The 72,089-nt window shown below is 38.5% G+C and overlaps 1 protein-coding gene across 1 annotated transcript; it reads right to left on the bottom strand.

Moving 5' to 3' along the window:
* Positions 1-9,568: 9,568 nt before the first annotated feature.
* On the bottom strand, positions 9,569-50,385 carry GUCA1C (guanylate cyclase activator 1C). Its single transcript, XM_066568853.1, has 4 exons — positions 50,182-50,385; positions 15,605-15,754; positions 12,835-12,922; positions 9,569-9,779 (listed from the first exon to the last, which is right to left on the bottom strand). Exons 1-4 carry the CDS (start codon positions 50,383-50,385, stop codon positions 9,649-9,651), a joined length of 573 nt encoding a protein of 190 aa, XP_066424950.1. The 3' UTR covers positions 9,569-9,648.
* Positions 50,386-72,089: the final 21,704 nt, after the last annotated feature.

A 72,089-nucleotide genomic window follows, 5' to 3' on the forward strand; every position in this document is an offset into this window, starting at 1 on the left:
ATGTGGTATGTACACCTATGGGTTGTAAAATTGACTTATATCCTACCCAAAAAAGGGTGTGCTGTGAATCCTTCCCCCCTTTGCAAAGCTTGTAGGAATTTATGGCTAAAGGGTCAGTGGGCATCAAGACATGTCCTGATTGTCTTGGTTCTCTGACTCCTGATGACTGTGAACTGCAAAATGAGGAATTAAATGTGTCATAGACTTCAAATTTCTTTGTCTGGCTTGTCACTTCTGAGATGCAAAGGACAGTTGCATTGGTGCCTGGAGTTCTGAATTTCTCTCCTTTCTCTTTCTGCCCCCACCCTTCAGTTGCCTTCTGTGAGATCTCTTCAAGGAAATGGAAGGAAATGTCATACAGGAAGAATACTTTAAGATATTGTCTATGTGAAGGTAGCTGAAAAATTGGAGTGTAAAAAAATCATAAGGGATAAAAGACCTGGAAGCAAGTGCTAGGTAGCAAATAAAAATGTGTGATGCATTGTTTGGGGTAGCTTGGGTGCAGGTAGATAGAATTAGGAGCAAGGTCAAGAGGAACGGGGAAAGCCTTGAAAATCTTGAACCATCAACAGATGCACACAGTGTGGATGAATGTAGGCTCTTTTCTCAAAGCAAGAAGAAGGAACAGCATCTTCCTACTTGAGAAAAAAAAAAACAAAAACAATGAGCAACACAAAACCAACAACAAGATGTAAACTAATTCTTATGGTTTATTTGGGAAGGAAACAGTCAAAGTAGCAAGTCCAGAGCACAGGGTTCTGTGGTGTCCTGAGGCACCTTGCCTACATTCACTTATCTAATCCTGCATCTCACACTTATGGATTCATAGTACAGCTCCCCTAGCTCCAGCTGTACACCCTCTACACAAGCCAGTACAGTGCTTCCTAATAGAACCTGTGCTTGGAAATGCCCCATTTGAGGACATGTTCCCAGTCTACACTGTTACACCATGGTCCTTCCCATCATGCAGCCCCCCTAGTGCCTACTGTGTAGCTCTGAGCTGCGTGTCTGTTTATCGTGCTGCTTTAACAAGATGAATGTTGTGCTCCCTGTAACTTAACCCAATATGCTCAGTTAAAGATTCAGTTTGCTTTTTGGCACAATTAAATCAAACAATTCAGAAAGAAAGCAAAAGAATTGCTTTTTCTGCCTTACTCTTATGATGCATGAGATTAACATTTATTTGCTTAGACATTCCTCTGTGATTAGAGGATGTCTGGTAAGGTCAAAACAGACTTATACTGTGAAGTGGGGGGGGTCTCAGCAAGGAGATAGGTGCTGGGAGGGAGCAAAAGAGCTGCTAGTGAAGGCCTTGTACCTTTTGCTTGTGTGTTTTAAAGGATTACATGGATTACCAGTGTGTGGAGAAACAACAGCCAATCAGGAATCATTTACAGATATATAGTAGGATTATTTATAGAGGGTAAGTTAGAACTGGATTCATACAGTTCACTGTATCTGGTCCCCAGATTATTGTGGAGGTTGTAGTGATACTGAGTCACAACAAAATCTCCTTTAAGAAAAATTTTGCTTATTTGGGCTGCTCCATCTCTGCGCTCTGTTCAGTATCACAGATATGATATGTGAAGACAGACTTGTAGCCAAATACTAATCTCACAAACTTCACAGAAATTAACTAACACCATCTGTGGCGGTTTTTATTGAAAATTACCACAACATGTGAAATGTTTCTCAGTGATTAGTAGAGCCTTGTCATGGGAGTAGTGTCACAAGGCCTCCTTGCACCATGGCTCTCATTTCCAGATGTCTCTGTTTTAGGTATATAGGAAAGGATGCTTGATTATATCTCTTCAGTAAAAAGGAAGATTCTTCTTCTCAGTGTGCCTTGAATGTTAATGCAAAGCAGAAATGAAAGAAATTAAACCAAGCAGCATGAGTAGCACATATGTAAGTAAAAAGTTTTCTCTATCACAAAGCTACTCCCCAGATGCCAAAAAGCCATTTTTATCTGTCCTCTCTTGCTTGTTCTCAGGGTTTGTTTCCCTCTCCCTTGATCTTGCTGTAGTACTTTGGACAAGTAGAAGAAAGCAGAAAGGATTTGCAGCGGGAAAAACCCCACCTCAGCAACAAGCAGACCAAAACAGAGAACAGGAAAAAAGATACAAACAATCAGTGAGTCCAGAGGAGAGTCACCAAGATCATTAAAGGGATGGATCCTGTCCTGTCTTCCAGGGGAAAGGCTGAGGGAATTGGGATTGTTCAGCCTAGAGAAGAGAAGGCTTTGAGGTGACTTAATTGCAGCCTTCTGCTACCCGAAGGATGCCTACAAGAAAGATCGAGGGAGATTTTTTACAAGGGCACATAGTGACAGGACAGGGGGAACGGCTTCACACTGAAAGAGGGCAGGTTTAGACTGGATATTAGGAAGAAATTTTTTTCTGTGAGGGTGGTGAGACTCTGGAGCATGTCCAGAGAAGCTGTGAACACCCTATCCCTGAAGTGTTCAAGGCCAGGTTGGTGGGGCTATGTACAACCTGGTCTGGTGGGAGGCATCCCTGCACATGGTGAGGGGCTGTAAGCAGATGATCTTTGAAGTCCCTTCCAATCCAAGCCATTCTGTGATTGTGTGATTCTGTGATTTGTTGGAATGTTGCCCCCTAACTTTTATACCTGTAGGAAGGTAATTTCTTGCAGCTCCATCCTCCTTTTGTCTGTTTTAAGACCATTGATTAGCACTTCCCTTTAGTCCTGGCAACTGGTTCTTGCCTATTGTGCACATTTGGCTTCTCTCCAAGGGTGTGGCAGCATTTGGCACTGGTCCAAACAGGAGGCTGTGAAGGGGACAGCAGAACACATCGTGAATCTGAGTGGGCACGCATGTGCTTTCTACAACAATAAAATCACCAGAAAATAGCAAATTAAGATTTATAATTGTGTTCTCCAGAGGCATTTACTAACCCTAGCAGACAGAACATGTTTCTGGGAGCTACCTTTTTTGGGGAGCAAGACTATGCATTTATTTTACTTGGGTTTTTTTTATAATTAAGCTTCTTAAGATGGTGGGTGTCATGTGCTGACCTACCACTACAAGAACTTCCTCTTTCCACTGATGATCTAAGAAAAAGCAGTTCCTAATTTCTGTACTTGGGAATCTCACCATCTTAAATAATGAAAAAAATTGACTGATCGTTAAAAATCATGTTGGATTTTTTGTGTGTTTTGTGTATTTTTTCATTACTTAGAAAATGACTAAATTATTATATTCTTCCCTAGAATCTGATTGCAAACTGACATGGCCATTAGAGGCTGAGCTGGTGAACACCATATGAAAGGGAAGACTGACCTAATTAGAAAATAAATGAGGACAAGGGAAAAAAGATTCTCTTTTGATATGAGCACCCTTAATATAATAAGAAAAGTAAAAACATATTTAATTGCAATGTTCAACTATTCCTTCTGTTAGCAGCTTTTTAATAGTGATCTGTATTTTCAATTGGAGAGGTTTGAAATCTTCCATGATAGAAGATTTGAAGATAGAAGAGATAGAGAGAATTTGTCAAATATTTGTAATTTAAATAAAAAATAGAAGAAAAGGTGCAAACTCTTCCAATATTGTCCAGAACCCATAAAGCTAAGTGCTGGAGGTATGCTGCAAGTGTAAAAGGAAAAAGGAAAAAACCCATATAGTTTTTATTGCTTTGGGAACAAAGATGGAAGGGGCATGTGAATGGATGGTAAGAATGAAAAGCTGTCCCTGAAGCCTGATGGGAATTTAGTCTCTTTTGATATCCTCAAAACTGTGTCAACCCTTTTCATGAATATTTCATTGGCCTTTAAAAGGAAAATTATCATGATTCTAATACATCACCTGTTTTTAAAAAACGTTTTCAAAATACTTCTTTCATTCCTTCCCTACATCCTTCACCAGTAACCCACTGAAATACATAAAAGGTTAATAAAAGGTTAGTGAGTGCTACACAAAAGGTTAGTAAGAGTCTGAATAAATCAAGGATTTGATATATTCTTTAGATGTTAGTGAAAAAGTTCTGGTTTGCAATCAATGGGATCGTTGACTTATATGAGACCACAAATGGACTTCAATTTCATATTCATTTATCATTCTGAGTGTACTTTGAGTTTTCCAGGAAAGGTGAAATTTAAGACATCTGTAACAGCTATGTATATGCAAGTGACTAGATGGCTCATGGGATAGGAGATCTAAAATACTACCATTTTCTTTTTATGTCAGTTGCTTACACTCAGCTACCAATTGCCATTCAGAAGGAACTTGTGAGGAAGAATTTACTGTGTTTCCTAAATAAATAGCAGTTTTCCACACCATGGAAAACTCTCCATGCCAACACATCTGTTACTACCTTACTAACTTGCACAGCTAATGAAAATAATCTTGAGAAGAACAATGAAAATACCTTTATTTTATTGAGCTGTTGAACATTCTCAGTGAATAAACAGAAGACATCTTGAGTGGTTAGTTCCCTTGGTACTGGAGAAATCAGGTGCAGTACCAGTGCAGAAGAAACTGCTGGGCAGATTATCACTATTTCAGATTCTTTATTTGTAACAGTGCTAATCTGATTTTTTCTGAATGCTAGAAAATTTCAGAAGACTATTTATGTTTGTACCTTTGCTCAGGAGATGATAAAGAGATGACAGGCTAACGTGTCTGATCTCTTTTGAGCTTTACCTTCAGTGCATTGTTGGAAAAGATTTGGTTCTATTAAGGGAGCAAGGAAAGCCAAATTTTAGACAGAACCTCAGATTAAGTACCATATATTTCTCTTTTCGTTGTGCACTTGTTGTCAGGTACTGTCTGAGGTACAGAACATGAATGTGCCCTGCCATAGACTCAATCTCTTCTTCCTTTTTCTCTTTTCCCAACTTTGACATTTAGACTTACCTTTAGAATATGTCCTTTGGGACAGAGGTTGTCACATCATGATATTCCTTTGGTGAGGCCTGATCTTTGCTACCTCCTTTCTCTTTTAAGGTTTCTTCCCCTTTCTTTTCCTTTATGATTTTTGGGTGTTCTGTGACTCCACCCAGTCCTCCCTCCCAGCATCTCCAGTATTCTGCACAGGACATGAGTTTCTGTAAACAGTGCAGCTTGAAATGTGACAAAAAATTCAGGCCTTAATTTCAAACTGGAGCCAGATGGTTCTTTGGAACTCAAAAGTTATTGTTTCAATACAGTGTTGTTTTTAAGCACAGTAAAAACTGCCTAGCAAGGTGTCTTGGATTGTCTTGCAGGTTGTGGACTCCCTGTCCTTGGAGGTGTCCAAGATCAGGCTGGATGAGGCCCTGAGTAAACTGGTCTAGTGGAAGGTTCCCTACCCATGGCAGGGGATTTGGAACTAGGTGCTCTTTAATGTTCCTTTCAACCCAAACACTTCTATGATTCTACTGCAGATGAGGTGGAAATAAAAATTAAGCAGTGATGCAGCAACACCTTTAGAATAACTAAGTTACCTTTAATGGCTGACTCTTCTGTCACGTGGCTCCTGTGAGGCAAAAATCAGTGCGGGCCTAAGCAGGAGATGTCACTTTTCCAGTCCATCCAACGATGAAGTCCAACTCCTGGCCCTGCACAGCACCACACCCAGGAGTCACACCCTGTGTCTGAGAGCATTGTCCAAGCGCTTCTTGAGCTCTGGCAGCCTTGGGGCTGTGACCATTGCCCTGGGGAGCCTGTTCCAGTGACCAATCACCCTCTGGGTGAAGAACCTTTTCTCTCATGCAGGGCTTCTAAGCAAAAGCACCTTGTGGGCTCAAGCACCCTCAGGATCATCAGGTCAGCAATGCCCTGAACCACAGAAGTGTTTGCTAAGGTGTGTATATAACATGAACTAACACTGGGCTTTCTTTTTCCTTTTCTGCTGTCCTTCAACCAGCAATTCGGTCAGGCATTCTGATGGTCAGGTCAATTTACAGTATAGCTTTGTGACTACAAATTGCCTCCAGAATGATGAGTTGCAGCTTCATGTTGTTTCAGGACAAGATTTTGGGAGGAGGGGTCACACCTGACAGGTTTTCCATGTGTCACCTGATTTTACTGATACACTTGATGGGCAGCTGACAAGTTTACATAGAAGTTATGGCTATAATGCATTTATCTCAAGCAGCTGCTTGAGATCAAATTGTGTTTAACTTGTCCAAGGAAATGTACGTTAATTGACTTACAAAAAAATTTTGTGTAGAATCTTATGTATAGTTGCCCACATGTGGAGTTAATGTAGATAAATAATTTTTGAAATGATGCGACACAGTGTTTACATTAAAATACACCTATACTTGCATCTTAATTACACAGGTTTCTGCTAAATGATTTCAAATTAGTGTAGGAAATGAGCATTTCAGCTACACCTTCCTAATTTAATCTAGAAAAATATGACCAAGAATTTCCTCACATACATTGTTTTATAATGCAAACAGAACTCTCCCAGAATTGGTAATTCACTTCATATAATTACAGTTATGCAGAAAAATTAGGCAAATTTAACTGGAAATACTCTTTAAAAAATCCACTTATAAAAAAAGAGTCAGTGTATATAGATAGTAGTGTGAAAAATGCGTATTTTATGATGATTGGCTTTTTGCAAATATTAAAATGAATATTATATGTGTTGTGTTAGAAAGTAATGCTGTATTAATTCTCTTAAGTAGTGTGGTAAATATAGTTTTAGGTTATAACAAAATGTTAAAATAGAAACTATACTATGTAGGATACTTTTTTTCTAAAGAAAGACTCACACTGAGATAGCAGTCACTTAAATCTTTCAGAGAAAGAGTATTTATTGCTCCATTATCAGGAGAAACGAACTTCTTCCCGCCTCGCACAGCCAGGATGACGCTGTTAGGCTTATGAGGAGGAAGTTGACGATGACCAGACAGAATTGTGTATTTGAATGGAATTTATGCATCATGAGTGAGATGTATGGATATGCAACAGGCCATTGTTTTTAAGGGTTAATCCTTCATTAACGGGTGTCCTTTTTCGGGCTTATGCTGCCCAGAAAAAGGTACCCAGACTCCATAACTCTCTGTTTTTATTGTCTCATATTATCCTAATTCAAATTGTCCAAATTATTATTACTCTAATTGTATTACTATTTTTATAACCATTTTATTACTATTAAACTTTTAAAATTTAAAAAAAAGTGATTAGAGTTTTTCACAGTAGCTATTTTTGCAAGTCTATCACTTTATTAGTTTAAAACAAAAAAATCCCAAATACAGCTGTTTCCATATGCCCAAGCTGCTTAGATCGGACCATTTTATTTTAAATATTGTAAAGCCAATTCTGAAAGACCCTCATAGGCTTTAAATACAAAAGCATCAGACTATGAACAGTGATTTTCTGAAGTCTGGGTGTGAGAAAGCTTTGACACATGTATGTGTCAAAGATGAATAAATACAAAAACATAACATTCAAAACACCAGCAATCTCATACATTTTTTTTTTTTTATTAAGGATGCAAAAGCTTCAAATGTCAGATCTATAATGTCGGAATTGTTTGTAATGTCAAGTGATTCATGTTGCATATTCTTTCTATATTCCATTGATCAACCAGAATCTGGGATAATAACTGTAGATGATGGGGTACTACATTTCATGTGCGACTGGACATGGATTTGAAGTGAATTTCGAAGAAAAGCTCTTTCATATTGAAGTCTTAAAAACTGTTTTGTTCAACTTGCACCAATCCTTCCACAAATTATTTTGATTAATTCTGATGTTTCTAATAGTAATTAATATTAGTGTAATTCCTGCAGGGCATTGTCACTCAAGGAGAACTTAGTCCTATGATATAATATAGTAATTTGATAAAACTTTTTACAGACTTGAGAGAATCAATGCCGATAGAACCAGAAAGAGCTATAGTTTTCCCTTTGCACACATTTCGTGCCATTCCATTACAGTTCATAGAATTAGTCTTGTTATTTACAAAGTAAGGTTGTGCTTTGAGCCTGCTTTCCTAAAAGAATGAAGAATATGTGATCATGCCACCTGCAGATGCCTTCCCTGCAGTCCTGGCTACCACCTTCAGAGACAATTGCAAGCCAGTTTGACAGGAGGTAGAAATCTCAGAAAGACTCCAATTGCTAAAAGCTTCCACCGAGGTATTTGGACGGGGCAAAGATACCTAAATTAGTCAGGGAAAGGCTGTCTGTTTTGCAGAAGTACAAGTGACCCTATATCTCTTACCTTTTGTTTCATACAACCCTGGAAAAGAGCCCAGTAAAAACATTTTTTTTGCAAGGGAGGACATAAAGTCAAAGGACACAAATATCTGGGAGCACTTACAAAATGATTTGAGTTTTGCTATTCTTTGAACTTCTAATTTTGCTTTACAAAGACAACAAATTTTAATTCCAACACTTTTATAAAAGGTTAATTTAAAAGAACAGTGGCTGAGCCCTGGAAAAAACATCAAAATACCACATTGTTTTAATTAACAAATGTAATAAAGTCAAGAGTAGTAGAGAGCTTGTTAAGGAGGATACACATCTTGGGAATATTAAGCTAGCTGAAGTGTTTCCCAGAGAACTTAATCCAATTTTGAGTACTGATTAGAGCAAATGTTAGGTTAATACAAAGCAGGCTTTGTTCTTAATTCATCTAGATAGAACACAGTCCTACCTAAAAGTTTGTGCCCACACTTTAGATAGTAGGTTAAACAACATATTATTAAAAGAAAAAAATTATTAACTTTTTGTCTTTTAGAAAAGTTGCAATTTACATAATTTCCATTATGTTATTGATTAGTCTGAACAGAAGAGATCGTCCTGTTTTCAGTTTGGATAGTGGTAGTTTTCTTCATAGTACCTGGTATGAGACTGTTTTGAATTTGTGACCAAAACTATATTGATAACACAAAGATGTTTTCATTACTGTTGAGAAGCACTTGCACAGTGACAAGTCCTTTTCTGCCTCTTACCCCACTCCAGCACTGAGTGGGCTGGGGGTGCCAAGGAGTTGTGAGGGGACAAAGCCAGGACAGCTGGCCCCAAACGGCCACAGGGATGTCCCACACTGTGTGGAGTCATGTTCTGCATGTAAAGCTGGGTGAGAAGAAGGAAGGGAGAGGATGTTCAAAGTGATGGCATTTGTCTTCTCGATTCACCCTTATGCTTGCTGGATCCGTGCTTTCCATGGAGATGGTTGAACATCTTCCTGCCTGTGGGAAATGCTGAATGAATTCCTTGCTTTGCTTTGCTTGCATGCATTTTCTTTCAATTTTAAACTGTCTTTATCTCAGCCCACAAGTTATCTCACTTTTGCTCTTCCAATTCTCTTTCCCATCCCACTAGAGTGGAGTGAGTGAGCAGCTAGCCAGCCAGGGTTTGACCACAACATGTTCATAGAGATCTAGATCATAGAGACTTTTACTGCATCAAATATCTTTTCTATTATATGCAGGCAAAAGTTTTTGGGGTTTTTTCTGTTTTGTTTTTTTTTTTTTCCTGTGGCTGCCACAGTCGTTAGCAAGGGAAAGAATAAAGAAAATAAAATGAGATTGAGATATAGAAAGATTGAAAATTGTTACTCCTGGAGAAGGCTGCTCAGTATTGCCTGGGCAGGCTTTGACAACATCAGCCTCTCTGAATATAGCAAATATTATCTTCCTTGAAATTATGAGACAGAGACCACCTCCATGACTGGATCCTTCAGACGCTGTTTCTCCTGCCGTTCTGTATGACTTTGAGTACGTTGGAAAGGTCAAAACTTTTCGTAATTAATTCCATTAGGTCCTCGTCTTTTTCCACACCATTGATAAACTCTTCTAAAGTCAGTTCCCCTAAAAGAAAGTCACATAGTCTTTAGAAGCTGAGAAATGCAGCAGTCTCTCTAGTGAACAAAAGACCATTCATGCCCAATTGAATCTCTTATGAAAGTTGCTGATAGGCAAATGCAGGTAGAGTATTTGCGAATGATTTCTCACTTTGCATCAGTCAGATCCTCACTCATTTTTCTGTAAAAACAGGTCAAACATAGCTTTCCTTGAAGTCTGAAATAACTATAAGTGCTCATAAATGTGTGTAAAGGGGCTCTAATGAAGCCTGTATCAGGGCTGAATTTGGATGTACTGGCCACTTCTCACTGAGCTAACTAGAATTTATATTAGAGCTGATTTTGAAAGAGATTAGGGTGTGATTTGCTAAGGATTAGTGGTCATAGTCCCCGTGTTGACTACTAGGATTATTTAGAACCATTATCAGATGTAGGGGAAAAAAATCAGCAAAGTGGTTTGATAGATAAATTCTTTCAAGGAACTGAAATGGCCATTTAGAGTGTGATTTTTTTGGGGTCATGTCAAAATCAGCTAATAACTTCGAAGTTTCAAGACAACAATAAAATCTCTTTTATTGAAGAGTAGGGATATTGTTTAATATTCTTCCTCTTTTCCTGCTCTTTTCCCTGTCAGCAAAGGCCAGTTCTAGGCATGTGTCTGTTTGCATAGTACACAGAAATGTCCATAGTTCTCTGTCTAGGGGTTATTCCAGTGATACTGTTTTACTTTAAGAGTAGAAATAAATCTTGGTTTAACAAGAAGAGCCAGATTGTTTCCTCTGAGAATGGTTTAAAGTTTCTTGTTAAATTCACAACAATGAAAGATTTCTCTGTAAAATTAGAAATTACAAGGGCCAGGCAAAGAGGAAAATAGCTGGATGAGTTAAGGCCCCAGGGAGCAGCAGTTTCAGTCATGTGTATGTCTGGTGAATGCTTAGTGTGCTGACTTTTGGCTGTTTTCAGGTTTAAGTAGTCCCTGTAGGTTTGGTGGTTTTTTTGTTTGGTTTTTTTGTTTGTTTGTTTGGTTTGATTTTTTGTGGTTTTGGGTTTTGTTCCTTTGGTTGTTTTTTTCTTTCTTGGCTTTTTATGTCTTGTTTTTTGTTCATGGCAGCCTTGGAAACATCATCTGACATGAAAAAGGAAAACTATCAGCATTTAAAAAATGTGAAAAACACTTTCTAGCAATAGTCAGTAAAGTTTGCTTTCTGTTTAGTCACATATGTCCTTGCTACACTGGTGAAAGGCTCATATAAAGAGGAAAGTCCTCATTTGACAGAAGTCCTGGTTCTTAGGCTTCAGTGAAAGTACTTTCAGTGAAAGTACTAAGACCCTCTCCAAGAACTGGCATGCAGAGCCCTGAGGATGTTTGTTCTTCTTTTTTCAACAACAGCCTATATAATCATTCCACAAGCAGACTCAGAACAAGCCATCTCTGTACACTTGCATGCATCATCCTGCTTTGTCACTAATCCACTCACTTCCTCTGAACTCTCCTCCTATCCCAGACACTCCTCTTAGTTTCCCTCTCCTTCACTCTGTATTGCCTTTGACTCAGGTCTTTGGGTGGATGGGGTTCCTGGACTCATCACGTGGACATGCTGCCCCATTTTCCTGCTTATTCAGGTCAGTTGGTCTTGGATTCACTCCTCTTGATCCCAAGCTGTGCATTTTGAGGTACCAATAGCAGGCATACAAACCACACTGCAGTTGCCAGATGAGGTTACACTGGCAGGCCCAGACTCACTTCTGCTGTGATGGGCCTGAGATTTCTGGGAGATAATGAAAATAAATTGCAAAACCAACAGGAGATGTGTTTTAAGAATTGTTCCTTACAACCCATGGGATTATTTATTGTATATTAATGTAAGGAAGGACTTTGCAATTTATTTGTCCATTTGCACTTCTCTTTAATAAGCTACAGGAGGTAGCATAGTTGAAGCGAAATTTGGTAAAACTTGGCCTCTTCCTCAGGTGGAGCTAGTCCTGTTGCTTTCCAGCAATATAAAAACTAAGAAACTATAGAAAACTGTTTGAAACGGAACCACTATGAAGATAATCATCAATATGTTATGTTTCGGATTTTCCTTGCTAAAATGTATGACACTAATGATGGTCTTAGATACAACTATTACTTGCCAGTAAATGTATGGTCAAAGCAGTGAATAATCGTAGAATTTGGGTTAGATTTTGACTGTGTTATTTGCACTCCTTTCATAATTTGTCTTCACCAAAGAGTGGGCCAAGGAGGTGGGTCAAAAAAATCCTCCACTAAGGCATCCTCCACATGCATCACAAGACCACTGTTAATACTCTGATTATATATTTCAAACAACTCTTTAAAAGAGTAACTTCAATACGCTAAATAAGACCATAAAAATGCCCCTCTCTGTCAAACTGCCCAAAATTCCTGTCTGTGACCTGACTTTGCTCTTTTTAGCTTTCCTAATGTTCCAAATTTGTCAATGATTGCAGCAATTGCTGAAAAACATAGTTGCCAGTGGATTATCTTCATGATTAGAAGTATGAGGGAGGACATTCATCCATAATAAATTTTCAACTAGAAACAACTCTGAAGCAGTGAAATGAAATTATAGTTTCCAAAAGCAAGACCAATTGGCTTAATTTAGTATCTTGAGGAAAAACCAGGAGCATGTATCTTAGCATGCATTGACAGTCAGCCTTCAAGGAACATCCAATATGCTCACCAATCTTTAGAACATGCTAGAACATGTGCAACCATTCATCCTATTTGGTTTTTTTTTAAGAATTTAAAATAGGTTATACCAACACAAATATATTACTCCCCCACTGCCAAACAAATTTTCATTTTGCTACTCAATCTGAGAACTGGCATTTTGGAGCTGTTTTTATTGCATGTAATTACTGCATGTATTTCCTTTGTTCAGTTGACTTATACTCGACTGTGAAACTGAAGCAAAATAAGGGCAAAGAAGAGCAGATTCGGGTTTTCAGCTATCTAAACCAGTCATCCTTCAGTTGTAGGTTGAAATCCCTTCTTGCAGAAGAGTCCCTGCCAATGCCAACAAAACCTAGATTCTTACCGTCATTGTTCACATCTATCTTCTGAAATATCATGTTTGTGAACTCTTCAGCAGTCATGTTGGTGTAGCCATTAATAGCCTGAATTGCCTAAGGGCAGAAACACAGAAAGTTCTTTCAGAGTTTTTCCCGTCAAGTGTGAAACAATACGCTGTCAGAAGCAGTACTTGAAGTGCAACTCTTTAGTTCATAAACCCTTTCAAAAATCACTAAATAAATAGTTACTTCAAGTAAATTGTCAGTAATAAGGACTGGAAATTTAATTAACATAACACAGCCTAGAGATTACACACTAATATGCATATTTCTGAAGGTCTGAAGAACCCTGTGGCACCTCTGCTCTGTAATTCACTTTTGATTCTACATCAGCATTTTTATCTGGCCCTAGAGAGTTCCATGCCTTCAGAGAGTGCCCTTTGGTCTGTGTGATTTAAATGCAGTATTGTTTTTCCCATCTGAAAGCACATGCAGAGAAAGCCTAAGTAATTTTTCTATTAAGACGTGTTTAATTTAGTAATCACAAATAAAGTCAGACCAGCCGTCCTGAAGTTGGCAGTAAACTTGCCCTCCAGAGAAATTAAGAAAACCAAAAGAAACCCCTCTACTTTTTTACTTTTTTTGGTTGGTTGGTTGGTTGGTTTGGTGGTTTGTTTTGTTTTGTTTTGGGTTTTTTTGTGGCAAAAGGACTCAATATTTGGAATAAAGGTATAAATGTATGTTTTTGCAAAATTGTGTCCCATTGACTGGGAAAATATGTGCATATATATAAACATGCATATGCATTATATAATGGGCACACTATAGAATTTGTTTTTCTGCACTTGAATTATCTTGAGGTGAACTGTGTTGTGTAAGATAAGTCACTGTATGTGCCACTTGTTTCTTTTGGTGTCTCTTTCCAAATATTATATTAGACCTCATATTTTAAAACAATCTATTAATCTATTCACTGATCTAGAATTCTTGACCAAATAAAATCATAAAAATGCCCCCTCTGAATGCCCCAACTTCCTGTCTGTTTCAAAAAGCAGCAATAATTTTACAAAAACAGTTACATAAACTTGTTTCTATTACTAATTCATACTTTAGGTACTTTTGGTGTTTTATATGTCTGACCCTCCCACAGCCTTAAGTAGAAAGTTGTATCCCTTCCACAGTTAAATTTATTGCAGTGCCAAGAGTAAAGCAGTGGTTCCTGAAGTGTTTGTGTCACTGACTACCACAGAAGCGCCTTAAATAGTAAATACTGAGCGTTGAAAGGGTGCATGGTTATCTGGAAGGAGTTGGGTAGTGGTATGTTGGTCCATAGTTTGCATAGCTGTAGAGAGAGATTTCATTTTAATAGCACTTCTGTATTTCTAAATTAATGTCTCAGATATTACACATCTTTTTGGACAAGCCCTTGTTTACTGATGCTTATTATAAGCTGGTCACCCCTTAATGGCTGTGAGCCTGTTTGTTCTTTTTTTCTTTTTGGGCCCACCATTTTTAATCTAGTCTAGGTCAATGATTTAGGCAGGTTTAAATTAAAGTTCTTATACTACAAAAGAGATGGAAACACACAAAGGTATAAACTGGTTTTAAAACCGGGTAAGTTAAAAAAAAAATATTCTTTGCATTGGAAGGATTTTAATTTTAATTCTCACTTTGGATAGCCCCAGACAAAACACCATTGACTCATTGGCTCTGGGTGAAAATTAATGGAGAATATTTGTGAAAGAAAGATTTCATTAGTCTCAAGGGGAAATCTGGAAGATTCAGCCTCTACTTCTATCTTTAGAAAGCTGCTCTTTAGGTGATCAGCTTTATTTGTTTGACCTGGTAGCTCCATCTGGCTCCAGTTCCTTTCAGTTTTGGCAGCAGCTATTTAAAGTCTCCAACAGCGACTGGCTTGGCACCAGCAGCAATGCAGAATCCAGGAAAAGTATATTCCTTGTTTGTTATGGCATTAAAGCTCTATTTAGTTTCGATGCTCCCTGCAGCAAAACTTTGATGTGTAGTGAGTCCTGTAGATTTAGGGCACCGTATTGAGTCATATATATTTGTAAGGAGCCTTAACATACCTTTCAGATGACAGCAGCTAATGAAGAGGATAATGTTATTTTTATTTCATTAAAGCAAGTTGAAAACTATGAAGATAATTTTAAAGAAAGAATTGTACTTTGGTTTTATGGGTTTGAAGTGGACCCATTTTCTGGAAAATTTTGGAAGTATTTTTATCCAAATAGTATAATAGTAAATATAATAGCACGATATAATAATAAAATTATATTTCCGTGATTTAGTTTTGAAATGGGGGTAATGGTGTTTGTAGTAAACAAAAAAAGCCTTTCAAAAAATTAAAATATTGTAATATTTTATTGACATCTATATTTTTCTTGCTGCAAGATCAGTTTGAGAAGCCAGTTTTCCACAATAGACTGGCACATATACTTGTAACCATCTGTTTTGTTCATTATGCTGCTACTGTGTTGCCCTGCCTTATAGTACAGTTTATCACAGTAATGTCTCTACTGTTTCTACAAAACATTTCACTTTCAGTAAAGTACTTTATCTGTAGAACTATGGTTTAAAGTAAAATGCTACTTAGATGTGTTCAATAAGGAAGAAACTAATGTCAGGAGTGTCACTAGTAGCCACTGTTAATTCTGGTTTTACAACCATAAAACATTAGATAAAGTACTGACAATCCATTTACAGCACATGATAAACCACTGTTTCAGGGCAACACACTATATCAAATGCTCTTGCTATTGATCATAACTTACTTACCCTGAATATGCTTAATAGTTCTTTTTTGTCAATGCATCCATTTCCATCAGCATCATATAGCTTGAAATACCATTTCAATTTTTGGTCAATTTTCCCTCGTATAACCAAATTTATTGCAGCTATGAACTCCAAGAAGTCTATAAATCCATCCTAAGAGAGAGAGGGAGAGAAAAAACCACATCTATTTAATAACACTGGTTTTCTGTTCTTTCTGGCAATTGCACAGGAACAGGTCATCAAAGTTCCTACAATACACATTGATTTGTGAAGCATCTTAATATAGAAATTTTCTGTGGTATCAAAAAAGGATAAAAGGATGTGCTCAACTGGAAGAGCTATAGGAAGAGGTATTATAGGAAGGACAGTTTGGTTCTCCCCTGAAATCCGGGTGTTGTGGAGGGGAGGGGCAAATCTGTTCTGAGCAATTGTTATTGACAGTTTTTAAAAGGAAAAGAAACAGTTTTGTGACAGTCTGACATGTGGAAAAGAGGAGTTTGGGATATCTGGTTTGGTACTAATGAGATACCTAGAGTGGAGTTGTTTACATCTATACTGCAGAACTATGTATGATTTCCAGTGCTGTTCCAGGTGCTATTCATCTCAGGGATCATGTAATAAGTGTTTTAAAATTGTAACAAATACTCTGACATGAACCCTAAGTACTGTGGTTTATCCAAATAAAAATCAAGTCGCTCTGATAAGCATTTTGCATGGGATACAAAGCCTTCAAGGCATAAACCAAACTCTAAATATTGAGGATTGGGGATATTCATAGGGAGACAGCATTTCAGATTGACTTTAGAATCATTTTCTTACTGCTTTGCTCAAGCTTCTGATAGAAGCCTGTCAAGGACAGGCCTCCATAATCAGGTTCTTCTGTTTCTGTAGACATGTGGTTAGGATGGAAGAAGCAGTTGATGAATTTGGATCCTACTTGCTCCAACTGTTTCTCATGTGCATACAAAAAGAATTAACAACTGGTAAATTTAGTCTTGTGATCAAAATCCAATTGGTCAGAATCCAATTGCTCAGAAAACCTTGGAAAGACTTGTCAGTTTCAGATGGCCTTTGACTGAAAAGAGAAGGTTGGATGAGTATTCAGTAGGTTTAGCATGTTACTTAGTTTTATTGCCATATATCAACAGACATCTTGCCAGTTGAGGTTTACAGGCATTAATCAGGCAAGCATTAATCAGTCCCTCAGTATTGTACTACAGGAAAAGAAGATTGGTAAGGATGCACTGCAACTCATTGCCAAAATCAGAATCCTAAAGTAATTTAGGTTGGAGAAGACCTTCAAAGTCACTAGGTCCAACAGTTAATGCACAGCTACCAAGTACATCAGTAAACTGTGTCCCTAAGTACCACACCTTACACGTCTTTTGAAGACCTCCTATCAGTATATTTTTGTGACAAGGAACCAAACATGTGAGCATGCAAAGAATGACAACAAACAGGAATTTATAAGGGCTAGAATATACTAAAATTGGGAGCTCTTCTGACTAACTTTCCATTGAAAACAAACCAAAATGCCTAAACCATTGAGAGCAATGGCAGATTTGTCTTTACAAACAAGCTGTGGGTCTGCTGGTAGGTAAAACTAGCACTGGGAGATAAAAGAAACAGTGGGAATGATTCCACTGATTGAAGAATGGAAAAAGATGTTTTATTTTACAAATAAACTTTAGGGTTGCTGATAAATTAAATTGGACATTGAAAGATGAAAGCAACAATGGGGACGAAAAACCCCTAAATTCCAAAAGAATTAAAAATTAAAAGGGAGGGTTATACATTAGAGAGAAATCTTCGGTATCGGGCATTCTGGGAAGTCTGAGCCTCTCAAATACCTCAGCCAATGGGAAACAGAAAAGGGAAATGCGGCTGGGAAATTAGGATAAAAAGTGAGGCTGCATCCTTCAAAAATTCAAGAGACCCCAGGGGAATGCCCCATGGCCTCTCCCTTTATTTGAATAAAGTAAAAGGATTCCTCTATCTCCTTTTTGGACATAAACCTCTGATGTTTGTGGATTAATTTTCCTAACAGCATCCCCACACATCTACACGATTGTGGAAGTGAATGTAGGTTCTCAAAGATTGGATATATTTTTTGAAATAGGAATCCATACTCTTTTTTTTTTCTTTTCTTCATTCTCCTCTTAGATTCCTCACATTTGTGCCCTCATGATACTGATCAGGGTCAGAGCTCCTGGGAGACCCTTGTAGTGTTTGTTTTGATTTCTGTGCAAGGCTGAACAGCAGAGTGGCACCTAAGAGAAAAATCCAATGTATTCAAACACACTGGATTCAACCTTCACGCAGAAATGGTGTGTGCATAAGCCATGCAGACTGACCATTGCTTCACAGACCCTCTGCAGGTTCTCTAGTAGTTGCTTGTTTTACTGTAATTCCAATCACAAACAAATGCAGCAAAGACACCATTCAACCACTGTTTAAGATTAAATAAAATTTGACAGTAACTATGTTGGGTTTGGCTGTTTGTCTCTGCTCTGACACGAGTAGTGTGGTTTTTGGGTGGCACGCGTTTTAAAGGATGAGTTTGGATTCTTCAGCTTTTCGGTCTTCAGGTTGTTTATTATTTCTTATCTACAAAATTTTCTGTCTGCCCAACAGAGGTCTGATCTGCAAGCAGTCACAGGCACTCTCTGACCACCCACGGGGCGGTCATGTCTTTTTATACTAATATCTACGTACACAATATTTACCTTTATTTCTCAATGCTTTTCACCCATGTTGGCAAGTGCACCTTCACCATAAACCAATTTCCAAATGCCAACATCACCACAGGAGATGGAGGACAAGAAGAAGGAAGAAGAAGGACAAGACACGCCCTGATCCCTCCATCTTGTCTCCATAACCCCCCTGTACCCAAAAAACCTTAAAATCTATATTTCACTTTCTAAATGTGTCTATTTTACACCTTATACTCTAAAGTGATTCTCTTGTCCTCAAACTCTTGTTATTTCTGTGGATGGATCAAAATCAAGCCACCAGACACTCTTGGCAACATTCCAGGATTTTCGAGACCCCCAAGGGTTCTCCTGGCATCTCTGAACATCAGGAATGATGTGCTGAGATCCCACATCTCCTCCTTCTGTTTGCACTAAGAAGACTTCTTTGGCAACTTGACTCATGACACGTTTCACACACAAAAAGATGCATGGGACGATGAGCATGAGGACTAAGAGAATTATTAAAATATAAAATCTCATTTTTAGAAACTTTTTCTATAAGGGAGAAAGATTAAAAAATCTTGCTAAATCATCAATCTATGATTTAGTGACTTTGCTTAGTTTCTTTATATTGTCTTTTATATTTTGAATATTTTTATGAATTGATTTTGAATGATTTGAGAGATTCATGCAGTACATTTTTTTAAACTCTTCACATCTATGTCTATGAGCAAGCAATAGATAATCGATTGCTGCTCTATTTTGCAGAGTTGCTTCTCTCACACTGCTTACGTTTTTTAACATATTACTTAAAGCGAGAGAGATTGATTGAGCATGTTTGCTCAACTAACAACTTATGTGGTCTAGTTGAGTCAAGGTTACTTTTGACGCTGTTTGAGGTGAGAAAATTGCTGCTGCAATTCTCTTTGTTTTGTCTCAAGTGTACACTTTATCATCACAGTTTACACTGTAATGTTGTAAGGACTTTTTTTTTTTGTGTTTTTGTTCTTTTAACACTTTTAAATCTGGTGACAACATTGAAATTTTCTCAATGTTGCATGGACTTCTTTTGGCATTTGCAGGAATGCTGTGCCAAATTTTGTCTTCACAAATTAAAAACAACTCACGTGGCAATTGCACTGGAACTTGGATTGATTTTTTGGTTGTCGTCACTGTGTGATTGCACTAAGTTGATGTGTTTCTATAATATTCGTGATTTGGTGTGACATCAACACTTTTGTTTGCTTTTGACACATTCGAAATTTTGAATTTTATGTATAGCTCTATTGTTGTGGACTCAAAAATTTCTAGTTCTTGCGGTTCGGTAGAAGTTACAGGTAAAAGATGTGTTTAAGCACACTATTCATTCACAGGATCTTTAATGACTTGCGAAATCTCTATTGGAGAATGTCTTGGAATTGGCTATTCGCTCATTGGCAACTCAACTATGCATGTTGTGAATGGTTTTTCTGGTTTCGAATGTGTTAGGCAGATACTTTTTAAATTTGTTGCTTGGGTTAACGCTTTTTAAACATTTTGTTTTGGCTGACTGACAGGTAGATTTTTTCTATTGCTTAAAGCAACAGATAAAAGCATGAGCATCATGAAGCTCATGACTTCACTCTTATAAAATTTTATTGTTATGCTCTCACTCAAAGCTACAAAGGAAAAAACTCTCCAAAGTTTTTATTCTTTTCGTTTTTTTTCTGAGTCGCTGCTCACAACTTGAGTTTCTTTTTTTGTTTGCGTACTCGTTTCTCTGTTTCTGGAATTTGTGTTTTCTTTTTTTGCAGACTGCAGCGCTTGCAGCTGTGTTTGAGACTGAGTTTGTATGGCTGTTAACTGAGCTGACATTGAGGGCTGAATACTTGAATGCTTTTGAGTGGAAGGGGTTTGAACTATAGGATTTGAAACTAAAGGCATCGGTCTCGGAGAGGGGGTGGAGTTCTGGGATGTTGAACTTTGAACGTGGCCCCTCCTTTTCGCTTCAGACGTCACAGAGGATCGGACTTGTTTCTGACTTTGCTCTGTTGGCACTTCTCGCGCATGCGTGCTTTTGGGGACGCTTTTTGCTTTTCTTGTACTGACGTCACTGTCTCTGTCTCGCTCTACTTCTGAAGTTTCTTCTTTATTGTTTGTTCTTGTCTTTTTTTCTTCTTTTTTTGACGTTGTATTTACACTCTTTGCTGAAGCGCGCAGCTTCTCCCCCGCGGGTGCTTTTCTTTGCGCTGCGATTCGAGTTGATTTTTGGGTCTAGATTTCTGGGTTTGACGTCACTACTGCGCGTCTCTTGCGTCCCTCCGTGGCAGCTCGCTGGAGCTCTGCAGCTGCTCTGCTCTTGCTGCTTGTGTCTGACGTTGCTGCGCTGGTTTGAAAGTCTTTTCTGGTCGTCTTTTGAGTTTTGCTCGACTCGCGCATTTTTGACACTGCGCTAAATGGAGCTGCTGCTGCTTTCGGCGTTGTGTTCGCAAAAGCTGTACTAGAATTTGTGTTTTTCATCGCTTCTACGCTCTTCTTGCTGGCTGCTGCTGCTTCTGCGCTGCTGTGCATGCTGCGAGAGAGCGCATCTTTCTTTTTTGCTTGTTTTTTTTGAACTCTCTTCTTTGACTCTGCTACTTTTTTTACTTCTTCTCTTTTTGATTCTTCGATATTGTTAGGAGAAAACTTTATTTCATCAGGGAGTAGAATGGCATCATCTGTGTCTGAGTCAGAGTTTGAAACTTTTACACTCTCTGGAGTTTCGGGGCGCTTTCGGGTTCTCTTGGGTTTTCGGGATGGTGGGATTGAAGGCAATGACATTTTTTTCGGTCCCCTTTTCTCGGGCACTTTTCCCCCCGGGCTAATTGAGATTAGAGCTAATCTCTGCTTGGAGCCTTGCTCTGGTCTCTCTGCCCTTTTGGGACCTGCAACAACTTGTTGCCTGGCTGACCTTCTCAACTGAGTCGAGGTTGCTTCTAACATAATTTTTGCTGAAGACAGCAATTTCAAGGCTGTCTTATCATCATTGGTGGCTAGAAAATATAGGTGTCTGTTAACTTCTTGCTAAAAGCCTACTTCAAATAACAACTGTGTTTCTGAGTACGGGTAATTACACTGCACTCACAGCAGTAATTCTCTAAGCTTTTTCTTTGGGATCCCCCTTGTGTGTGTGTCTGCTACGCTTTGTAGGTCGGACAGAATTTCTATTTGTTCTTGGGAAAGTGTACCTTCCATGTTCTTAATTCTTGACTTTCTCACTGAATTTTTGTCGTCAGAGCAGTCTGAAGGCTCCTGGTCTCTGGCCTGCAGGTCACAGGAGATGGATTCGGAGGCGCCTTTTCTGATTCTGATCTGGGCTGTCCTGCTACGAACTTTTTTCGGTGGAGGTGGAGTGCGGTGTTCTCTGCGGCTGCCGCTTCTGCAGATTTTGCTGGCTGCTTTCTGGCTGTTTTCTCAAGGAGTTATCAGTGCTCTCTTGGGAATGAGTCTAGTTCGGGAACTGCCCACTCGGAGCTTCAAGGCTGCCTCTGTGCAAGAGGTGCACAACAGAGCTCACTGTGGCTCAGCGAGTGCTGCTGGATGCTGCTGGATCGCTGGTTGCTGCTGAGTAGCTCACTGGGTCGTCTGCTGGGTGCCCACTGGCTGCCCACTGGGTGCCCACCCAGGGACGCCAAATGTCGGGTTCGGCTGTCTGTCTCTGCCCCGACATGAGTAGTGTGGTTCTTGGGTGGCACGCGTTTTAAAGGATGAGTCTGGACTCTTCAGCTTTTCGGTCTTCAGGTTGTTTATTATTTCTTATCTACAAAATTTTCTGTCTGCCCAACAGAGGTCTGATCTGCAAGCAGTCACAGGCACTCTCTGACCACCCACGGGGCGGTCATGTCTTTTTATACTAATATCTACGTACACAATATTTACCTTTATTTCTCAATGCTTTTCACCCATGTTGGCAAGTGCACCTTCACCATAAACCAATTTCCAAATGCCAACATCACCACAGGAGATGGAGGACAAGAAGAAAGAAGAAGAAGGACAAGACACGCCCTGATCCCTCCATCTTGTCTCCATAACCCCCCTGTACCCAAAAAACCTTAAAATCTATATTTCACTTTCTAAATGTGTCTATTTTACACCTTATACTCTAAAGTGATTCTCTTGTCCTCAAACTCTTGTTATTTCTGTAAATAGATCAAAATCAAGCCACCAGACACTCTTGGCAACATTCCAGGATTTTCGAGACCCCCAAGGGTTCTCCTGGCATCTCTGAACATCAGGAATGATGTGCTGAGATCCCACATAACTACATATAATTTTCAAACAAAATTAGGCCTAGTGTTAAAAGCAGATGCTTAACCAAGAATGTCATATCACGCACTACAAACTTAATCTTCTTTTTGGCACACTGGCTTTAATTTCTATTTTGCAAGTATTATTTCAAGAAGGATCTCATAAAGTATTTTACTGGAGGTCAAAATGTATTTTGCTGATTGCATTTCCATCATCTGATTTGATATATCTATTAAGAATGTGGTTAAATGCATTTTACATTGCTGCTTTTTTATTGCATTTCATACTGCTTATTGCAACTACAGATTAATTTAAGGATTGCTGGATATCCATGAGCAGATTAATTTTCTTCTCACTCCCTTACATTTCACTTGGGATTTTGGAAAATATAATTTTGTTTTTTTCTGCATCTTGGTGTCACTATTGTTGCTCTGACAAAACATCAGGAATCTGGACTAAGTAATAACCAGTCTAATGTGTTTGGGTATGTAATTCTGATCTGGTAGATTATATGGCCTGTCCCAAATAGGAAGGGACTGAAGGCCAGAATGAAAAAACTCCCATCTCTGAAAAACACCTGGGAGAAACTGTAGTTGTCAGGAAAGCCCTTGCCACTTTCTGCAGTCATGGGAACACTACTGGTGACATGGTAGCTAGCAGCCTGTTTCTATTTCTCAGGAATAAAAATACTGAGAAGACTTAGACATGTTTGTCTGCTTGATGTGGAATCAGAAGCATTTCATAAAAGCATTGATGAGAAATGTAATGCTTTCCTTTCTACACCAAAAAACATACATTGTAGGTAAAAAAGAAAACATTTATGGGATAAAGAAGGCTACAGTGATCTTGTTGCACATATACAGAACTTTCTGAGATAAAGAGAAATATTGCACTTTTTACAGTAGCATCTCAAAATACTACATTAAACAGTGAAAAACATCATAACAGTAACCTAAGAAGATCATCCTGTGGTTCTGTGAGTGCAATAAATGTGTTATGATGTTATTAAAAGAATACTGCTGTGCTGATTTACCCATCTGCTGTTCTATAATCAATCTCAATACAAGTATCTAGGTAGGTCCTTATGTGTCTCTGGGCTCTGTAAAATACCTCTCTGCAGCATGCACAGCAATGTATCTGTTGCCTGTTAGGAAGTCATTAATTTACAAACAAACAGCTACTGTAAGAATAATAAAATAAATTTTTAAATAATGCTCAACATCATAATAAGCAGAGCTGATTACCAGTGGCGGAAATTACAAATTATTTACTTTTGGTGTTTAACTGTGTAATTGTCAAATATTTGTAATATTTTTGTTAAATTGAATTAATGCTAGGGAAACCTGCTTATTCATCAGGTTAGGATACAAGACAAATTTGGGTGTGTGAAGGTTTCTTTTCCATGTCTGCATGGTGCTGGCTCTGCCTTCCTTGCCTGCAGCACATTGCCATGGGCACCTGTAGGGATGGTGAAGTCCTGCACCCTCCCCTGCCCAAATGAACAGAAAGGGGCACGTGGAGTCAGTTCCCAGGGTACCCTTCTGCATGTGGTGTAAAATAGAGGAACAGAACTCTCCTAATGTGGTTCTGAGGAGTTGAAGACATACCAAAAGAACGGGTTCTGGGTTGGAGACATACCAAAAGAATGGGTTCAGAACTTCTTTTACATGCCTCAAAGTCTCCAGTATTTCTATACATAGTAGGCTTAATAAAAATGTAGACCTATTTTTAGTCTTTTAACAGCTTGACTGGCTGAACTAGAAGTTTAAGGACACTTTCAGGTCATGCATGTGTTTGTGCCCTTTAATACTGTGCTTTTGGAACTTGTTTTGCTTTTGCTGATGAGTGATTTTTTTAAGCCTTTTGCAACAGATTGATTCACACAACAAAAAGAGAAAGAGGCTCCAAAAATGCAAGTAGAGCTTGCTGATGGTATGAAATTGCTCCTCAGGGCACTATCATTTGTGAGTGCCTAAGGCCCAGAGCCCATTTCAGTTTTTCATTAGCTACTGGATCTCCTGAGGAAAAAGGAATTTCATTTTGTCCTTTTATGAGAGATTTTTGCTTCAGGCTGTCAGTTGAACCTTTACTGGAGGGTGCTCACCATTATTTGGTGAGGATACAGATGTGTGTCCCCGGGGGCAAAGCTAGGCAGGGCGGGACTGCCACGTTATACAACGGCCATTAATACTCCAGCCCTGGAGCTGTAGGAGGGCATTATTGGCTTCCAGAACAGCACTGCTAATCTTCACAGATCCCTAAAACACTCTTAGGACTTCAAACTGTAGTAGAGATTAAAAATAATTGACTTGTCAGCTATGAATACACAGCTGACCTGAAACAGCACCGTTATCCAAGGCTGTGCCAGAGTGATCTGAACGTGGTGTTTTGGCTGCCTAGCTCTTCCCTGAGAGTGATTTTCTAGCAGTGGCAGGGATCCCCTACAGGGATAGTCAGCCATCTCATACCACATGCTGTGGCCAGGCGTGTGGAAAGGGACAATTTCTGTCCCTGAAAACCCTATGGTGAGTGAGCTTATCATTTTACTTGAATCACTGTGGGCTCCACCAAGAGTTTATACACAATAAGCAGCGACTTGTTTCCAAAATTTGTTCCTTAAAAATCTCTAAACTCAATCTGACAGCAGGAGAATAGCTCAAATTGTTTATCAGGATTAATAAGTGTGCAAACATAAATGGTGCAGGTATTTCAAACCTCGGGCTTAGGTCATTAAGCCACCTTCTTTCCGAACCGCCCGTCTTTCAGAATAGTCCTTAAACCTCTTAAGGGAGAGGGAGGAGGCATGGGTCAAACAGCTCAGAATAACTGTGAAATTTATAGCTAATCCTAATTATAGCTTCTTTCTTTCTTTTTGGGTCCAATTTCAAATGTAGCACTGCTTTCTCTGCCCTCAGAAACCTAAAAGAGGATTCATTTCACTCCATTTCTTGTTCCCCCGTTTCATGGAATCACAGAATTACAGAATCGTGTTAGTTGGAAAAGACCACAAAGATCATTGAGTCCAACCATCCTCAGTTTGTTTTTGCTTCTGAGTACTTTAATCTATTCCTCAGAGGTTGCAGCTGCAATTATTGAAGAAATAAAGAGCTACTTGTAACTCTGTTACTTTGATACTTCCCTAGGATCTGATATTGCAGTTTGGGCTTGGCCAGACTCACAAGTTTTGTAAGTAAACAGAGCTGGCATTTGTCATGGGGCGGGGTAGACCTCAGCAAGCAAACATTATTAAACAAGGATGAAGAACAAAGCAGGGAATTAGGAGCTGCAGATTGTTAAGCGGTTTTGTAATCAGTGCATTCTCATGATTATGTAAAGGGATGAGGCTGTATTGACCAGGCCATTACACAACGTTCTGCTTTGCCCAGATGAAGAGGACCTCCAAGGTTTGGAGACTTAAAAATTACCAGGACATTTGCATTGGAGGAGTTGGAAATACAGAGCCAGCTGTATGTCCTGGCTCTCAGAATTGCAGGCTACCCTGGTAAAACCTGGTGAAATCCAAAATGTTAAGATGACAAACAATTGTATTTCTTTAAAATTACAACTACCCCCTAACTCCTTGCTGTCAGGGACAATTTTCTTTTAAGATTACTGGAGAAGACAAGGAAGTCACCAGGCTGGGGCCTCTGCCCAGGAAGGCTATGCTGTAAAGACCTAGCCGTCTGCCATCCTCTCCTGGATGCTGGGGTTTTAGCTCTCTGCACTCCTAATTTTGAGCCTCTGCCTGTGCTTTTAGGAACATCTTTTCCAAATTAAAGCAGTAGGCAAGAGAGGAAAAAGACTGAAAAATGCAGCTGTGACATCTTAACACATTTTCCAGGAAATTCCTTGCTGATAATCCTAGCAGATTTTTCTTGTTTGACAAATTCAAAAACTCAGCAGGACAAACCTCCAGGAAAAGTTGTCTTGGTTTGAAAGAAAGATGTCGCCCAAGGAAAGTGGGAGGAAATATGACCCCCTTCCCCCCTAATTATTATAACTTTGAAATTAAGGAGAGCTTTCAGTCAGAGATGTGGGAAAAGGAATAACACTTCTTTACTAGTATGTATAACAAGGCAAACGACAACAAACAGAGCCAGAATCCCAGGTGCAGCAATCTCTTGGCCGCAGGCACTTTCCCCTTCGGTGTAGTTATGCCCACAGCCGGCAGGGGCGCTGTTGGCTCCCAGGTGGGCAGGGCAGGTGCAATGATTCCCCCACAGCTGCAGGGGGCGCTGTGGCACAAGCACAGTCACACCTTCCTCACGTGGTCTAAAATTAGGCCATAACTCAAAACTCATGTTAAATCCTACAGTCAAGAATTCAACTGTACTTGCATTAAGCAAGTGATAATTTTATGATAATTAAGGCTTTTAGTTGGTAATAACAAATTATTACAGCAGAAGTTTGTATTATCGCAGCAGTGCTGGCTTCAGACCCTCTGTACCTTCGGCTCCAAAATCCCAGTGACCTGAATCTCCCCAGGCACCTTCTGCCAAAGGCTCCAGAACAAGCCACTGTTCCCAGCTGCAGAGTAGAGCATGTTCTTCACCTCTGGTCCCATCCTGACTGGGCCAAGGGCTACCGCATGAGCAGTCTCCTGCTTGATCTGGGCAAAAGCTTGTTGCTGCTCAGGGCCCCAGTGGAACTCATTCTTCTTATGGGTGACCAGGTAGAGAGGGCTCACAATCTGACTATACTCAGGAATGTGCATTCTTCAAAAGCCTATGGCGCCTAGGCAAGTTTGCATTTCCTTTTTTGGTGGTTGGCAGAGACATTGGGGTGATCTTATTGACGACATCAGTGGGAATCTGATGCCATCCATTTTGCCACTTCACTCCCAGAAACCAGATCTCTTGAGCAGGTCACTTAACTTTACTCTTTTTGGTGGCAAAGCTGGCTTCCAGAAGAATCTGGATGATCCTTTCTCCTTTCTCAAATACTTCCATTGCCATGTTCCCTCCCACAATGATGTCACTGATGTACTGTAGATGTACCAGAGCCTAACCCTTTTCCAGTGCAGCCTGGATCAGTCCATGGCAGATGGTGGGGCTGTGTTTCTACCCCTAGGGCAGTTGGTTCCAGGTGTACTGCACTCCCCTCCAGGTGAAGGCAAACTGAGGCCTGCATTCTGCTGCCAGAGGAATGGAGAAAAACATGTCAGCAATGTCAATAGTGGCGTACCACTTTGCTGCCTTGGACTCCAGCTCGTACTGGAGTTCCAGCATGCACAGCAGCACTCAGCAGTGGAGTCACTTCATTCAAGCCACGATAGTCCACAGTCAACCTCCATTCTCTGTCAAACTTGTGCACAGGCCAGATGGGACTGTTGAAGGGTGAGTGGGTTTTGCTGACCACCCCTTGGCTCTCCAGTTCATGGATCATTTTGTGGATGGGGAATCACAGCATCTCAATTTATCTGGTACTGACAGCAGTGCACTGTCAAGGTGGCAGTTGGTACTAGTTTTTCCTCCACTTTCGGAAGTCCAACTGCAGAAGGATTCTCTGATAGTCCAGGCAAAGTGTTCAACTGCTTAATGTTCTCTGCCTCTACAGCAGCTATGCCAAAAGCCCATCTGAGTCTCTTTGGGTCCTTGTAATAGCCATTCTGGAGGAAGTCTATGCCCAGAATACACAGGGCCTCTGGGCCAGTCACAATAGGATGTTTCTTCCACTCTTTCCCAGTCAGGTTCACCTTGGCTCCCAACAGGATCAATTGCTGTGATCCCCCCGTCACCCTGGCAATGGAAACAGGTTCTGCCCCCACATGTCCCAATGGTATCAGGGTACACTGCACACCAGTATCGACTAAGGCATTGTATTTTTGTGGTTCTGATGTGCCAGGCCATCGGATCCACACCATCCAGAAGATCTAGTTTTCCTATGCCACTCCCTGGATAGAGGCAGGGCCCCTCTAACCCTGGTTATTATTTTCTTCCTGGGCATACATGATAGAGGTACCTTCAAGGGGATCCAACGGATCATCCTCCCTTCTCTTATACCAGGAAGCTTGGTCATGGGAGACTGAGGCTGCCTTCGCTTTAGTAGAACTCTTTCAGTAAGTGTTTTTTCCTCTTCAAATTCACACACCTGTGCTGCCAGGACAGAAGTGGGTTTCCCATCCCACCTTCCCATGTCTTCCCCATGGTCACACAGGAAGAACCTCAGCTCATGGGGAGTACTCCCTCTCCCTAGGTGGTGCACATCAGGCTCTGATATTGGGGACTGTGACTCACACTGGTACCACACTGTTCTTCCTCACCTCCCTAATGTCTTTAAGGTCCTAAATCAAAGCAGAGACATGAGCCTGCATTGGGCCATTGACTATACTCTCTAATACCTGAGCCTGTTGGCAATGGAACCCACTGTCTCTTGGTTGTCCATGGCATTAATTGTTGCAATGAAGTTGCTGTATTGAGATGGCCCTAGCTCTTCCAGGGCCCACAACATTTGGCCTGTGCACCTGACCTTGTCAGGATCATTACCATGCTGTCCATCCTTTCCACAAATTCCTCCACCTTGGCCATTTCTCTTGTCTCTCTGTTAACAGCAGACCTTTCATTAGGGGTAGAAATGAGCCAAGACATAGACTGTCATTTAACAATATGAAAAGGGTCCCAGTTTATTCTTCTTTACTCCTCAGCCATCCTGACTCTGACTACAGCAAGTTCCTACTGTTGGCTTTTCTGACTGACTGCTGGCTATATCCTGCTGGAATATGACTGCAAGTGTTTCCTTGCTACCTCTGACTACAGGCTTTTACCTAGCTCAGTTATGATCGCAGGCTCCAGCTCTATGAGACCCAGACTAAACTCATGGCAAATCTTTTGCAGTAGCAACTCTCTTCCTTTTTTCATTCATCGTTGTGTCTCTCTGGATCATTACTTCTTCAGAGCACCTCTACCTTCTCAAGGTCTTCTTCCTCTATACTTCCCCCTAATCAGAGGAGCCCACCCCTTTTATTGCACTTTATTAGTCACAGCTGTGACCCATTAAGGGCAAGACTGTTCTTCTTCTTTTGGTAATTAGTACAACTGTGAGTTATCAGGGGCAAGGTCACTTGTAATTCCTTCTTCTACACGTACAAGGTACCAGTCGTTAGTCTGTCTCTTACCAACAGATGGGACAAAATTCTATAAGAGAAAGAAACAAAAGGAAAAATCCTAACCCCCAACAAAAGTACATTGAAGACGTACATGTTTTCTAGTGGCAAAGATGTTCTATTGGGCAGATTTGGGTGATTCTATATAATGCTCTGTGAGTCTCAAGGGATGTATGAAAGCTCCTAAAAGTTACATGCATATACTATCATTGTCTAAACTACTTGTATTATAATAGTAGACTGTTACTATAATAACTGGTTTATTCTTAATTAATGTATAAATAAATAGAAAAAAAGACAATTATGCCTTAAAAGAAATCTTAAAATTTCTTTGAATAATAGAAGCACTTTCCTGAACAGTTTCCCATTAAAATTAATTTACCCTTTATCTTCATAATAATTTTTGAAGTAATGCTTAAAAATAATTATGATTAATTGTCCAAAGTAAATTTCCATTGCCTATTCACATAACATGACAAAATTACAGTGTTACCTGATAATGGCATGCTCTAAATGCTTCTTAAACTCAATGACAGCTGCAGAATACATGCTAATTTGTTTTCACTTAAGTGAATATTTCAAAGAAACCCTAACCTAATCCAAACCAGTTACAAATCAAGGCTGTATGATGCAAGGAAAAGTCAATGGAGTATTTATCTGTAACACTTACCTATTTGAATATTTTAAAAATTAGATTTTAAAGAGAAACATTTATTGGAAACTCAGATTACTCTTTTGGAAATGGAAAAAAACCCCCAATAAACCAAGAACAGAACAAAGAAGGCCACTGAATTCTGCAGTGCTGTAGAGAGATCTGAGACAGGCATTTCTTTAATGTCCCATGTAAAGAATTGGTCTCCCATGCTTGATGGTGCTGTGTCACTACTGGGGAATTACCTCTGGTCTAAAACTTTTAGCTCATAACTTAAAATTCATAATGTTAAATCCTTCAGTCAAGAATTCAACTGTACTTGCATTAAGCAAGTGATGATTTAATGATGTAGACTTTTAGCTGGTAATGACACATTATTCTAGCATAAGTTTGTACTATCACAGCAGTGTGCCCTGTGACAAACCAATAGAAAACAAACTTAAGGTTATGCAATTGCACCAATAACTGTGTGAAGTATTTACAGTATTACAGAGTGCTTTTTTTTTTGGAACTAATATGTAAAATTGAATGTAAAATTTTTGGGAGACAGTTTAGAAGAAGAATACAGGCATTCTTTAGTATAGTTTGTAAATAAATAAAGTAGTATTTGGAAATCGGTGAAATATTCATAGAACATGGAATTTTTTATCAGGGCACTGCACCTTTCAAAGGCACTTGAGCATACCGAGAAAAATTAGGTAACTATCCTGCCTTGAACACAGCAAAGCATAATTTAACTTCCTAATTTACAGTAATCAGGCTAGTTACTTTACATTTGAGATAATTTTATGCAACATTACTCCAAATTAAGGAAAAGCAAATGATTTGGCTTTGTTGCTTTTGTTGGATTGTGTCTGAAACTAATGGGAACAGGATTTTTACATGTCACCTTCAAAAAGTCCAGATATATGAGGAAGTAAAAGCTGTAGATTTTTGTTACTTCTGACAGAAGAATTCTTTCTGTCTAAGACATACCTAGAGTCTTATTTTCTTCTAGCTCTTGGTTTAGAAGCTGATTAAGTTTTTCACATACAAGCTTTTATTGCTAACTACAATGTGATAGCAATGACTGTCATAAAACAAAAATATGCTTTCTAGGGTTTTCTTCTTTTGGAAACATTTATGAGAGTGACACAATCTTCAAAATCAGAAAAAGCAAGAGTTAGACTTCTCTGGGCAAAGTGGAAGTGCTGGGCCAATACAAGAACCATGGAAAAGGAATAACATAAAGCATCCTGCCTCAATATAATATCAGTTTACATGGTTATTGGCCCCACAGTGTCATGCAGATGTTGCTGCTGCAATTTTGTTGATTTACCTAGGCTGGTTGGTTAGAGTAGCATAAGACAAGGGTCCAAGGAGTAATTTCAGGCTGAAAACGTCGCTAAAGTTACGTGTGTTGCTGAGCTTATGTTTGCTCAATTATTCAGAGACTCATGACACAAAAGAGGAAAGTAGTTCAGGAAAGTTTAGGAAAATGTTTCTTTGATTATTATCCTTACTTTCTTTTAACTATTGCACCCAGTTTTGTTGTGTCAGTTCTGGTAATGCCTGTGAACATGTAAGGATGTAGCAAAGGGGCTAAGTGGCTGCTTAGGCAGCCTGACAATTCATATCACAGCTGCTATTCCAGAACAGCCATTGCTGTTCTGAGGACACAGCAGAGCAAGACATTCTGGGAAAGGAAGCCCAACTGAAAATTCTATTTTCCAGGAAAGGACAGTTAGCAAAGTTATCCTGAGCTATTATAGTTAATCCCACAAGAAGTGGAAATGCTTAATATTTAGGTTCCTGGTAGTTTTTGAAGCATTGCTCTCTAGCACCTATATTTTTAATCATTTAAGAGCTCTTCATACCTTCTGTGATCATGTGGAAAGCAGCTAACACATCATGCTAGGTAACAATTGCTCAGTTTGGCCCTGCAGTCTTTAACAAAATAATATATTCACTAGAATCTCTAGACTAGATGCTTCATAGAGAGGAAAATAACATTCTTCTCTCTCTCACAATTCTCAAGGTGGAAAAAGTGGAAGGAAAAAAACAGCTGAAAGTCAAATGAAGAATAAATTACAATAAGCAGCAAAAGACCTCTGAAAATTATGACACCTTTCTGTGGACATTTGTAGGCTTTTCATGGAATATGAGGTGCAACAACTGCTTTAATTTCAGGAGAGAATTAGAGAATTTCATGGCCAAATGACTCTCATTTCCTTCTATTACAATACTAAAGATGTTGTACTTGGCTAACCACATTCATGTCCCTATAACCAAAGGAAGATAACATCTATTTATATCTAGAACACAAAATCAGATGCTGAAAAGTCTACATGATAATTTGAATTATAAAGACACAGCAGGACAGTGGGGAAGAAGCTAGGATGAGAAAAAAGGAAAGGTGGTCTGCCTCCCAACACTTCTTAGCTTTGTTCAAAGTATAAGGAGTGAAGGGAAACAGTTATGATTCAGGAAAAAAAAAAGGAGAAAAGGAAAAAAAGGATTTAACTTGAGATTTAGTTTACATTGCTAAGTAGTCATCCCTACACACAATAAAGTTCTATTGAAGTAACATATTTTTGCATTTCTTATTATCTGTTCTACATCAAACATCCTTCTTCTTTATATTTTAAATGGATTCGTTTTAAAATCTTTTTTTATAATTCTAATCTGCATAATGATGTCAGATGAACTCTATCAGACAACTACTTTACATTTTAAATGAAAAACACAAAGTAGAAAAATGATTAAGGATTGACATCAGCTGGTGGCTCCTTATCTAAAGATTTCTAAAACTGCTGTGGAGTGTCTGCTTTTGTGCATCTACCAACTTTATCTCTGCATAAGAAATAGCAGAAAATAGTGTTCTCTGATGTGGTCTGTCCAATGCTTTATAAATTTTAACAGAAAGTCCTTGAACTTCTATAATTTTACCTCAGTGCCACATACCTATTAATCTTCTTTACTCTTCACAGTAATTGTACCTTTTAAAATCCAATTTTCTTACAAAGCAACACACACTTATTCCTGTAGCTAGTTTCAATAATGCCAAAAGAAGCAGTAAGAGAACTACAACAGCAGCATCCCATTTTCAGTCCAATGCTTCACTTGTTAAATGGCTATGCAAATTTTGTCCTTCAGAGGTCATAAGAACTCAATCAATCAATCAGTCAATCACAGTGTTCAATTTTTATTTTTAGTGGTGGCAAAACCTATCTGCAAGCTAATGAGAAATGAATGGCAGTGATCTGGGTTTCGGTTTCTGATTTAAAGAAAGAAGATACTTCAGAATAAGTGTTGCATAGTAGCAGTGCTGACTGTAGAATTTGTCCTTATTTCTGCCTAAGAGCAAATAACACTTGCAATGTATTATGGATACACCACACATTATTTTTCTATATATGTTTTCTCCTTTAACATCAGTGAAACATCATTTTGATGGATATAATAGCACTGAAATATATTCTCACTGAAAACCAAATATACATCATTATACTTGGCAACTACTGAGATATTTTAGGTGAACATAACTGTTTCCTCTCTAAAATTCATCATTAGGATTCATGAACTAGGACTGCCAGTTATGAGTGGACTGACACACAAGGGAAGGAAAAAAAGTAGAAAGAATTAAATGTATTTGTATGTGCTTGCAGATTTATCCTTTTTGTATTACAAATAGCTCAAGGGCAAAGAAGACTGAGATAATTTTTCTCTAAGAAGGGACTCTTCACGTCTAAGAAAGGAAATACTTTAAAAATTAATTTGGTTGTACTTGTACTTTAATAAACAATTTATTTTTGAAAGTTTTCATTGGAAAGCTGTGGCAAAAGATAAACCTACCACTTATTATCCTGCCAATGTCATTATTTAAATAATGCTTACAAGTATTAATGTATGAGTCATCAAACAAAATGCTTGCTGAAATGTTACCTTCTGCACTCCTTGTGAGAATCTCAAGGAAAGTAAATTTTGCAATTACAGTTCTGGATGTTCAGCACCTTTATTTTTCAATGCTGTTAAGGATGATGAAGAACAGCTTTCAAACTTCACTAGCATATTTTTTTGTTTGCTTGTTTGTATGTTTAATTAGAAGCAAAGCATTCCACCAAGGGTGAGGAAGGTCTGAAAAAACCGTCACATGGTAGTCCCCCCCTAAAAATCTATAGATAGATTTTTTAAAAAATTAAAAAGATATCTGTGTTCCTGGTGCATAGGGTCATTTAGTTCTGAAACCACTGGTGGTCTGCACAAGAGACACACTAGTGCTTATTTAGTATGTTCTTGAGAAGAAAGGTTTTCAGACATAGACTTTGTCACTAACCTTGCACAGAAAGAAGCCCCGCCTGGAAATGGCCTTTATGCATTGAACAGGGGCACTCTGGTGAGCCAGAGTCACAAATACCTGTGCAGTGCTGATAGCTGTACCTGCACCTCATGCATGTACCTGTACCTCACAGGTGTACCTGCATCTCACAGGTGCACCTGTACCTCATGGGTGTGCCTGCACCTCACAGATGTACCTGTACCTCACAGATGTACCTGTACACAAATTAGCATGGGACACAACTGAGCTCAAGGAGCCAAACAGCCACAGCACCATTGCCTCATTGGCATGAAATGATTTGCCTGCTGCTGAGACCAGAGGAGACCACAATCTTCCACATGACATTAAATTACTCTGTGAAGATGTCCCCTTCCCTGTTATTTGTCCACTGGCCATTAATTTCTGTGAGTGGGGAGCTGAACTACTTTTTTATCTCTAACCTAGAGAAAGGCAGGGAATTATAAGATTTGGCTTGCAACTATTCTTGTTGGTATTTGTATGGATGACTTGAATGTAATGAGTTTTGAATGGGCTTTCAATGTATCACAAATTGTCAAAAAAATCTTATGATGCTGCTGTTATTCCTTTTAAACTATTTTGATTTTACTGGAAATTTAGGGTTTTTGCTGGAAATCCTAAGAGGGTGAAGAGTGTAACAGGCTTCAGCTGGAAGCAGCAAAGCTGATGAGAAGGTGAAATTCACTACTGTAGTTACATCCTACAGTATGCCATACCTTACATGCTAGAGGTTTTAAACTGGCACACATGAAACACAGAGGAGAAAATCTATGCACCTTTCAAGAGTGTTTTTTACCACCTTGATCTATGTTTTTTACCATCTTGATCTATATTAAATACCTCCAGACATGGATGTCCTCAGATTAACTCAAGGCATTAGGCTGCTATAATTGGAATTGTAGATTAATCACAGGACTAACTCTTTAGCAGAGCTTTCTGAGCAGATTCCTATTTTGAGAAAATGGAAGCCTACATGTGAAAAATGCATTTTATGCTGAGAAGACTGCATTAAATGACTCAAGTTTTCCATATCGGGTTTCTCTATATTTAGATCAGCTGTAGACTAGTCCCTAAACTATATGATTTTTATAATCTTCAGCAATAGAAGTCATAACAATTTTAAACTGTAAAAGTCCACTATTAAACCATGGTTAGAGCAGGAAAAAAATCAGGTCATATATCTATAAAAAGTCTATAAAAGCTGGGGGAAGCATGGGAGGAGGTTCAAGTTTGCCAACCATCTATTTATAACAGCACTTTTGTATGAAGAATACTTTTAAGACAAAGGAAATAATTTCTATCAAGAAGTTTTGTATACTCCGCCAGTCACTGGGAAAGTGACCCCTTTATTAGGAAGCAAAAACCAGAAAAGAATGTTATTGGGGTGTTAGGAGACACAAGACAGACTATGGATTTTGGACCTGGTTAACACAAGAGATTTGATAACAGGATGCTTTGGCAAAAGCAAAAAGAACTTTGAAAATTAGACCTAGATTGCAAGAAGATTCAATCAGACAGGTTTACCAGAGAAAGAAAATCTCATTAAACTCTGCAAGCAAGACATGTTGTTATATGTATACGTTTGTGTATGTGATTTTAACCTAATCATTGTAGTACACATTACTAGTCTCCCTGAAATAGTATATAAGTTTTTGTATCCCACAATAAAATCTGACTCTGATCACCGTTAGAATTCTGGTCACTGAGTCAGTCTCCCCGTCTCTCTCTATCACCAACAGAATGTGGCAGAAAAGGAAGCAAAATTTTGATCTTAACACCACAGAAGCTGTTAAAGTACCGAAGGAACTGAATGCAAGCAAAAATGACCAAATTATTTCTGAATTTGTGCATTATGCACTTACATCCAATAACTTCTGTGTCTTGAAGATGAATGATTCTCATCTGTTTAATATAGCACAATGCCTAAATGTTCTGACATAATGTCACAGACCCCTTATTTGTACAATAATAGCTGCCATTTCAGAGCCCATAGTGTGATACCCCCAGTCAGCCACCCATTGACCACTCTTCATGCATCTATACTTAATTAAAAATTTTTCAGGATGAAATCCTACATTTTTGCCAAAAAACCTGGGGCAGAGAAAAATCTGTAGAAAGCTTATAAAGACAAAAAGCGAGTATGTGGAATAAAGAGATCCTCTTATTTTACCTCATCAACAACATACAACATTCCTTTCTTCCTGCCCTAAGAAGCTGGCTGTTGCCACATTTTTCTCAGCTTAATCACATAAAAAACATCACAGCCGTGTATTTGAAAAGCATTTGATCAATGCTTCTTGTTTCTAAAAGTATTCCTTAAACATAGTGGTGATTCATTATGGTAATAAATAAAAAAATTAAATTTATGAAAATGGAGTGCTTTTAACAATGCTAGAAAAAGAAAAGTAATACAATCATTATACTGAATAGAAATTAAAATACAGCAAATCTGTAAAGCTCTGTGAAAAATTGCCATGGGCACATCTTGCATCTTAAATTGCTCCTTTTCATTTTTTTCTGAATAAAAATATCTGTTGGTCTCAAATATGCCAGTTTTAGTTTCATTTGCCTGACATCATTCCCTAGCAAGGTTGGTATCAATATCTAACATACCTTTACAAATACTCACAGGCTATAGATCAGCATAGATTTCTGAGCTTTGCTGCACTTTAGCTTGATTCCCAGCTGCTCTACTTTTTAATACCTATTATTCTACTCTGTTTTCTGGGGGTTTATTTCCTCATTTTTCTTTTTGCTTAGAAACTGATCTACAGGTTGGGATGTCCTTGCTGTTCAACTCCACATTATGTGGAAAGCTGAAATTTTTAGAAAAACTAGTTATGAAACACCTGAAAAGAAAGGATATCTGTAGGAACTGGTAGAGGTGCTACACTAAGACACCATCTGGACACACATGACCTTCTCTGGTGAATGGACTGCATTCCAACATACCCAGTATGTGTAATCAAACAGGACACCCCTCAGTGGTCTGGTATATGTGACTCCAAGAATTACAAAATACAGACAAGGGAGAAGACAGCAGGGGGGAATGCTTTCTCCTGTGGTGACTGGAAATCTGGAAATTACCTCTCTTTTTAAGAATTGTTTCCTGAAATTTTTTTAAGTGTCCCTAGAAAGTACTAACAAAGTCCTAATCCAAACCCTCAAAGCAAAGTCTCACTTTTTCTCTTCTAGTGCACCTTAATGGCAAACCTGTCCAAAAGAGCAGTTTTGGGAGGATAGCACAAAAAAGAGCCTGCAGACTACAACTCACAAACAAAGCAATAGTATGAGATAAAAAAAAGAAAAAAAAAACAAAAAAAAAACCCAAAAAAACCAAAAAAAACCCCCCAAAAACAAAAAGAAAAGAAGGTTTACCTGGTTCAGATCAAAGATATCAAACACTCGTTTAATGTATAGGTCTCCCTGTGGATCCAGCCCTTGAAGATCCAAAAGTTTCTTGAATTCATGCAGACTAAGCAGCCCAGATGGACATTCTCTCATAAATTTGCTGTAATAATGGTGCATCTGTGCAGGGGGATCTGGTACAGATTCTTGGGAGCCCATGTTGTTACACAGTAAGCGTCCCTTTTTGTCTGTTCACATTTCTATCTCCCAGGTTCAAAGTCTTGCTCATGACCACAGCTCAGGTTAATATGGCTTTTAAATGGCTACGTTAAACATCTTACAGCATAAGTTTCTATTTTTATGTAGTGCCTATCTCTACTCATGAGATTACCTTTAATGCCCAAGTCTAAAATAGATGGGATTTCAAATTGTGGCAAAGAGCACCATGGTCAAATTATAGTTCACCATGCTTCCATTGACTACAAACATGCCTGTTATTAAAAAAATAAAGAGGATATTATAAAAGTGATTGATTTTGAATAATGTACAAACCATTAACAACACACAGAGTCTAATTCTGGAATAGTTGTAAGGAATATCTATAATTTTTGCTGCAAATAAGGATGGAAAAGTTGAGAGTGCAAACAGCAATACCTGTAATTACGTCCTCTTTGCTGTAAGTGGATTAAGCCTTTCTAAAAATTGAGCCCTGTGGATTCCTCCTTGATGTACCTTTTATCATATATATGCTGTGTGGGATCTTGTATTTATGTGCAAATCATATCCTATTTCTTCCCTCTCAGCATGGGTTTCCAGACGTGGTGTTGGTCAGCAGCCTTGTAACAGAATTTGAGTGGAAGATGAATGTTTTACAGGAACTTCCTTAACAGGACTCAACTTAGTCTGGTAAGTAAATTAAAAACAGGTTTGCTCTTGGTCAGTGCTGTAGTCCTGCTTTTTATTTTACAGCTTTCAGGAGCTGAATTCCTTCTTCCTCCATAGGCTCAGGGAAGGGGTTAGGTATCAGTAATACTTCTGTACTGATTAGCTTTTATACAAGGAGATGAGCAGCTCAGGGGCGTTACTATAGGCCAAAGAAATGAGGAGCTATAAATAACAGTGTGAATATGTAGAATGTTAGTGATACAGAAACAAGACACTGCCACTCATCCTTTCCATTTATAATCAGGGGAGTTTAAGAGCACAGTCCTGTGAGGTGGTGAATGCCCATGAAAAATGGCAACCATTCTCCAGTCTGAATTCAGTCAGAGAACAATGACAGGATCAGGTCAGTTTTTGAGAAGGACTCCCATACTCCTAATGGTCTGTGCTTCAGCTCTCTCCACAAGGACATCAACAAGTTTATTATCATATACTTCAAAATATGGCATTTGAGTAAGAAACCTTGGACAATTCTCAGGTGCCAATGAACCTCTGAAGACCAAACAGAAAGATACAGACATTGCCATCACTTGAGCCCAAACTGGTTCAATAGGCAAAGAACATAGAACAAAGTAGATAGTCAGTGTGTTGCCTTTTCTGCAGAGACCACATCCCAGCCCTAGACCTGCTGTGTGATCCCAATGAGTGAGAGATGATGGGAACACACCCTGTGTAGGCATTTCATCTGCAGGTGTGTGCTGGATAGAACACTGAGAGTGAATGAAGGGGATGCAAGGACAAGGGAGGTGAAAGGAAAGCAGACCAACCTCTTGGGGATGGACAGTCTGATGACAATTCTGAACTTTCTTCTTCAGCCATCCTGCCCTGCTCTTAAAGAAATGACCAGTGATTATGTCAAACAGCAAAGACAGGTATCATGTTTTAACCTCAAGTGGCAACTGAGTACTGTAGGAAGCTGTGCTCTCACTCTCACCCCATCCTGCCCCTGGTGGGATGGAGAGAAGAATAGGAAAAAAACTGGTAGAACTAGTGAGTTTAGATAGGAATAGTTTAATAATTGAAATAAAATAATATAGTAACTAATAATAATAATGCAGGAGAGGAATAAAACCCAAGACAAACCAGTGGTGTACACTACACTACTCACCACCCTCTAAGAGATGCCCAGTCCGTCCCTGAGCAGCAATTGGCCCCTCCCAGCTCCCCTAAGTTTATATATTTAGCATGGCATTCCATGGTATGGAGTATCCCTTTGGCCAGTTTGGGTCAGCTGTCTTGGCTGTGATCCCTCCCAGCTTCTTATGTACCTCCTCAATGGCAGAGCATGAGACACTGAAAAGTCCTTTACTTAGGATAAACACTACACAGCAACAACAAAAGCATCAGTGTGTTATCAATATTACTCCTACTAAATCAAAAATTGTACCAGATACTAGGAAGAAAATTAACTCTATCCCAGATGAAACCAAGACAACAGAGTGTCAGAAACAAGACAAGCAGGCTGAAAATAAGAACTATCCATCAATAAGTCACCCAGTGCTAGTCATCCTTCCTCTTTTCTCTCTTTCTCCTGGGCAATAACAGTTCCCTTCCATATCTTCACATGATCTTGTACAGACACTGGTCACTGGATTTCATTCTAGGCACAGGGAACTTGGGAGTTGCTCACACATACTGATCCCTCTACCCTCCCTCCTCTTTTCTCCCCCTGAAAAAATCATACATTACTTCTGTTTGTTGCTTCCAAATAGCAAGTCTTGGGGAAGTGTGCCCAGAGTGATTGAGGCACATGAGAGACTGCTGCACTGCCTTAAAGAAAGGCCTTAGAAGTCCAACTTTGTGTCAGATTTTGTACATTCTGGCAAAAGACTTATAAGAGAATGCTAAGTCAAGGTTGGAATGCTTTTAAAGTAATACCTTTTTTCAGAATCCCTTCAGCTTAATAGGAATAACTAAAACACCTGTAAAGACAGCAAAAATGCCTGGGTAAAAAATGATCTGATTTACAGTTCTGTCTCACAGCATCCCTCACCTTTAGCAGGGGACTAGAACGGTATAATTTGGTTGATATAACATCTGACATAAAAAGAAAGGTGAGTTTTATGGGGCACAAAAAGACAAAAATTTATAACCCTCTGCATAGTCTGACGGCACTTAATGAGCTACAGACAAAGCATGTGCTGAGACAGTAGAAATTCTATAGAAATAATCTGTTCCAGAAGTCAAGGGCATTGGAGCATTTCTATTTATAAATAAATATAGAAAATTGATAACAATGTGGAGCCAAACAGAATAAATTAATATAGCAAAGACATATCAAGGAATGCTGAAACAATGGGTGTACAGACTACTTTGTGTATAGAAAAGACAGTGAAACAATTCCTGATGAGCTATCTGTACCAAACAAAGCTGATTCTTAAAGGTGAAGATAAAATTACAGAATCCATTGAGATGCCAAGAACCTTTCTGGAACATGCACAATTTCCTGGGAATCAAAAAAATCATATAAACAGACAAAATTGGGACTACACACTTACATTGAAAATGCTAGTTCCATAATAAAGATTTTTGGTTCAAGGACAATCAATGCAACAACATAGGCACACAGAAAATGCACAATGCAGGTAAAGCAAAACTGTCTCTGTAGGGAACCATGAGAAAAAAAGAACAGATTCCTTAGTTCTGCTCTGAAAATGGTTTACAAGTTCTTAGTTTTAGAAGATATCATGTAATTTAGATTTCTTTACAAGTGAAAAAAGGTAGTTTTTTGACAGAGGTTGAAAATAGAGTTTGAGCCTTTAAAAATAAAAACCCACATCACAATGAGAGAAATGGCAGATTTGTCTTTACAAATAAGCTGTGGGTCTGCTATTAGGTAAAACTAGCACTGGGAGATAAAAGAAACAATAGGAAGGATTCCACTGATTGAAGAAAGGAAAAGATACTTGCTTTTACAAATAAACTTTAGGGTTGCTGATAAATTAAATTGGATATTGAAAGATGAAAGAAACAATGGGGAAAAACCCTAAATTCCATAAGAATTAAAAAATTCCATAAGAATTAAAAATTAAAAATTAAAATTAGAGAGAAATCTTCGGTAATCAGGTGTTTCGGGAAGTCTGTACCTCTCAAATACCTCAGCCAATGGGAAAGAGAAAAGCGAAATGCGGCTGGGAAATTAGGATAAAAAGTGAGACTGCATCCTCCAAAAATTCGAGAGATCCCAGGGGAATGCCCCATGACCTCTGCCTTTATTTGAATAAAGTAAAAGGACTCCTCTGTCTCCTTTTTGGACATAAACCTCTCATGTTTGTGGATTAATTTTCCTAACAACAACAAAACAAAACTTCCCAGCAGGGTGATCAAGGACAAACTTGAAATATAAAAAAAGCAGAAAACTAAAATAATAAAGATGACTTTCTCTTTCTCTTGGGTATTGTGAAAACAGTGGTACCTTGGCAGTAGGCAGCCCGTACTACATCCCTGTGTTGTGGAGCAAGGAGGACACACATCTTTCCCCTCTGATGGATGCAGCTGAACGCTACCTCTTTGAAGTGTAATACAACAAAGAGAACTACTATTGTGTGAAGTGGCAAATGCCAAGTTTTATATGTATTTGAATAAAAAGCTTATATACAGATTTTTGTCTAAATTCATGTCATCTTTGCCAATTAACTTCTTGCATCTGCTCCAGCTCAATCGGCCTCACTTTCTGTTTCCTTCCTTGGCAATTTCTATGTGGTGTTTTTTCTCTGAAAAAAAGCCACATCTCTCACTTGTGTGATTCACCTTGTGCCTCTATACTTTGCTCCATTTCTCTCTTTCTCCATCCCTCTCTTTCCAGCACTCCATTGCTATCAAGTTCTGGATCCTACCAGTGCTGGGTGCATATGGAGATCTGCCACTGCTCATTTCAGTAGCAGAGGGGCTCTGTGTGGGCAGGACCAGAGGAAGCACCATTGCAGGCATTCCCATGTCCCTGACTTCAGAGCATGGTTTTCTTCCCCCTATCCTGCCATGTCCCTCTAGTACCTTCCAACTCCCCATAGGCATGTGGCCACTCATCATCTGTAGCCAACTTCAGAGTCCATTTATGTCTCTTAAGGTAGATGCAACCTACCTCCCAGCTCAAGCAGATCTGGTTGAGGTGTTTTCAGGGAGACTACCTAGACAGCCCAAATGGACAAGACATAAAATTTTGGAAAGAGAAGGCTATCCTCCCAGAAAAGCTGATATGACCTATCCTAGTCAGAAAATTTACCTCTGAAGGCTTTCACTGTTAAGGGTTTTGTCTTTTTTCGTTGTTTGCTTTTTTTGATTTTTAAGACCCAAACTATTAGGACCCAACCATCACCATCTTCTCCCTACCGACTACTCTACAGTTTTCTAACAATTTGAATGAGTGTTTAGCTTCTAAAAGCTTCTTCTGCATTTCTTCTATGCATGATACAAGGAGGATGACCAAGCTGACCTTTTTTTCTTTTATCTTCATGAGAATGTAGCTTGCTTTTAAGGGCTGTACTTCTCTCCTTTATAAACCAGAAAGATTTTGCCCCACTGAGACAAATTTCTAGTAGGACACAACCCCCAGCCCTAGGTAAGAGGACTCACAAATTCTTACTAACTCAAGAGTGGGGATGGGGAAAAGAGAGGTCATTACTGCTTTCTCTGGCATTTAAACCCTGGCACCATTGTGGGACACACAAATGCTGAATTATTCTTTCATTGAAAACACTGGTCATGCACTGGCCCAACTTTGCTAGTTCACAGCCACATTACTTGTATGCTTCCTACCATAGTTGCACAAACAATTAACTCCTTGAGTTTTTGTATAGCTTTAAAACTGATAAAGAAGGCAGTGACCATTAAAGCAATACATCTGTAAGAGCCTATTAGGTCTGATTTCTTTTTGTAGTACTGCTTCATTATTCCTGACATGGAGATTAGGAGTATAGCTCAGTGAAACATATCTTGGTGATGAGAAAGTCAACTGTGCTTATCTTAGTTGTGCAGAGACCAGTCTAAGAGGGTTTTTTGGTCATCAAACCAGTTACAGATGTAATTTTGTGGGTGTTGGCTACAGTGTGCCTGTACCTATAAATAACCAGCCAAGCAAGCATAATGAAATAACAAGTCTTACCCTTTCCACAGAACCATTTGTAGTGCCGTTCCTTTAGTTTCAATGATTATGGGAAGTGCTCTGAGATACCAATTTTACATTTTCCATTTTTTAGTTCATAAGTAACAATGAAGACCCACTGCTGAAGCTGTTATTTTCATCAAAGTTTCTAGCTGCCAAAGAGGTGCATCCTCCTTTTTCAGGAGAATAAGTCAGGAATACTTTCTTTTAGTAGCTATTGTGAATTCATTGATTTTCCTAAACTCACTTGTAAAGAATTTTTTCCAGGGAACTGCAAGTGGGACTAACAATCCCTGCTATTGCTAACCTGCTACTTTTCAGTGGTCTTATTAGAAATGAAGTGAAAGAGTCCTCTCATCCAGAGAAAATCTGAGAGGCCAATGAAATGTCCTGGCTCCAACTGGGACAACTAAGAAGAAAAAAATCATGGAACTTTTCCATGCTGATGAACTAGATGGGAGATCTCCAGAAATCTTCATGTTAATGGTAATAGATCCAAATACACTCTCACCCCCAACAATGTTTTGATGCCACAGCTTGTTTTTGTGAAGGCTTTCAACTTAGACAAATTGGATTTTTCCAGTTAATAATGTTACATATAGATCCTTAAACAACTCTAAATCCTGGTTTCCTGTTTTTAGCTGCCTACACAGCACGGCTATTTGCAAGAAATCTGAATTTTATTTTAAATTTTTTTTCTTTATAGCAATAGAGTCCCCTGAGTTAAGCACTTTGGAAAAAGGAAAGCCAAGCCAATAGCAAACATTTAATTAAAAGATGAGTCTGTCTTCCCTAATTAGGGGCCGTTGTTTTGATTGGAGACGTTTTCCTTCCTGCTGCCTGAAGTCTTTTCCCGAAGTGAGCAGACGCTGAGCCACTGGCATCGCCTAGTGGCCTGGGCTCGCAAGACAAGGGCTCGTGTTCCTGCTAAAGAACGCCCTGGTATTTCTGGGTTCAGTAATCCCTGTTCCAGTGCTTTTCTGGAACACTGGAGAGGCTTTGTGAAGAGACACCTCCAGGGGTTGGATCTTGAGGCTGCCACTGCCAGCCCTCTCTCCCTCTCACTGCAGTGAGCAAACAACCATATTTATTCCTGTGTGTTGTTTCTGTCCAACTATCAGCTCTCTTTCTGATGGAGAATGAATCTCTGGTTAAGATTTTAACAATCTTTTCAACAATTTTTCCCCGTAGCTGGCATTTCAGTTCCACAAGGGTTTCAATTAATGTACAAAGAAGGGGTGAGGCACTATTTCCTCCTTCCACTCCTTAAACATTTATTCCCAATCTCTTTATACTTGTGCCTTGATTTTGTAAATTTTACTTTTTTTACATTTCACTTGTTTCTTCCCTCCCCTCAAAAGCTGTTATCTACTTATTCCTGTTTATTCCTGTTTTTTATTTGACTGCACTTATAAATTCTTTCAATTTATCTTCTTGAAGTAAAAAAATCTTTCTGATCTATGCAAAAATTGGAGTCTGCCTGCGTTCCACCACCTAGCCTTAAAAGTTGTTTTTTATAAGAGGTGAATAGGGAAGTAAAACAGGTTTGCTCAGCTCAGCTGCATAATTCTTTTACAAGCTTTCTAAATAAGAAAAAAATGCTATGATAAAATAAAGAAGAAAACCAGCAAAGATTCATTGTAACTGTCTGAAAATGCAGCTCTGAACAGAATTTACTTTAGAAATGGTGGGGAAAATAATTTTGAAAAAGGAGCCTGAAGACAAAAATATTCACACAACCCACCCGTAGTGAAAGGGGAAAACCTGAGGGTTTTAAGGCTCTCATCCATCCCCACCTACAAGGAAACAAACTCGTTTAAGAGATTTTTAAAGAGCTTGTCAATAGGTGGGTCCTTCTCTTTGTCTGGAGTGACTTTGACATGTTCTCAGGTGCTTCTGCAGGGACTCTCTTGAAGACAAAACATTTATGCTTATGTTATATAAGAGCTTGTGTCAGGTTTGCAGCCTTGGTACTCTTGCTAGACTTGAAATAGACAATACACCATCATTAGCATCGGGAAAAAAATGTTCAGATCTCACAGAAATGTCTCACAGAAAACATCAGGTTATTTAAATACAAACATGGGTGAAGTTCACATGACAGCACCTGAAGAAAGGGTATAAATCAGAGCTAGTGATATTTGGGAAGGGAACTTATTACAGGAAACAGATTCTTCATGGCTCTCCAATTAAAAGTACATACTTCAATTTAACATCCCATCTAAACCAAGCATGGTATAAGTACTTTTCCTAATATAATCCTAAGGTTAAAAACAACTAGCAACATGTCTTTATGTATATAATTCTGAAACAGCAAGGGCATGGGGAGACACTAAAAAGTAATCATATTGCTTCATTTGCATAATCCACTTAACACACATGTTCTGTTCACAGGCTTAGTGATGGGTTTTCAGATAATAAAGTGATAGAAATTTGAATATTTAAAGCATAGCACTTTTGTTATCATAGAAACTGGAAGCTGACAGAGTCATCTTCAGCAATTTCAGGTTCAGGGAGAAGCTTGCCTTCACATAAGTTTGTTGTTTGCTTGGAATCTCACTTCCTAAAATCTAAATGCATGCATGCTGCAAGAAATTTAATCTCAAATTCTTTTCCTCATCCACTAATGTCATAGATCTGACAGTGATTTTTACCACCATGGCAGCAGAGAAAATTTGATCCTCGATGAGAGAAAATTAATATGCAGAAAATCAGGGCAGAGTGTGTTTGGAGGGGACAGGGTGAAGAAAACAAAAGAAAACTAATGGTGCAATTTTCAATGTCAAAATAAAATGGCATTATGGCTTTTTACATCTATACGTGTTATGCCACTTCAGAACCTTGATTTACGTGTAGGATTTTTTCATAAACTGATTTAAAAAAAAATCTGTTAAGCAAGAGTTAGTTTCCACTGACTCAGGTAAGTTGTTTTTCCCTTGATGTATGAGGCAGGGCAGAGAGACTTGGTTCATCTAACTTGGAAAGAGCTGAGTCATCTCGAAAATTCTTTGTCTCTGCTAAGCATGGAAAGGAGTCTTGAGCTGGACTTGTGCATTAAGACCAGAATCCAGACCACAAATTCTTTTCCATTGTACTCTGCCTGAGCCTTGCTCTCGTTAGAAATGTTGATGCAGTCAGAATGACCAAAAATACTATGAGGATACTGTTACTGAGAAAGCCATGCCAAGCCATAGAACTCACAAATGCATTTCTCTGGGCAAGCTGGTATGAGCAGAGCTCATTCTGCTTGTTATGTGAAGCAGTCCCCTAAACCAGCCTGAAGCCCCACAGAATGAGTTCACAGAAAACATAAATTACAGCAGATAAATATACACATCATGTCTAACTAAACAGATGCAGTGTAAATGCCAAAGAGGAAACTTATGAAATCCTGGCACATTGTTTGAGAGATCCTGGTTCTCGTTTGCCACAGGGTTTTCAATGAGGCTTTCACAAGACTTTATTCAAGGCAAGAGAAGAATAAAACTGAGCTACAGCTTATCTAGATGCTATGTGTTGTATCTGAATAATGTAGGTATACTCTTGCCATTTAATAAAAAAATAGACTTTTAAATTATAATTTAAAGGAAGAACGTAAAACATTCTAATAAAATATTCTGGTTCACTTGATTCATTTTCCTAAGTGTTTAAGTCTTTCCAACTACTAAAATATACAAATAGATTGGGCAGGGATTAAAACTTGCCAGCCGTTTTTCTGGGAATGGAAGCCCCATTCTTCATCTTATTTCCATCTCCAAATGGATATAGACTATACAATCTTATTTAACTGACAATTCTAAATGTGCCATTCCTGTTCTGCCTTCTAAATAACTTTGCCTGGTCCTATTGCTGCAGCTGAGCAACAGATCAATTAAGAAAGTACACAATAAAATCTATTCCTCAGATTAGTAGTAGCTAGTAGATGATTGTTACAGCATCTTGCAGAACAGGAAATGAACATCAGCTATTTAGTGGGAGCACATTATTAAATAATGAGGTTTTAAGCCTAGCAAAAGCAGTTTTACAGTGGATTTTATGAAGCCCTAAAGGCCAAATCATTGTTAAATTTCATTAAAATGGGGGGAAGAGTTCCAAACTGATAAAAAACTGAAGCATCTTTTTCTGTCTAACATGGTATATTAATTAAAAAAGCCCTTCTGGGAATAGCAAAACAAAAGGCTTGACCCATACAAACTATGTCTTTTGTCTCCTAAAACACCAAATGCTGGTACCCCAGCTCCATCCTGTATTTTCTCTAGGCAAAAGAAAACAAGTGCCTGATCATTTTGTCAGCCAACTGTTGCCTTAAACAATGAATAAAAGCTTAATTCTGCATGAATGAGGCATTCATTCTGGGTGTGTCCCTGCTACCCAGCTGCCAAATTTTATGAAAACATTAGGAAGTGATTAACTGAAATGCCTACTCTTTGAAATTTGGTGGAAATACACCAATTGATGAAAAAGTTCTGGGGATACCAGAGAAAGGGATGAGAGATTGATTGGTAGCAGGAGTCTAACTGATGTGTATATAGCCTGAGAAGTTTAAGGCACACATCTTAATATTCCTCAGATGACTTGAGCAAACTGCTCCATGGGTAATAAGCTAGTTGTTGTGGGAGAAAGGCATGTAGGAACTTCTAAAATACTAACAACACCAAAAAGATGTTCCCTCATAAAATAAAAAGCCAAAATCCCCAACACCCAAAGCTCCCCACATTTTTCAAGATCACTGAAGTGTCAAGGGCTTTTTGCAGTGCAAAAATGCTTAAACATTAATGCTTAAACAAACTGGAAATGTTCAAACAACTTAAACTGGAAAAGCTCTTAGGTGAGCTCAGACACTGTCCATGCGCGCTGTCCAGGAACGTTAGCATTCATAAAGCTTTTCTGGAGAACTTAATGCATCAAATTTTTAATTCAAAAGAGCACAGCAAATTAACAATTTCTGCCAGTCAGGGAAACTGGAAGTTTGCTCATCATCTGTAATTAGCACATTTATTGAGTAGGTGATACTACTTAATCAAATTTCAGTATGATTTACCATCCAGTAATTGGCGGTGGGAAGACCCTTCATTTTATAGGAAGAGTCCTTGAGGATTATGGAAGAAAGAATTACATAATTCCAAAAAAGAAAGCTGAATTGGGAGTGGAGATATCTATGGAAACACAAGAAAACCGTGGCACAGAGGCACTGTTGCATGTAAAAACACACAAGGTACCTTATACTCTCAGCATTTTCTGAAATAAGTATAATTAATTACATAATTCTGTATCTCTGAACTCATTGAGATAAAAAATGTGGGTAGTGAACATTAATGCTTTATTTTTTTTTATATATTTTTTTATACCAAGATGGGGCCATATGTTCTATTAGCTGAAAGCTTAGTTTGTATTATTGACAATTCAGCCTAAACCTAATTTCTGTGACTCTTTCAGGGATTACAGATGACTCTTCACTCCTTTTGTCACATTTGGTAGAAAGTGTTACTGTGGCTTAAGGGGAAAATAACTCTGGGTGAGTCTCGTGGCCAGCAGAAACATGTACGAAGGCTGCATTGGAATAACATAAGACAGCAATGCATCTAACAGCTGCTGGACAGGTCTTTAGCAGGACCTAGGATGTTAAGCATTAAAACTGGGATGATGGATCAAAACCAAACAGATGTGCCTTTGGAAAAGGGGGATTGACTGATACCGAATTAGGCCACAGAAGGTGTTCAGAATGAATCTCGCGACAGAAGGAATCTTGTTGTGCCTATGTTGCATAAACTGAAAACATTAATACCTATGGATCCAGCTGAACACTCACTGCCTTAGAAAGATTTTTCAAGCAGCTATATAAATAAAAAATTCAATTATTAATGCACACTGAAAATAACTATAAAAATCTGGTTTTCAAAGATGAGAAACCATTAGCATGTATTAGAATGACTGTATGAAACTTTCAAATTGGCTGAATGTACTGGGAACAAAGCATTCAACATTATTTGCCAGCCATTCTTGGTTATCTGCTTGGAGTTTTCTATTGAATCCCTTCAATTACCTCTGAGCAGGGAGTTTGCAGCTCACTGAGACATGTCTCTGAGTGCATCAAATGATACAGCCATAAGAAAGCCCAGAAGTCAAGAATGAATTCTTACCTTATTCATGTCAAATGTGTGAAATACTTGTTCAACATAGTTGTTAGCTTCAGGAGTAAGTCCATGTAGATCTAGGACATGCTTAAATTCATGCAGGCAAAGCTGTCCAGATGGGCATTCCTTCATAAACTTTGTGTACCAGTGATGAATTTCCATAGCATTAATGTCATCTGCTGATCCAGCAGCACCCATTGCATCAAACATACCAGGTAATCTTTTTCAGTATCAATTCATCCAAATGTTGATTCTTCCTTCCAAACAATGATCATTCAAACACCAACTCTGCCTTTGAGAGCTACTTTAAACCTCTTACAGATCACTACCAAGATAGAGTAAGTAAATATAGCACCCTAGAAAGATTACTGGCACCCAGTTTTAGTACCCTGTGGTTTTAGCAGCTAATTAGAGTCTTTGTGCACAGTCAGTCTGCAGAGCCTCAGATGAACTGATTATACCAGTTCTCATCTTGTACTGGCATCTGTGGTGCTAAAGGTGTTTAAACTGGATGAATATTGAAAAAGCAACAGGCAGGAACTTTGAGGATAGTTTCTAAACCTTCATTTTTACAATTTATAAAGTTTTGACAAAAACTTAGAACCATTTTAATACTTGTATACATTTTGTGCAGCTGACTTTTCATTTTTATTATTTCTGTATATATGGTGATCCAAATCTTACCTTACAGGTCAGAACTGCAACACAATTTGACTTGGATAACCTGAAAAAACTGAAAGTAGCTGTATACTAAACACAAAAAACTTGTTGTCTTTAGACAGCAGTTCTACTAGCAACTGAGTCTCCTGTAAGCCAATGTTGTCTTGAAAATTGCTTCCCCACTGACATTGCTCTTTCAATCCCATCCTTTCCCTTCCCTTAGGCCAGCAGAAGAGTTTGTGATAGCACTTGGGGACAAGTGTTAGAACAGATCCATGGAAAAGCTTGCAATAAGACTGAATATCAATAAATATAGTTAGCTTTAGAAAACATTGCTTACATTTTTGCATTGCCTGGTGTCACAATAGTGGGTTTTACAAGAGAACAGAAAAAGTGAAGGTGGAAAAGGGTGGCCAGCAGTATGGGGGGTGCAGGACCGCTGCTTCTGCTGCTTCAAAATTGTTTGTGGAAACTTGTAGTATCATAATGGCTGTGCTGTATTGCAGTACATAGCAATGTACAGGTTTACAGCATTTAAGCCCTACAGCAGATACTATGGCATACAGTAGTTTGAAACTAAACTGATGGAACGTAAAAGTACAGCTGTTCCACCTAAGGCTACTGCAAGGTGCTGGTCTCACCAGTGGCCCTGCAGTGATGTCTCACCCGAGGAAGCTGAGCACCACTTGAGCAGCTTTGCTCTGGAGAGCAGGGCACAGTCCCATTGTCCTCAAGTGCTGTGCAGCTGCATGAGATCAATCTTCCTCTGGCCGAGGCTCCTGCTTGCTCAGTTGCAAAAGCAGTGTCACCAGTCAGGAGAGACAAATTTGGTCTCAAGATGGCGAAGGAACTGAACGCTACTGTTGGACATATCATGAGTCCTGGTTTTCAGGTGCCAGGAGTGATGAGCATTGTGGTGGTGCATCCATGGGGTGTGCACTAGTGGCAGAACCAGCTGGGCAGGCTGCCTCTGATACATAAGGTTTAGGGCCACGGCATGCAGGTTCATGTGGTCCTCCAGTATTTTTAGGCAAATAAAGAGCTGTGATGTTCTACTCATGTAAGATCTGAATTGCAAGATATTTTTCAGAAACAGGTATCAGCCTTCAGTGTAAAAGGGCAACAAGCTGGGCTGTTGCTGGAACAGACTTTCAGCACAAATTTGCTCCTGTGTTGCATAAGCCAGAGTCTGCAGCTATTCAGGGCAATGCTGCTGAGGAGGGAGAGGAGGGGGGAAAAAGTGCACATGGATGCCTGGAAGACTTCAACAGAGACATATACTGTAGTTTTATTAAAATGTGATTTTTTTTTCCTAATCTCTGCTTATTCCTTGCATCACTTTTAATAGTCTCCCCAGAGCAAAAATAGCTGCCCACTAACATCGTGTCTGTTGTAAGATCAAGACCTTCAATACTGAGAAGCAGCAGGGATTTTCTTTATGAAATACTGAATAAAACTGGAATCTGAAACATGTGAATTGGTATTTAGAAATATGTCACTTCAAAATATCCCTAGCAGGCAAAAAATGCCATATTATAACAACAATCTAAATTTATAATCTAAATAATAATACTTTATAATCTAAATAAAAAAGAACAGCAAGCAAAAGAAAGGTAGCTTAAAATAGCAATCTTCAGTCTTTTATTGTTTTTCATAAAATTTAAATTTTCAGTAGTTAGGAATTGGAAATGCCAAAACAGAATTTCCCAAGTGTATATCTACCAAATTTCTTGTTCAATGAAAAAGGAAGTTTTAAAAAACTCAAATGTTACTCAATATTCTTTTGCCCTGCTCCCCTGCCCTCCCGAAATAACAGCAGTGTTCAAAGGAAAAAAAATCAAAGCTTTGAACCACAGGTTTCAGAAGCCATAGACAATTATTTTGTACATATTCATTTTCAAACTTTCTTCTGAAAAAAGCAACAGCATAAATGGGAATATTAAGAAATAAGCCATCTCAGTCCTTGAAAATGTGCATATTTCCTTCAGATAGCACGGAAGACTCTCTGAACTCTGTTGTTATTGTCCTTCTGGATGACAAGGTAAAAATGTCAGAAAAATCTACATTTTATTTAAATAACTCTTTATGATAATCATCAAGATATTCTAAATTATCTATTTGATAAATCTGAAAAAAACTCATCAAATTTTAATGTGGAATATTTGAAAAAGTAAGCATATGAACAAGCGTTACATGCTTATCAGCAAAGGTCATTATTTAAAAAGAATTAAAAGAAAACATGAGAAGACTTCAAGAAGCAGTGCAATAAACCAGACTAAAATGGAAACATGGAAGCCAGAATTAGGTGCAAGTAGGAGAAGAAGCTGCTTTTCAAGGAGTTCTTGGCCACGTTCCTGCTAGAATAGCTTTACTAAGGGAGTGATGAAGTGCACACAGATTAGAAGGGCTATGCTGGCAACACTGTTCTTTTTAGCCATTTAATATCCTCACTTTCACTCTGAGGAAAAGTTACTTCTCTATTTAAAACACAATTTTCTCAGACCTATTGCATGTCTACATCCACGTTAGCTGGGGAGTACATTTTTTCATGTGTACTACCCTCCAACAAAAGTCCAGAAGTGGAATGAGGGAGAATGTAGAGGTAGGGAACTCTCTTTGTAGATCTGCAAGCAATGTAATACAAAAGGGAGGAAAGGCAGATGGAAAAGAAAAGCAACACCTATCAAAGGGCTGAATGCAAGATGCTTCAAGAAAGAATAAAAAAAAGTATATATTAAATTCTGCCAGAAATGTGAGGCCTGAAAAGGAAAAACTGAACTTATGTTTACAGTAAAAAACAAAATTTAGTTCCAATTACTTAAATCCAGTATCAATGGTTACACACACCGAAACCCATTGCCTATTGAGCAGTGTCTCTTTCAAATAGGCATGTGCTTATTTGCCTCTGCATACGATTGTCAAGAACCACCTGGAAATGTCACCTGGAACCTCCTAGCCCTGTTCCATTTGGCACTTAGACCTTCATATGTAATGATGGGGACTCAAGGCTGCCAACAGAGGTTATGAAATAAAAAGCCTTAAGGGCGTGATAGACTGTATCTAGGAAATTTCAAGTTTTCTATGGATAGGGGAAAGTTAAATGAAGCATTTTACACTTAAGAATTGCAGACGATGAGAACAACAACATCAGTACACAGAAATCCACATCTGTTATAGGGAGAAGCTTCAAGAGACTAAACTCTGATCCCAGCTTTTCCCCAAAGCAAAATTCACACTAAGTCTCTCTCATTGCTATATATTAGCACCATCAGTCTCTGCATGCCACAGGAATAAAACATTTGGACTTAAAGATACATAGGAAGGATACATATGTAGGAGGGCAGCACCATTTAAAAGTTTTATTTGATCCCCTTACTACAGTGACAGGTAATGATCTCATCTGTAGACATAAAACCCACAGGTCCCTGAAATGAAAATCTTATTTTCCTTTAACCTCAAGGCAGCCTCTCTGGAATTCTTTCAAACATTCCTGCAAAACAATTTGAGAAATTAGATTTGTTAAAAAAAAAAAAAAAAAAGCAAAAAGAATGTTAGTGCAATTATAATTTGGAACTGATTAGCACAAGGTGGTATGGAGGCTAAAAGTAAATATGAGTTAAAAAAACCCAGATAATTTCAGGCAGGAAAAGCCCATTTAACTCATTTGTTGAATCTCTTTGAATGAGTGGCCATAGGCTGCTGGAAGCAGAGAGGGTGACTGAGGGGTGCCTGTTCCCTAGGCATGTCTCCGGGCTTTTGCCAGAGACAGGAGAGCAGACACAGGAGAGCTGACCTGAGTATCTTAGACCTGTCTAGTGAAGTGTGGCTATTTTTATACCAGACATGGCCCAGAGAGTGTTTAATTGGCTTACCTTTATCCAGCTGATGGTCAGACTGACTGACTTACTGAAGATCAATCATTTTGGAAAATTATGGTGTTTTGAAACATGTCTTAGATGGATGTCTGGGCACAATGCAGGCAAACCTGCATTGTACCCAGGTTTATTTGTAAATAAACAGGTTTATTTGCAAATTGCATATTTACCATAAAAGCATTCATGTAAATTACACTTTCTCTACAGCTTCTCTTTGCATCTTCCTATAATTTTTTCACACAGGTTTAATGCTTCTTTATTAGGACATTTTCTGATTTAATTTGCTTGTAAGCTTCATAGTGTGCTTGTATGTGAAAATACACAAGTCTGAATACACAATAATAAAGCTGTATGCCTTGTTATTGTTTTAGGTCCTGTATGTGTTTTCTTACATGACAAAAATACTTACGCAGAAATCTGTCTGCTATCAAAGTCATGAAGCATAAAGGGACAGCAAGGTTCTACTGATATCAACTAGTAAGAGAACAAATTCTTGTGATAGCCTACTCTGAGGAGATGACTAGATGGCAATTAAACTTTAATTCTTCCTCTTCTCTTTTTATAATTAATAATAATTTCTTGTGGTTCTCAAACTTCATGAGATGTTTTTTAAAATTGGTTTTGTAAGTTGGTTCTGAATTGTTGTTAAGGTTACTTAAGTAATATTCTAATGCTACTAAAGCCCTTTATAAAGTATTAAGGTGACAGCATAATCTTTCTGGGACTCTTACACAACACACACTACTCTGTATTAAAAAAAAAAGAAAAGAAAAGAAAAGAAAAAAAAAAGGCAACAATCCCCTTTTCTCTAACTAAGTAGAAAAAAAGTGATAGGATAAAAAAACTTTTCTTCTTCAGAATGATATAAATATCTTAAAATTCACCAAAAGGAATTAATGAAACAATTTAACAAATAATATTTCGTAAGTGATTATATAAACTCAATTTGGAGAACATATATAACATGCTTGCACCACCTTTAAATGAATTCTGACATTTAATAAATTACAATTTGACTTGATAGCAGTTTGCATGTAATCTGTCAGTCCCTCCCTGGGATAGAGTCTGGGATTATCTAAGTGGCAAAATTAGTGCAAGGTGAAGAGGCAGAGGAATTCATCGCACACAAAGCACCAGATTCTCTCATAAACCTCATGGACTCAGTGGGAAACACGAGCGCGTTCAAATCCAGTGCAGCAGGAGATGCCTCCCTTCAAAAAATCCAGAGATGGATATCTGTGCTATCTGAGTGCATCTGTGCTTATAACCGAACATGCTACTAACTCTGGAAGCCCAGAATCAGCTACATTTTGCTTCTTTTGTTAAATAACAAGAAATATTTGAAAATTAAATATAATTTAATGTAATTTACCCTGTGAAGGGACTTCAGTAATTCTGCCATCTTTCCCCTCAGACTATTAAGTTTTCCTTGAAAAGCTATGTTGGCAGTTCACAGCTTTGCTGCAGTTGGCAAGCAGTCTGCTTTGTGGATATAGTGATGGATAGAATTTTTCTCTTTCATTTTTAAACAGTATGAGATCTTTTAAATCTAAATAGACCATTTCATTTTATATCCTGAATATAGGCAACCCAAAGGTCCCTTTAAAATATATTTCTAGTGAGAACTACTGAGAACTCCTATAAATATTCTTCAGCATGTAGAGAATTACAAACTAGTAACTCAGCATGGTTAACAATCCCTAACAGAGGACATGCAAGGAGTGGTCTGTAAGGTCCTTCCATGGTTCATGCCTGGTCAGCAGCAACTGATATAGAATGGACCTGTGTGATTCCAGTAACTTATTTTGCACTATACCCAAAACCTTTGGCCAGCCATGATGCCAATTTTTTACATTAGAGAGTTCAGACTGAAAGAACCTGGTAACTTTTGTTAGTCCTGTATTTTTCTGTCAGAAGGACCCTGAAGAGTTGAGAGCAAAGTATAATAATGGGATAGGACAAAGAAAACAAAAAGGAAAATAATATCTTTTTATCTTACTATCAGCATTTGATATTTCATCCTGAGAGGCAATGCACAAAAATAAAACCAGCATGGAATTTAATTAAAAAAAAAGAGATGCATGAAGGTCTTTCAATCTTTTATAGTTTATGTTCCTCAAGAGGAATTTCATCGCTACTGTGCTATGCAGCTCTGACTGTGCTCTAAAGTTGTCTCATGCTGCCACAGCAATCTCAAGGTAGTTCCTGGCTGCTGCAATTCTTGACAAACTTTAAGATATTAAAAAAAAACAGCAGGCACAACATTTATTCGAGTGTTCTTTTAACTGAGTATTGACAAAGAGTATTGCTTTGTGTTTTAGTCTGAGAAAAAAATACACATTAGAGAATTTACACTGAGAAGCTGGGCTCTATGAGTAAGAAGGCACAACTCCAGGGTATTCAGAGGAGGAATGCACATGCCTAATGTGCTTAATCAGCACATGCAATTAAAATAAAGGCAAGGAAATCTGTTAGCGTTTAGAATGCAAAGATCATTGTTTCCAGACATTTTTGCTGATCTATTACAGACTTATTTTTTTCATTTTTAAAGTGTTTTCATCATCATGGAACAGGTAATAATATCAGCATTCACTATTAAGGGCAAATCACTTGAACTCTAAGCTGTGAAAAATTTGGCTCAGACTTGCAATCACAATTTGAAAAGAAACTAAGCGGGGGGGTGTCGGGTTCGGCTGTCTGTCTCTGCCCGGACACGGGTAGGGTGGTTCTTGGGTGGCACGCGCTTCAAAGGACGAGTCTGGACTCTTCAGCTTTTCGGTCTTCAGATTGTTTATTGTTTCTTATCTACAAAATTTTCTGTCTGCCCAACAGAGGTCTGACCTGCAAGGCAGCCAAGGGCACTCTGACCACCCACGAGGCGGTCATGTCTTTTTATACTAAAATCTATGTACATGATATTTACCTTTATTTTCCAATACTTTTCACCCATGTTAGCAAGTGCACCTTCACCATAAACCAATCTCCAAGTGCCAACATCACCACAGGAGATGGAAGACAAGAAGAAGAAAGAAGAAGGACGAGACACGCCCTGATCCCTCCATCTTGTCTCCATAATCCCCCTGTATCAAAAACCTTAAAGTCTATATTTCACCCTCTAAATGTGTCCCTTTTACACCCTTCACTCTAAAGTGATTCTCATGTCCTCAAACTGCTGTCACTTCTGTGGATGGATCAAAATCAAGCCACCAAACACTCTTGGCAACGTTCCAGGATTTCCGAGACCCCCAAGGGTTCTCCTGGCATCTCTGGACATTGGGAACGATGTGCTGAGTTCCCACAGGGGGGGAACTAAATTGGGGTTCTGTAGCTGTCTGAAGTTTTAATTTAATAAAATGTGCTCTTTAGCTTAAGAAGTGGGCATTTAATATTCTGTTTATGAAACCAGGTAGGTTCCTCTCACCCTTTAATAGACCCTTTAATAGTTTTTCTTCTATCACAGTTCTTAAAAACCACCATGTTGATATGATTTGTCTAAAACATAAGATACACCTCTTGGAGCAATTCCTCTCAGTGTGAAGAGTTACTCAAAATTAATCCTTGCTTTGCATTAATGAGTTTGAAACCAATTTTCCAGGCTGTTAGCAAAGAAATTACTGTATTCAACCCCCCCCCACCAAATAAGAAAAAAAAATCACAAAAACCAGTTAAGTGAAATAGATTCTGTCTTCATTACTCTTTTGCTAGTTTTGACTGCCAAAATATTTTGCAACAATAACTGAAAGCTAAAGCCATGCTCAGGTTTTCTGAATTAGGCTTGACCTGTTTGTCTACTTCACATAACTTAAGAAACATCCTTGAAGTATTAAACATAGTTTTGTTAATAAATTCAAGAATACAAATAAAATCATACTCTTTTTCTTGGAAAGAGCATCCACAAAGCATTTTAACACCCATTCAGTAGCATGTCTTTAAAGAAATATTTTTATCTGGACATAGCATGATTTTAATTGTTTGGGAGGAATCTTATTTAGAAAGAAAAATAACTAGCATTTACATTCACAAGGTACTGTGCGTGTATAAAAGGAATAAAAAAAATTGTAAAGAAGAAACAACTGAACTAATAGAGGGAGAACAGTAATTAGATTCAGGAGGGTATAGAAGCCCTAGCTGAGCAAATTAACTCTTTATCATCAGCAGGTGAATAACGATAGTTGATTTGTCCTCTTATGCCTTAAAGATGACCTTGGAGTACTTAAAAATAGTAAGTCTGCAGTACTGGAGTAAAGGTCTCTGAAAAAAAAATCCTGGGTCCTTGATGTGGAAGCAGTTCAAACTTTGCATGCAAGTATCTGACCTTTACTTTTCACCTTAAAGGTATTTGAAAGCTTTTAATTCTAAATTGAATTAGCAGTTTGCAGAAGTTGGAGGAAAGCAACTTAGTAATGGGAACAGAGTGAGATGCAGCTTCTCTGAATGGTGTTGCAGTGCTGTCTTCTGAATTCATTGTCCATCTGCACACTTGTAGAAACAATTGGGTGGCAATTTGTCCACAGAGGCAAAACATGACAACTAAGCACATGTAACCTGGAGTGGTAAAAATAATCAAGCTGAGTAGCTGTACTTACCCAGAGTGACTCCTCAAGTGTAACAATTTCTGCTGTGATTGTGGTGGGTTGTCTGTGGCCAGCTGACAGATGCCACCCAACTGCTCTCATTCCACCTACTCAGCAGGACAGGGGAGAAAAGAAAATGAAAAAGCTCAAGGGTCAAATTAAAGAGAGGGAGTTTGCTTACCAATTACTCTCATGAGGAAAACAGACTTGACACAGCAAAAATTAATTTAGTTTCTACTCCATTAAAATAAAGTACCAAACAGAGAAAGAAAGACAAATCAAAACCTTCCCCAAAGTCCCTCTTTCTGACACGCTCAACTTCACTCTCTCCTTCCTGACGCCTCTACTCCCTCCTTCCAAGTAGTGCAGGGAATGGGGACTGTGGTAAGTCCATAACAGCTCCACTTTGCCTCTCCTTCCTCTGCATTCTTTTCCTTTCCTGCAGGGTGGCTCCTTCCCATGGGCTACAGCTCTTCAGGATCAACCTGTTCCAGCATGGGTTTTCCATGGACCATGGCTCCTTCAGGGCATGTCCACCTGCCACAATGCGGTCCTTTCCATGGGCTGCAGTGTGGATGCCTGCTCCAGTGTGGATGCCTGCGGGGAGAATCTCTGCTTGGACACCTAGAACATCTTCTCCTCTTCTGACTTCGGTGTCTGCAGGACTATTTTTCACACCCTCCCCTCTCTCCTCACTCACTGTGCAGCATTTGGCCCTTTCTCACATGGCACTGCCATTGTGGCTGCAGGGTTCAGCTGTGCCTTGTGGTCAGCCCACAAGGAATGAGCTGGAACAGGCTATGCTCAGCATGGGGCAGTCCCCACCCCTCCTCACCAAGGCCACTCTGCAGCCCCCGCAGCATGCTCTACGTTGCTTCAACCACAATGTTAGTGCAGCTGAGGATGGGGACAAAAGCAGACCCTGTCTGCATGGAAAGACAGGAGAAACCACTCGCTTCCCATACAGAACTCACTGGAAAAATTGTGACAATGCCACAGTCAGGGTCACCATGGTTTCCCATGAAACAGGAGCTCTGCATTCTGAGTGAATACAATCGAGCAGCAGTTCCCAGACTGTAAACATAGATGTAAGATCCTCTTCAGGTATGCAGGAAAACTGTTCTCTTAACAGTTCTCTCTCTCTCTATGTTTGGAAAAAACCAACAGCAGATCTCTGAAAAGTTCAATGACAATAAAAGCAAATACACATCAGTGATGAAGATTTCCAAAGCACCAAGGCCAGGAAAGCCATGTCTTGGTCACTCAGTTAGAGCATCTTACTAAGAACTTTGTAATGTAGCTATGCCCTCATACAGTGGAGGGAAACAAACTGTGCAACAAATGAAACCAATGCTTTTATATTCCACAAGGCTTTAACTTCTTGTAACTTGGTCAGGGCTTTTATGGAGAAAGATTAAAATCCTACATGCAAAGTGCTTACAAGACTTCAGTGCACACCATTCCACCAGAAGATGTAGCAGAAAATGTCCTTAATGGGCAGTTTCTAATTTAGTACACTTTTAAGTAGCTGAAAACTTCCCAATTTTATGATAATTAATTCTGGGTTTTTTTCAACCAGCTGTATAAAGTGAAATCAAACCATCTGGGCACTATAGTGTATAATTTGCTGTGATTAAAATTCAAGAACTGGACAGCAGGCCAACTCTTTTTGCTATGCCATGTGTCTTCACACTGGATCTGTACTATCTGACACCATCAATGTGTCTTCCACACAGTGCCAGTAGTGCAGAAAGCTTTTTTATTTTAATTTTACTTCAATCATTGAAAGAGTCCATGTTTTAAAAAACAATTCCTTTGTTTCAGATAAGAAGCTGCAGCACAGAAAGAGATTTGAGCTGCAGTAAAGCCATGCTGGTGCCAGAGTGTGTGCAGATCTGACACGTGACTTAGTCACTTCTCATCTTGGGGATGAGGTCCCCTCCCACAGCTCTGTCTCCATCTTTGGAAGGGGTGATGAAGAGCTGCCTTCTGCTGCGGGGCTGAAGCAGCTCCCACTGGACATTTTAGGGTGTACTTACTCAAGGCTCTGCTTGCATAGTAGTTGTGAGTTCGGCAAGGAGAGTAGGAGTAACAGCAGAGAAAAGGGGTGAAGGAGGAACTTCTTTCAGACAGAATATTCATGTTGCCTAATCTGCATTGCCTAATAACTCTGATTGAATTACTCAATGCCTTAAGAGGGATGCAAAGCAGTCAGTGATGTCATTTCAATAAATGAAGTGCAACCAAAATGACAAATAGAGGCTAAACACACCTAGAAACTGTACTGCAAGCTTGTGTGACACCTTGCCTTACACACTGAATTATTATGCCACTGCACTCAGAGAGCAGGGGAAATCAGCTTTGTGCAAACTTAGTGTTACCTGCAACGAGTCTGACACTGGTAGCACTTCATATGTCTGTGCTTCTGGCTTTAAGGTTGTTCTTTTTTCCCACAGAATTGTGTTGAAAGGCTTGGTTTAGTGCATTTTTCTCTATTGGCAGAAAAGTCACCTTAGGGAGCCACTGCTGTTTCTGGCAATTTTATTGGGCATCTGCTCAGTTTCAGGCACTTAATAATGATTAGGCTGCTGTATCATGCTTATAACACACATTTGAAGAGTCTGCTTAATGCATGACATAAAATCTGACCGTTCAATTGCAGCGTGCTCTCACTTTTCTACAAACTGCATTTACTAAATAAAAGAATAACAAACACAACACAGCAGTTTTTCCTCTGTCAAAATTTCTAAAATGTTTTTGAATGACTTCAACATTTTTTCTAATTAAGAAACTGTTTTTCTACCTCAGAAAATAACTTAGAGTCATTTTATTAACAATCTTAATGAAAAAGCTGGCCACAGCAACTATATTCACTGGAACAGAAATGTCATGATTTTGCTGATAACTACATTTAAAACTTCTTCATATCTCTGCTTTTTTATTTCACAGGTTGATAATCTTTAAATAAGAAGTTAGTATACTGCTCCTTTTTTTCAAAGATGGGCTGAATATATCTAAAACACTTACTGCTTCTGTCTTCAGAACCTAACTTAACACTTTGCTTTTTACTACAGACCAGACAGTCTTATGAGACAAGTCTGCCAAGTGAGTAAATTTGGTATTTTATGCCTATGTAAAACATGTAGTGCATCACAAGCCAAATTAAAAATGCACTAAAAAGTGAAAGAGAGTGACAAAGACAATTTAGATAGCACTGCTGCCACAATGCTCCCATTTTAAATTCTAAGTGCAATGTTTCAAAGCTATACTCTCAAATCCTCATTCCTCCTCCAAATCTGGTAGAACTGCAACATATGCCAAAAACTTATATATTAAATTTACACAATTTCCTGAGCACTGAGTTCAGCACTAAACCAAATATTTCCTCCCTCATCCAAGGACAAACTACTTGCAGCTTATTCAACTCACTGTCCAGAAAAAGGAACAGTCTTTCGGCCCTTAAACACCAGTCCTGAATACCCACAGGAGGGATGACTATTACTGGCTTCAGAGACATACATAATAGGCAGTAAGAGATGAAAATCCTCACTTCACCCTGCTAAATCCACCATTACACTATAGAGATAGTGACAGGAAAAGTGCCAAATACCTGCCACTTTCATCCTGCTGAAGTGCTGAAACAGGGATTAGAGTTATATAATGTTGTAAAATAGGAATTCAGCGTGCGAAGGGAGGAATCTCTCAGTTCCCTTCCTTATTAAAATCACCGCTCACACGAATGAACAGCACTGCTCCTATAGAAACAAACAACAGCCAAGCCCTCAAAACTACCTCTGACCCAAGCATAGTGTTACAAAATCACATTCCAGAGTGATCACCGAGTGCCTGAGAATTTCTGGTTAGAATAAAATTGTAGGGCACATGTCCTAGACTGGTAGAAACTTGGTCAGAGTCTTATTATGTTCTGGGTATTTTTCACAGTGCTCAAATTTGCCCACAAGGCTCTGAAACAGACTGAAAAATTATTGAAAACAATCTGTACACAAGGTGAGCACAGCAGGATTTCTAAATCATTTGCATAGGAAAGCTTGTCTTGGATGAGAGATTGGCATTTCCAGTGTTCTCCTAGACATGCACAAGGAGGACCCCAAGATCCCATGAATGCTGTCAGGGCACCAGCTTCCGTATGGTACAGACTTCTTCAGTATACTAAATAAGCAGAGAGAAGAAGAAGAACTTGAAGTTAGAGGTTCTCTTCCTCAGCAGTTCTTATGGCTTCTTAGCTGTTGACATGCTACAGCTACCACAGTTGGTGTCAAAATAAAACTTGAAATCAGGCAGACAACGCCGTCCCTATTTTTGAGTCAGGGCTCTGGAGTCAGGGCTCTGGAATCAGGTGAAACCTCCATTGGGCTGAGAATACTCTTCCCAGGGCTCTGTGCTGGGGAACTCTGGTTTTCTCCAACCCTGCAGCACAATCCTAAAGCATGCTTGGTCCAGAAAGCAGGGAGCAAGGGGTGACTATCCTTACCACTTCAGCCAGGCAGAACAAAATTAGGCATAACAGCCAAGTGAAAGCGAAGAGCTGACAGAAAACTTGCTAAGTTCAAGTAGGTTTGAGCCCTTCCGATGGTACGGAAGGGTACTAATCGTACTACCAAATGATGATGGTACTAATACTTCTCCGGAAGAGAAAGGGTTGGAAGAGTTTGGAAGAAGTGGAGTGAAAATAGCTCAGGTATTAAATGTTTGCTTGTGCTTTGGGAACAAGAGTATATGTTTCTTGGAAAAGCATGGAATCCTTGACAGCCTAGCTGTGCAGGGTAGAGTGTAAAACACACAGTGCAAGCTGGATAAATGTAGATTAAATAGTTTGCTTTGCCCAAAGGAGTTCAATATCAGTAAGGGATGAGCAGAAGTCATCCTTCAACATATTCTTTCATCCAGCAGGAGACAGGTGCTTTTCTAGCAGGGAGACAAGTGAGTTAGAGTTGTAAATTTTACTAAAGGACAAATAAGAAGTGGAATGAAACTTTAGAAATGAATTAACTTAAACATGCAAAATCAAACAATTAACAAAATTCATCATTGCCTATTCATGAATAGGCACTTTTGCACAAAAATAAAGTTAAACAGACAAAAACTTTTAAGAAACACGAAGTGTTCTGTATTTTGGATTTAAAAAAAGTGTTGAATATTTTATACTAAAATATCTAGTATTTCAGTACCACGCTAATATTCTGACTGTTGCCATCTTCAGAAACATTACATTATTTGAGAAATAAGCTTAAATGAAAACGTTGGTGGGCTTCCTTTCACTGACCTTTAAAAGAAGCACATGAAAAAATTCAAAGCAACAATTCCCAGTTTTGATATGTACTGTAAAGTGCAGAAATTTATGCTGCACACAGCAGCAGTTCAAGATACCACATAAAGATAAATAATTGAGGTACTACAGGAAAATTATTTGTCAAGATACTACCTCATTGTGATATAATACTATTTTAGCACCTGCATTAGTGTTACTGAAGTGCCTTTTCCATTTATCTTACCTCTGCCACAGCCACAGTCTACATGTCTTTACACTTGGATGATGGATATTCAAAAAAGAACAAGATAGTTGGCTGAATGCTACATTGCATTTAACCACTGTGACAAGAGTAGGGTCAGACATCCAACAGTCTGGCCTAGGGAGTATTATTATATCAAATTTATGAGAGCAGATGTTGCTCCAAGCCTTGCAAGACTACGTGTTGCGTTTGGCACACTGGAGTTAAGCATTTTTTTGCAGCTGCATAAAGTAGCAATTATATTGTTCTAACTACATGCTAAAAATGTACCACTGAAACTAAGCATGATTAAGGGATCTGAGGCCTTGGACAAGTCCTAGATTTTAATACACTGGGTGAGTAGCAGGGTCTTAGAAATAACCTTTTTTTTTTTGCAGTTTAGAAAATAGGTGTTTAATCACTGCTTTAAAAATCTTTCTGAAAATAGTTAAGGCTGTTTTCCATCAACAATGTCAGATTTATTGTCTTAACCCAATACTTATAAAATAAATTACCAGTAAATGAAGAAAAATAAGAATAAACAAGAATTTTATAGATATAATTTATATCAAAAGGCATTTATTTACAGAAAAATGTGGCTTGTAGAATTATTATTAGTTTTTCAAAATTGACTGCACTTGTGATTTAAATTTTTAAAAGAATAAAATAATCATTTCAGTGGGTAAAGAAGGCAAAATCGCATGCATAAGACTCAACTAAAATCACACCCAAATCTAGGAAAAGCCTCATTCCAAAACAAGTCTTCAGACTCCTCTTGAAGCAAAGTTTATAAAATGCCCTGTACAATAAATTCAGGTTTTCTTTGTGTTAACCTACCTTACTTTTGATTAAAAACAAGGTTGTAGCTAACAAGAGTCAGATGCTACTGGTTCATCAGGTGCAACTGCATCCTACTTCACCTCTGCTTCCATTTTCATCAGAAGCAGTTCCACTGATGTTAATGGGTTTGAAATGGTGGAGCTGAGCTATAAATATTTGTGTATTCGTTATTTCCCATTTCAATCAATACCATTTCAAACACCAGCTCATTGTTATCATAAAACAGATTATGACACTGTCTTTATCTTGAACCACAAATTTTTCTCACTTTTTCTCTTCCTATTCTCTCCTTGAGCTCCTGGGGAATGGAGAAGGTGAGGGTGTGAGAGTGGCTGGTGGATACCCAGTTGCTGGCCACAATATACACAATATAGAACAAAGATATATATATATATATATGTAAGTACACACAAAGCATTTTACTAGATCTGGTGAAAAAGATTAAACTTTTTGCAAGTGCTTTGACTGACTTAATTATCTTAAATATATCTGTCTGCTGATGGTTACTAAATAACATCATAAGCAGATATAGAGACGTCTAAGAGATGTGGTTGAACTAATGAGGGTGTTCACAGCTGCTGTGAAAATCTGACAGAAGCAGCTTGAACCTCCCAGTGCCAGGTCAGTCTCTGCTCATTCTGCCCTTAGACATGCGAAGTCCAAAAGGAAGAAGTAGAAACAAGACTGGTTTTGCAGGGAAAGCACTCAGTGGAGTGCAGGCTGTCTATTGGAGACAGAAACTGAAAACCCTGTTTGATCTGAGATACCTACTGGCGTACAATTTCCCATCATTTCTGTAGAGCACAGAACTGCTTCAACTGCCCTATTTAATTGCCTACTGAAAAGTGAGTGGGTAATTTCACACTTGCTCTTGTATATTAGGTTTATTATACAAAACTTTATCTTAGAGAACTGTTACATATTTCAGAAGAAAGGGGATTTGTAACAGGGCTGGTAGCAGGCCTTTATTATAGAGGTGATAGGAGTTACCATCTGAGAATAGCAGATTCTTTTTCACAGTGTAATTGGCATTGATTATCTTCTGTCCATGTGCACTGCTGCTTATCAGTAGAGATGCCCCAGAAAGATGGTTTTATGTAGTGTCTTTGTACAGTATTGAAATGTTTTTTGCCATAAGAGTTGATTATCAGCACAATGAAATCAGACTGGTTACAAAAGTTAATCATGGAGCTAGATGTCTAGTGTAGAAGTCAAGGAAAGTAAAGAATTATTAGTTCACAAAACAAGACAGGCAAACTTCTAACTTAAAGAAAAAAACAAAACAAAACAAAAAAAACAACAAAAAACCCCCCCAAAAAACCCCAAAAACCCAACCAAAAAAACACTCTCCCCCCCACCAAAAAACCCCAAACACAACGACAGAAAACCAAATCCAACACCAAAACTCACCTCAAATCCCCCAGAATTAAAGAAAAGAAAACTGAGAGCTCCTGAAGAGCAGGGTGCTGTCAGAGGATGAAAAGGGCCCAGCATGAGGAAGAGCAATTACTGCTCTTGTTTCTCCCTGGTGGCCACAGTGAGTTTTCAATCCAGTTTTGAGAAGGCTTAGCTGTGCCATTGAGTGTGTTGATGCAGCTATTGCCAGCCAGGCCCAACAGATGATTAAAGGGATGAGGAAAGGAAGCAATGTCATGCTTTCCAAGGAAGGAAAGGATCAGGACAGATGTAACTTACTCCAGTTCTTAACAACACATTCCTACAAATAGAAAGCAATAGTGAAGCTATTACTGTCACCACTCAGGCATGATGAGAAGTGTTAAAAGTAATAAGCTACCTATCTGAACACATAAAAATGAGGTAAAGCATGGTATAATGATTATGAGACATTTCAGATAGATCTGAAACAGGAATAATACGTATTCTGCAAACTATCCATCAAAGGTATCCTACATTATTCCATGTGACAGATTAAATGGCTGATCTCAGTGCATGTGAAATTGCCAGATATCCAGGAACTTAAGAAAACCCAGGCCAGTTTTCACAAAGAGTCTGGGCTTAGTAGTAGTAAAAATTACTACCTTATTTTATTATGCCAAAATGCCAGAGTTTGCGTGGCTTAAAACATAAAAATGAGAGAAAGACTCTGTGCAGAGAACCAGGCAAGGAATGACAAATCACAGTGGAAGAGGTGTAACAAACTGAGACAGTGATGAAGGGCTAAAAGAAACTCTTGTGTAATCACAAAATATAAGCATTGTGGGGGTGGCATACCTGGGGAGAATGATGCAGTAATTTTGAAAAGTTAATGTTTAAAGCATAGCCATTTGGGGTAAGTTTATAGCTATTCACCATTTGTAGGACAACCAGAATAGTAATTAAGCAGGAATTAAAGGCAGATTAGGATTGAATGATGCAGGGTGGGTAAAAGTTGTGTTATGGTGAATGCTTGCTCAGATAAAAAATAGTGTAAAACAAAAGTGTCCTCAAGATGTCTTGGTGCTCTCCACAGCACCAAGTACTGTGTATAGACTCAACTTTTGTTTCCACATCAGGAGAACAGGCCATCTATTAGAGAAAGGATACAGTTGGTGGGAAATTTAATTTGTAACATTTGGTATGATCTGCAAGAATTGGGCCGGATGATACTAATTTATGCTGCAATTTTATCATGCATGCTCCCTCTTAAAAATGAGTTTATTTGCATATGGTCAAGTATTCAATTGAAGGAAAAACATGGAACAAAATGTAAACAAAATTAACACAACAATGGTTCATCTTGACCACAAGGACTGCAACCTAAACAGTTTCCTGTAATATCACGCCAAAATGGATAAATTCCAAGATCTGATAATAGGTGTAACACAGCCTTGGAGCCTTGCTCAGTGTCAAACTTTGTATCCCTTATGAGAAACAGTTGTGTGCTAATAAGCACTAAGAGCTATACTGACATTTTGCTTAATGGAATTATTTTGCTTTCAATCAACTCAGGAATGTTCTGCTCTTAAATTAACTGCTAATTCCTAATGCAAACCTGCTATCCATATATACTGCTATTACTCCTTGATATGAAAGTTCTTCTCTTTCTCCACCAAAATTGCCAGAAATTGGTGCAGATTTCTTTTGTTCAATTAAAAAATGACATTAGAGGTTTTTTTTAATACTCCTTGTGCTCTAAAAATCCCAATGCTACAACAAATCAATTAATATAACCTGCTAATACCATCTAAGCTTTACCTGATTTAACTTCTTCTTATGCTTTGCCCTCTTGATTCTGGAAAATTCAATTCTAAGTATTTTCAAAAAATTACTTTTGCAGTATTTCTTCGTAATTTTGGATATTGGCCTTTGGCTATCAAAATTTCCATTTCTGAAAGTTAGTATGTATTAAAGGTCTTTAGCCCTCATATACTATATCAATACTTTTCTCTTTTCTTTTTTTTTTTCTTTTTTTTTTCCTTGGAGAGGAGGGTAAAGAGAGAGATGAAAAGATAAACCAGCTATTTAGAGGCTTTTACATTTTTCTAAGTTGTTTATATTTGTGTTACTACTTGTAAGAAAATATTAATTGAAGTTATATATCAGATTTGTCAGTTGACTTTCACTGCATCACCAACCTTATGTTTTCAAGAACAAGTCAGCACTTTAAGACAGATGATCCACAAGTAATTAAGGCAAATGATATCCCAAGCCAGAGATTTAGAGTGCTCGGTCACCATATTAAGAGTATTACATACAGCTTTAAGACATTGAAAGTCCATCCATGTTACTTTTCCTGCCACAGCACAGCCTTTTGTCATGGTTTACAAGAACCATGGTAAATTAATACTTTTGCACAAATGCTTTTAACCTGCAGTGGTAGTACAGCACGATAAGACACCAGTTTAAAAGATGTTTCTTTAAGCAGCAGGAGGTTTAGCATCACCCCTGTGTTCAATTTTGTTGCAATTTGTTACCATAGAACAGCTCTGGCATTTTAAAGAAATTTCTCACACAGATAATTTCTGGACCACTGTTTTTCACATCAATTTTAGCTGCATTCACGGTTCACAAAATGGGTGATTTCCTTGAGATTGGGAAGAGGTACCTGCAAAATTACATAGCAGCCAAGCTAGGCTGGAGGTATTTTTACCTTAAAAACATGCATATTGAATGCCATCACAATCTGAAATCAATCTCTGGGATGTCTCCTTCTTTGTGTCACATTGCAGAATATGTTTCCTTTTGAAAAAGCCTTGAAATTGTTAGAAGATATTCCACATGTGACTTGCGCTTCTGTGCCTGGGGTGCATGGAGGAGATCTTAATCACATTTCTGGAAAATGAATGAACATAACTCCATGCTAAAAAATCCCAGTTCACAGTTCTGGTTTAAGTGGATAGCTTTCAGGAGAGAGGCATCTCTTTAAAGCACCATTTTTCATGCACAACATCCTGCTTGCAGTTTTTGTAGAAAAATGTGAGTGAAACTGGATGCTTTTACATTTCACTGATTAACTGCTATAGGAAAAAAATATAGTTTTCTATTAACAGCTTATTGGCTGGCAAGCCATTTTCTTTTTCCTAGCACTTAGGTTAATGACAGGTTAATCTTGTTAAGACAGATCTGACACACCTCTTTTTCAGGAAATCAGAAAATCAATAAAAGCCTAATCAGTTCACATGTGGCCACATAATGCCTCTCTACTACTTGCTGTTAATATGACCATGCATTATTTTACCAGGTTAAACCAATATTTCATGTAATCTTCAGTCAACAACGCGGAAAGGCAAACAAACCAGAATGCAAAGAGTCATGCTCATACTCAATGAAGTTACAGTGAAAGGAGAAAGAATGGGCTGGGAGGGGATAAATTTTTCCGTGATCAATGTGCATCCTAAAGCATGAAGACTGACAGCACCAAGACATTTTTATCCCAGCCAGTTTAATTAAAAGCATTGCTCATGCTATTCCTTATAATTTAGACTTGTATTAACATACAGCTTTATTTACTACTCTCTGACATTCTATTTTTTCTAGCACAACACAGAAATGTGGGGCAAGGTAAATTATAGAAGCCATAACACCACGTTTTTTTCCAATTGTATATACATTACCATTCTTATCCCTTTCCTTCAAGAATGAAATCTGTATTAAGAGAGGCCTGGTCTCTACTCAAGGCAAAGACATTTGCTTAGTTCACACATATACTCTTCTCCTGTCTTTAATCTTTCAAGATGTGTGTGTGGGTAGAGTTTTAAGCCATGTGAAATAAAAGTGGTTCTATCTTTTTGATGCTTGAGGGAATGTGAGAATGATCTAATTGAAGAAAAGTTAATTTTTTGTTCTGAATAAAAAGAGGTAACAAAGTACAATGAGTAACCATCTCTAAAATGGAGCTATTCTAATGGAAAAACAAATAGAATCAAACCTTCACATAAACAATGCAACTGGTACCCTTGTCAAAAGCATGACCTGCACAGGTTACTGCCAAATCTAAGAAGCTTTAATCCTGAGTTGATCCAATCACTGTAATAAAATTACCATTACAGAATATGAGCTTCATCATCATTTGTGAACTAAAAGATGAGCGGAAATATTTGTGGTTTAGCAAATGAATGCCCTTTTTCAAAGTACTTGCTAACACACCAAACATTTAACATTTCTGAATTTGGAATTTCACACCGCCTCTGTCAATGGGAGAAAGAAAAAATCCATATCTTGCTCTGAACTACCAACAGGTTTCAAAATGAGGATATTAAAACATATAGCCAGTATCTATCATTACAAGAAAACTTTTCACTGAGAATCGAGATACGGTAAAATTTAATCACCATGTTTACAATTTTAAGATCAGTGTGCAGGGTAAAGGTCCTAGGAGAGAAATTTTTAAATAGACACCCAATTCTGTATGCTTGAGGGATATTACCATGTTAATGCTTACCTGAACAACCACTATGATAAAAGCAGCTAGAGCTGACCTTAGATTTGTGTTTAGATGTGCAGCAAATGTGAAACAATAGAAAGTTACATGAAAATAGGCATGTAACAACAGCAAAAGCAGCACACACCTATTTCTGGGGGACTTGGAGATTGTTCCAGGGAAGTTAGTATCCATTGAAATGCTAAGGAATGTCATAATTTATGCATTAAAACCTAACCAAACCAGCTCAACATTAAATGTATTAATTCTTCCTATAAAGTGAAATACCACTTACCGAGTACAGAAGTTCCTGCAACTGTGCCATAGGCTGCCCTTTGTTTGATCTGATTGTTTGGTCTTCCCTATATGGTATTTAACAGAACAGATTTTTTTTTTTTAATTTTTATTTTTATTTGACTGTGTTTTCTCTTCCATGTGCCTCTGTCTGTCAAATGACAAAAGGAAAAACTTGTGTTTCAGTGACACTCTGGCCTGTGCACACAAATGATCCCTTGGGAAAAATTAGTGGTTCTTTAATTATTAAAACTACCTCAGAATTTGAAATGAGGTTTCTCATGTTCTTGGAAAAGAAAGC

This window comes from Molothrus aeneus, chromosome 2, assembly GCF_037042795.1.
Source record: "Molothrus aeneus isolate 106 chromosome 2, BPBGC_Maene_1.0, whole genome shotgun sequence".
NCBI lineage: Eukaryota > Metazoa > Chordata > Aves > Passeriformes > Icteridae > Molothrus > Molothrus aeneus.

What these genes read in the sequence shown, in the direction of transcription:
- GUCA1C (XM_066568853.1), bottom strand. Translation starts at nt 50,385, where the DNA reads ATGTTTGATGCAATGGGTGCTGCTGGATCAGCAGATGACATTAATGCT. An exon ending in AACTATTAAGCATATTCAGG is followed by an intron (nt 12,923 to 15,604) that starts GTAAGTAAGTTA and finishes TTCTGCCCTTAG; the next exon opens with GCAATTCAGGCTATTAATGG. An exon ending in GATAGATGTGAACAATGACG is followed by an intron (nt 9,780 to 12,834) that starts GTAAGAATCTAG and finishes ACTTTCTTTTAG; the next exon opens with GGGAACTGACTTTAGAAGAG.